At 45.8% G+C, this 60948-nt stretch overlaps 1 long non-coding RNA gene across 1 annotated transcript; it reads left to right on the top strand.

Moving 5' to 3' along the window:
- Window positions 1-2739: 2739 nt before the first annotated feature.
- On the top strand, window positions 2740-26029 carry LOC141059653 (uncharacterized). Its single transcript, XR_012222576.1, has 3 exons — window positions 2740-2986; window positions 21376-21438; window positions 24906-26029. It is a non-coding gene; the product is annotated as an uncharacterized lncRNA (long non-coding RNA).
- Window positions 26030-60948: the final 34919 nt, after the last annotated feature.

Below are 60948 nucleotides of genomic sequence, written 5' to 3'. Positions count from 1 at the left end.
CCGAAATGAATGTGCAGGTATATTCCACATGATGTGGACGTGTCCAAGACTGTCTTCTTTTTGGATAGTAGTCCTGAGTCGGGTGGAGGAAGCCTACAGATGTGTGATTCCAAGGGATCTGGTGGTATGCTTGCTGGGTGTTGTGGAGGAGATAAGAGTGGATAATACTATGAAGACAGTGATAGCCAGACTACTCTATATGGCTCGGAAAGTGATCGCAAGAAGTTGGATAAAAGAGGAACCGCCGTCTAGAGGAGAATATCTCAAATATGTGAAAAATACCATTAAGCTAGAAAAGGGGGTCTACAAAAAAAGAGGAAAATTGGTGTTGTATGAAAAGTTCTTGACGCCATGGCTGGAGTATGGATAGGGTTGCTGATAATGTTGGTTGTAGCCTCAAGGAAGACTGAATAGGTGGGGTGCCACCTGTAATGCTGCAAAAGGAGGAATGATATAATTAACCTATATTTTGTTCTACAGAAGAAAATTATATGGACAATACAAGCGGTCTAAATGGAGTGGGGTTGGGGGTGGGGTGGGGTTGTTATACGAGGCTGTTAATATGAAAACGATTGTATTCTGAAAGTTTGTATCCTAATATGTTTTCTTTAATAAAAATCAACTTGATTAAAAAAAAAGTTCATTTCCTCTCTGCACAGGGGCTCTCAGTGCAGGCGCCGCATGGTGTCAGAACACTATTAACAATTATACTGTGTATTGGAGGAGCAGTGGGGACATCATTCTATGTATAGGGGATCACTGGGGGACAACATAATGTATGTGCGGGGGCTGTGGGATCATCATATGGTGCATAGGGGGCTGTAAGCCCAGCATACTGTATATAGGGGAGTTGTACATGGGGAACTTAGGGACATATTTAAATGTTGATTGGGCACTTAAACATTATTGTTATAGGGGCATTCAGTATTGTGACCATCAAAGTTGCACATGGAGTATTATTACTTTCTAGGGACAAAATGTGGAGGACACATGCACAGGAAATTAATATTTTCTTGGAGGCAATTTTACCATCTAGCGATCCCAAAGGAGGCATTATTACGATGTAAAGGGCACAGTGTTGGCATTACTATATGGGGAAGTAAGAGGAGCTCTGTTTTTGGGAATCATATGGCAGCAGCGGCTCAGTATTGGGGTATCAGCAGGATGAGGAGTTTGTGCAGGTTGGAAATACATTTGCACATGGAAACACAAGAAGCAACGGGATGAAACTGAAAGGGAGAAGATACAGATTAGATATTAGAAAAAACTTTTTGACAGGAAGATCAATGAGTGGAACAGGCTGCCACGAGAGGTGGTGAGTTCTTCTTCAATGGAGGTCTTTAAACAGAGGCTGGACAGACATCTGTCTGAGATGGTTTAGTGAATCCAGCATTGAGCAGGGGATTGGACACAAGGATTATGATTCTACATGTGAATGGTGCTGGAAATGTGAGAAGTCAGATGTGTCATTGTTGTATTCTCTGCAGATGAGTCCTGGCTGGAGAAGTAGACATGTCTGTCTGGGCCACATGGAATAGACGGGAAAAGTGAATGACTCCACCTGAAAGAACGTCAGCTGTAAGTCACCATCTATAACTGTACTGTAATCTCTTATGTGTTCTGTAGGACTGGTATCTACCACTATGTGTCACCATATGGCGGTAATATCAGTGGTGGTCTTGTATAGAGATTTATTTTCAATAACAGTGTGGTCATCTCCTGAGGTTCCCCTATACCGCCACAGCATGATTACCTAGTTAGAGGCCACAAGGAGACACAGACAGAAAGGGCCCCTGTGCAAGAACAATATATGGGCCCTTTGCAGCCCAAGAGCACCTTCTTTGGAGGTAGATATGGGCCCCCATACCTCTTGCACCCATGTGCGGTTGCGCAGGTTGCACCAATGATATGTTCTCCTGTTAGGAGCCCACTCGGATGTTTTGCCCCCCCCTGAGCTGAACCCCTAGCTACGCCTCTGCGGAGATTACATCACTTCTGGCGACCTAGGTGACACGGCGGGACATGCGACAATCCCCTGTGACGTCACTGATTGTCAGGTGTCAATGAAAAGGTGCCATCGGCAATTCTCTGAGGCGCATCACATCTCAGGCGTGCTGACCAGACTCCATCTTAGGTATGGGCAAATTAGTAATGGCTACACGCTGATACGTTTCTAGGCTAAGCACAGACAGAATACATTGGTTAGTGGTATTGTGCATGACCCAATCTAATACCGGCAAAAACTAATGTGTTAATCTTAAAGTGACAAGTAAATATAACTCATGTTGTGTATTCTGCCATATGTACTTGTAAGCTGATTTATATTGGCCTCACATCCCGGGAACTACGTGTAAAACTCACCGCACATGATGTGGATGGTGTGAGCACGTTACAGACGATCCCCAGTCATATAACGGCATGCCACAATTGTGTCCCCAATGAGGTGAGTATCTGGGGTCCTGAGATATGTGTATATAGACGGGTATGCCTTCTTGATGCTACAATTTAATGATACAAAATATTGTTCTATTTTCTTGGTGGATTGTTGACTCCATGTCTTTAGTAGATAATTCCATGTTGGGAGTGTCCATTGTGCTCACTTTTACAATCCCCCTATTTAAGGCATAGGGCTGTTTTTGGCATATTGTGAGTGTAACCTGCTTTCTGTTCTGATGATATGGTTTCAGTGGTTGTTCTGTGTTTTCCCAGCTACCATCTCTGAGCAGATGGACTACAGGACAGTGTGGAGGCCATATACTATAGGAGGCTTATTTAGGTCATAATATGGACAGATATTTTTTATTCAGGAGCATTTTAATAACACTGTTATTCTGAAAGGACTCCGTGTCGGGATGTGCTGCAGGAGGCTGGAGAAGAGGGAAGTCTAAAGAAAGGAGATGTGGATGAGAAAAGTCATCATGGCGTCTGGACAAGATGGAGACTAAGAGAAAGAAAAGACTCAATCAGAGAAGAGGTCACTTATAAGGTACCAGGATGTACATTTTTACTTGTTGATACTGACGGCGTCTCATCAGTACTGTGGTTCCTATATAGTCCGCAGTCTGATAAAGGCTGATAACAACTCCCAGCATCTCCTTACCACTGTTAAGGACATACTGGGAGTTGTAGGTTCATGAGATACAAATGTGCTGTATATGTGCCTGACTTAGCAGGATTCTGCTCGTCAGTTATTAATCACATGATGTCATAGACCTAATGGAAAAGGGAAGAATTAGCCGGGTAGAAAGGCAAAGTGGGCGCCTTCGGCTTCATCTGCCAAGGGCACCAAAATACTTTACTCTGGCCCTGGTAACGAATAAAGCAAAATCCCACATGACCTATCAGTGTTCTACGATTTTTCGTTGAGGACACTTATTGTGTGTGGGCTGGTGAATTTTGTGTACAAGGGCTGCTTTTTAGTCCCAGTTTGGCTCTGAATCCCCTTGTGTATCTGAATGCAAGGAAGAGTGTGAAGTTGTGCTCATTGTGCAGTAACACTTGGTCATCTCTGCTCCGTCCTGTCTTCCAGCGCAGGGTTAAATTGCTCCGACTCCATATCTGGCTTCACGGCTTGATCATAGATGCTGGGTCCTGATCCCCAACAAAATCCCACCAACCCAAGATTGTGAAAGAAACACACAAAACACTTTTATTGGATGTTAAATGGACCAAATTTTATTCCAAATCTCATAATTATTATTTCATTCAGTGTCTGAAATTTAGAATCCGCCAATTACTATGAAAAAGACACTGAAAATGGCACAACCCCCGACTCACGAAGAATCATCCTTCAGCACTCAGGAGAGGAAAAACCCCCTGTGGTGGAAACCTCTAGGGAACCATGGCTGTAGGACTGCCCTTCCCTTGGGCTTAGAAGGTTAATGCCAACATGTAACAGCAAATTGTACCAGAATTTGTACATTGTATCATATTTGTTATGGAGAAGCCTAATGCGACCTCTCCAGGCTGTACACATAAAGGTGAAGGCGGCGAGTTCTGGACGTGAGGGAGATCTGGCTGCAATATCTGTCACCCCATTGATCTGGCTGGCTAGACGGTATGGCTGATCTGGCTGGCTAGGCGGTATGGCTGATCTGGCTGGCTAGGCGGTATGGCTGATCTGGCTGGCTAGGCGGTATGGCTGATCTGGCTGGCTAGGCGGTGTCCCCTTCCTCCCATTGTGGAGTGATGAAGCTCCAGGTCTCCAGACACATCAAGTACGGCTCCTCCTACGGCGGAATGACTTGTGGTTCTGGAAACTTCTCCTGTATCATAGATGCATGTGTTTATGACATCAGCGCAGTTGCCATAGTTACCACAGGTGTTTTATACTGTTGTTTCATTGGCTGGAAAGTCCCTCTTAGTGTTCCAAATAATTAACCTTTGAATGACTGGCATTATGCCTTTCTCCAGAAGCTTGTAAAATAAACTTGTCACTAGACAGGACCATTATCATTATTATATTTTGCTCCAACCAAAGTCTAATAAATGAGCGCATCTTCACAGTTGATGTGTAACAAGCACAGTAATTCCATTTAGCCCTACGAAATGTATAAATGCACAACATGAGAACAGAGCAGTCTCATAGAAAATGAATGATACTGAAGTGAATGCAGTTAGATATAGGAGGCTATATAGGGTCTCATACTGTATATGACAGGCTATATGGGGACTCACACTGTACAGTGGGGAAAAAAAGTATTTAGTCAGTCAGCAATAGTGCAAGTTCCACCACTTAAAAAGATGAGAGGCGTCTGTAATTTACATCATAGGTAGACCTCAACTATGGGAGACAAACTGAGAAAAAAAAATCCAGAAAATCACATTGTCTGTTTTTTTTCATTTTATTTGCATATTATGGTGGAAAATAAGTATTTGGTCAGAAACAAAATTTCATCTCAATACTTTGTGATATATCCTTTGTTGGCAATGACAGAGGTCAAACGTTTTCTGTAAGTCTTCACAAGGTTGCCACACACTGTTGTTGGTATGTTGGTCCATTCCTCCATGCAGATCTCCTCTAGAGCAGTGATGTTTTTGGCTTTTCGCTTGGCAACACGGACTTTCAACTCCCTCCAAAGGTTTTCTATAGGGTTGAGATCTGGAGACTGGCTAGGCCACTCCAGGACCTTGAAATGCTTCTTACGAAGCCACTCCTTCGTTGCCCTGGCGGTGTGCTTTGGATCATTGTCATGTTGAAAGACCCAGCCACGTTTCGTCTTCAATGCCCTTGCTGATGGAAGGAGGTTTGCACTCAAAATCTCACTATACATGGCCCCATTCATTCTTTCATGTACCCGGATCAGTCGTCCTGGCCCCTATGCAGAGAAACAGCCCCAAAGCATGATGTTTCCACCACCATGCTTTACAGTAGGTATGGTGTTTGATGGATGCAACTCAGTATTCTTTTTCCTCCAAACACGACAAGTTGTGTTTCTACCAAACAGTTCCAGTTTGGTTTCATCAGACCATAGGACATTCTCCCAAAACTCCTCTGGATCATCCAAATGCTCTCTAGCAAACTTCAGACGGGCCCGGACATGTACAGGCTTAAGCAGTGGGACACGTCTGGCACTGCAGGATCTGAGTCCATGGTGGCGTAGTGTGTTACTTATGGTAGGCCTTGTTACATTGGTCCCAGCTCTCTGCAGTTCATTCACTAGGTCCCCCGCGTGGTTCTGGGATTTTTGCTCACCGTTCTTGTGATCATTCTGACCCCACGGGGTGGGATTTTGCGTGGAGCACCAGATCGAGGGAGATTATCAGTGGTCTTGTATGTCTTCCATTTTCTAATTAGTGCTCCCACAGTTGATTTCTTCACTCCAAGCTGGTTGGCTATTGCAGATTCAGTCTTCCCAGCCTGGTGCAGGGCTACAATTTTGTTTCTGGTGTCCTTTGACAGCTCTTTGGTCTTCACCATAGTGGAGTTTGGAGTCAGACTGTTTGAGGGTGTGCACAGGTGTCTTTTTATACTGATAACAAGTTTAAACAGGTGCCATTACTACAGGTAATGAGTGGAGGAAAGAGGAGACTCTTAAAGAAGAAGTTACAGGTCTGTGAGAGCCAGAAATCTTGATTGCTTGTTTCTGACCAAATACTTATTTTCCACCATAATATGCAAATAAAATGAAAAAAAAAACAGACAATGTGATTTTCTGGATTTTTTTTTCTCAGTTTGTCTCCCATAGTTGAGGTCTACCTATGATGTAAATTACAGACGCCTCTCATCTTTTTAAGTGGTGGAACTTGCACTATTGCTGACTGACTAAATACTTTTTTCCCCACTGTATATAGGAGGCAATATAGTGGCAAACAGTATTCAGAAGGCTGTATGTGGCCTCATACTGTATATAGGAGGCTATATGTGGCCTCATACTGTATATAGGAGGCTATATGTGGCCTCATACTGTATATAGGAGGCTATATGGGCCTCATACTGTATATAGGAGGCTATATGCGGCCTACTGTATATAGGAAGCTATGTGCAGGCTCATACTGTATATAGGAGGCTATGTGGGTGCACATACTGTATATAGGAGGCTATATGCAGCATCCTACTGTATATAGGAAGCGATGTGCAGGCTCACTGTATATAGGAGGCTATATGGGTGCACATACTGTATATAGGAGGCTATAGTTGGCCTCCTACTGTATATAGGAAGCGATGTGCAGGCTCATACTGTATATAGGAGGCTATGTGGGTGCTCATACTGTATATAGGAGGCTATATGTGGCCTCATACTGTATATAGGAGGCCATGTGGGTGCTCATACTGTATATACTGTAGGAGGCTATGTGGGTGCTCATACTGTATATAGGAAGCTATGTGCAGGCTCATACTGTATATAGGAGGCTATGTGGGTGCTCATACTGTATATAGGAAGCAATGTGGAAAATCATACTATAGGTAGGAGGGAATTCAAAAGAAGGAAATATCCAGCTACAGGTTCAGGGAAAAATTTTTAAAAACAAAAAAATAAAGGAGAGATATAAAGTGGCGCCTGTGTAAAAGGATTTCTAACTGCTGTGAGTCTAGATACCAACCACAAGAAAATCAAAAGGATTATAAATATTTGTGATAGACTCGCGCTGAATAAAGCTGGGAGAAAAGCTAGTCACTTATTAATTATCTGACCACAGCATTTTATTGGGTCCTGCTGTCTCAATTTAGTTTGATTTATTAGCGAGAAGAGAGAGAGCAAGAAAAAAAAAAAAATCTTAGCCTTAACCTCCTATATATTCAGACATAGCTAGGGGGAGCATTTATGCAGGGGGCATTTATGCACACTTTATCGAAGTACAGTTTATCAAAGTACTGGCAGTTATAACATGGCACTTAGACAGGGCAGGAGACAGGTAAGACATTTATATACATCTACTCCCTATACATTTGGATTACAACAAATGCAGTGGGGAAAAAAAGTATTTAGTCAGTCAGCAATAGTGCAAGTTCCACCACTTAAAAAGATGAGTCGTCTGTAATTTACATCATAGGTAGACCTCAACTATGGGAGACAAACTGAGAAAAAAAAATCCAGAAAATCACATTGTCTGTTTTTTTTTTTCATTTTATTTGCATATTATGGTGGAAAATAAGTATTTGGTCAGAAACAAGCAATCAAGATTTCTGGCTCTCACAGACCTGTAACAACTTCTTTAAGAGTCTCCTCTTTCCTCCACTCATTACCTGTAGTAATGGCACCTGTTTAAACTTGTTATCAGTATAAAAAGACACCTGTGCACACCCTCAAACAGTCTGACTCCAAACTCCACTATGGTGAAGACCAAAGAGCTGTCAAAGGACACCAGAAACAAAATTGTAGCCCTGCACCAGGCTGGGAAGACTGAATCTGCAATAGCCAACCAGCTTGGAGTGAAGAAATCAATTTGTGTAATTTATATCCTGGCCGCTGCATTCACACACATCCACCGCCATGACATTAACTCTGTACACTCTATCCATATTGGCCCCTCACTCCTTTCCTCTCCTATGTATAACACTCACGCTCTTTTCACAGTGTTAAATTGCACAGATCCAGTCAGTCCTACCATTCAACATAAGAGACGCTCTCACAAATCACTTAACCATCTGCTCACTCTTTCTATCCTCCTTCTCCTAGTCGCAGGAGACATTGCTCCCAACCCAGGTCCCCCATGTTATAGAAAGTTAAACCCCCCAACTGCTACACTCAGAAACCCCTCAAATCTTATTAATATTCCCTGCATGCCATCTGTCTCTCTTAATTGTGCACTTTGGAATTCTCGCTCAGTGTGTAACAAACTCTCCTTCATTCATGACTTTTTCCTTTCTAATTCTCTTAACCTCCTGGCTCTTACTGAAACCTGGATCCAGCAGTCAGACACTACCGCTGCTGCTGCTCTTTCATATGGGGGATTACACTTCTCTCCTACCCCAAGATCAGACAATAGAGCAGGTGGAGGCATTGGTCTGCTCCTATCACCAAAATGTACCTTTCAGGTTATCCCTCAACTACCCTCACTAGTCTTCCCTTCTTTTGAGGTCCATGCCGTCAGACTCTACACCCCCTTCTCCATGCGAGTGGCGGTGGTGTATGGTCCTCAAGGCCCCTCCCATCAGTTCCTGGATCATTTTGCCACTTGGCTTCCACATTTTCTCTCCTGTGACATCCCTACCATCATCATGGGAGATTTCAACATCCCCATTGCTCTTCCCCTCTCACCATCTGCTACTCACCTTTTATCTCTAACCTCCTCGTTTGGCCTTTTGCAGCTTACTAATTCTCCAACGCATGAAGACGGAAACTCCCTCGACTTGGTCTTCTCTCGGCTTTGTGCAGTGGATGATTTTGCAAACTCCCCTCTCCCGCTCTCTGACCACAGTCTTCTTTCATTCTCTATCAAGAACTGCAAGGCTGCTCAGGTCACCCCCACTTCCATACTTATAGAAACATACAGGCCATTAACACCCAGAAACTTATGAAGAACTTGCAGTCTTCATTGGCCCCTATCTCCTCCCTCCACTGGCGTAACTACCGGGGTAGCAGCCGAAGCGGTTGCTTTGGGGCCCGGCCTATATAGGGGCCTGGGTCCCCGGCTCCGATCGGCGCTACCCGGGTAGTGCAATTAAGTACATACTCACCTCTGCTGCATATCTCTTGCAGCCTCCCCCCCTGCTTATTCCATCTTCTCAGCACTTAGTCCTGCTTTCAGCGGCCGCTCATTACATATGTGCATATGTAATGAGTGGCTAATTACATATGTGCATATGTTATGAGCGGCACCACGTGGACACTGAAAGCAGGAAGAACAGCGCTGAGATGGAATAATTACGGGGGGGGAGGCTGTAAGAGACATGCAGGAGAGGTGAGTATAACGGAGGGAGCTATATTCACCTGTCCCCCGTTCCACCGCTGCGCAACTCTCTGCTGTCTTGCTTCCTCTGGCAGTGACGCTCAGGTCAGAGGGCGCCATGACGTAGTTAGCAGGCGCCCTCTGCCTGAATAGTCACTGTGCAGGACCGGCAACGCTGAGGAGCAGCAGCTGCAGCAGCAGAGACGAGGCGAGGTGAGTATATAGGTTTTTTTTTCTTTAATTGAGACAGCGGCAACAGCATTGTAAGGGGCCACTAATGACTGTGCAGCATTACAAGGGGTCAGTAATCAATGTGCAGCATTACAAGGGGCCAGTAATCACTGTGCAGCATTACAAGGGGCCACTAATCACTGTGCAGCATTACAAGGGGCCACTAATCACTGTGCAGCATTACAAGGGGCCACTAATCACTGTGCAGCATTACAAGGGGCCACTAATCACTGTGCAGCATTACAAGGGGCCACTAATCACTGTGCAGCATTACAAGGGGCCACTAATCACTTTGCAGCATTACAAGGGGCCCCTAATCACTTTGCAGCATTACAAGGGGCCACTAATCACTGCAGCATTACAAGGGGCCACCAATCACTGTGCAGCATTACAAGGGGCCACTAATCACTGTGCACAATTACAAGGGGCCAATAATCACTGTGCAGCATTACAAGGGGCCAATAATCACTGTGCAGCATTACAAGGGGCCACTAATCACTGCAGCATTACAAGGGGCCAGTAATCACTGCAGCATTACAAGGGGCCACCAATCACTGTGCAGCATTACAAGGGGTCACTAATCACTGCAGCATTACAAGGGGCCAATAATCACTGTGCAGCATTACAAGGGGCCATTAATCACTGCAGCATTACAAGGGGCCACTAATCACTGCAGCATTACAAGGGGCCAGTAATCACTGTGCAGCATTACAAGGGGCCACCAATCACTGTGCACAATTACAAGGGGCCAATAATCACTGTGCAGCATTACAAGGAGCCATTAATCACTGTGCAGCATTACAAGGAGCCATTAATCACTGTGCAGCATTACAAGGGGCCACCAATCACTGCAGCATTACAAGGGGCCACTAATCACTGTGCAGCATTACAAGGGGCCATTAATCACTGTGCAGCATTACAAGGGGCCACCAATCACTGTGCAGCATTATAAGGGGCCACCAATCACTGCAGCATTAAATGGGGCTTATGTTATTATGGAGCATGATATAGGGCCACCATTATTCACTGTGCAGCATTATTAGGCATATTTTTGTATGGAGCATCTTATGAAACCCATCATGAACTTTATGGAGCATCTTATGGGGCCCATTTTATTTTTGAAATTTACCAGTAGCTTCGGCATTTTCCACCCTAGGCTTATACGCGAGTCAGTAAGTTTTCCCAGTTTTTTGTGACAAAATTAGGGGGGTCGGCTTATACACGTGTCGGCTTATACACGAGTGTATACGGTACATTACTGCGGCCCTCCGGCAGGTGCTGTGGCCAACGCTGTCTTGGGGGCCCGCCGGCCCGGTGTGTGTAGTGTAGGGGATCCGGGGCCCCGGTGGAAAAAAAATGTACACTATGATTTCGCAGCCTACGCTGCATTTCTGTGCCTGCTGTGCGGAGCGAAGCACATATTGGGCCCGCCTCCCTGCCTGCAGCCAGTGTATTGCTTCAGACTAGTTCAGTCCCGCCCCTTACCTGAGCCCTCGCTGTCTATTAGCTCTTTGCAGAGCTGCCTGCCGCACGGACCTCTGGGAAATGTAGTTCCTGGAGGTTGATTTGCGCGGAGGAAGGCAGGCAGCCCTCACTGTCTCAGCTTAATTAATGCCAGGCCAGCCACTCAGCCAACTCTAGTAAGCATTATCGGTAAGGGGGTGCGTCTTGAAGGGGGTGCGTCTTGAAGGGGGTGCGTCTTGAAGGGGGTGCATCTTGAAGGGGGTGCGTCTTGAGGGGGGTGTCTTTGAGGGGGCCCCGTTTAAAAGTTTGCTATGGGGCCCAATCAGTTCTAGTTACGCCCCTGCCTCCCTCTCATGTCCTGATTCTGCATTGAAGCATTATAATGAAACACTTCAAAGTGCCCTGGATGAATTTGCACCCCCTATAAATAGAACACCACAACACAGACGGCGACAACCCTGGCACACCCTCCAAACACGTTTCCTGCAGCGGTGCTCCAGGTGCGCCGAATGTCTGTGGAGAAAATCCAATCTACACGAAGATTTCATCCATTTTAAGCTTATGCTTAGAACATACAACACTGCCCTTCACCTCTCCAATCAAGCCTATTTCAACACCCTCATCACCTCATTGTCCAATAACCCGAAATGTCTCTTTGTCACTTTTCATTCTCTACTTAACCCAATAGTACAGGCCCCAACCACGGAGCTCCGAGCTGATGATCTGGCCAATTACTTCAAAGAAAAAATTGACCAGATTCGACAGGAAATTATCTCCCAAGCACCTCATACCATGCACTGTCCTCCCTCCCTCACTGCATCTAGCTCACTCTCTGATTTTGAACCAGTCACAGAAGAAGAAGTAAGCAGGCTCCTTGCATCTTCTCACCCAACCACTTGCACCAGTGACCCATTTCCGTCACATCTCCTCCAGTCCCTTTCCCCTGCTGTCACCCCTCACCTAACTAAAATATTTAACCTCTCCCTCTCTTCTGGTATCTTTCCCTCCTCCTTTAAGCATGCCATCATACATCCACTACTTAAAAACCATCCCTCGACCAAAACAGTGCCACTAACTATAGACCTGTCTCTTTTTTTTTTTTTTGATCAAATAGATTTTTATTAATCAGAATTCAAAATACAGAATATACAGTAAATCTTCCACAAACAGTAGATTTACAAATTGAACAACCCTATCCCCCCCCTCTCATCCTCCCCATGTAGATAGCATATATAACTCTTTTCTCCATAAGATTCCTCTTACACCGTAATTTACCATTAGTCATCCTCTTTACCCATATTGTCAATCAAACCATACAAAACAGAAATGTTCCTATGTTCGGGTATTAATGGTTTATCTACAACACCAGCATTGTAAAATATAGCACATTCCCATCAGTTAACTGTACCGTATTGTAACCAGGGATTCCACAACCTCTCATAGGTTTTAGAATTGCCTCTTTTAGCATATATCCTTTCCTCCAGCTGGATGATACAAGACACCTGTTTCACAAAATCTCTCCCAGAAGGTGGTTCTTTCCTGATCCAGTTCCTCGCAATCAGCTTCCTTGCTACATATAGTAGTCTGCCTATAACAAGCTTTGCACTATTAACTATTTCAATTTCCTCCACATATCCCAGTATGCAGACCAGTGGGTTTTTGGGTATAACACTTCCGTAAGCCCCTTCTATTCTGTTAGGGACATTAAATCAGAACACAGCCTGGGACAAGTCCACATCATATGAAGGATTCCGGCATCAGACCCCCCACATCTTGGACAGCCAGAGTTGTCCCTCAGCCCCATTTTAAACATCAGAAGGGGGGTACGGTACACACGATGGATCACATAAAGATGGGACAACCTAGCTGGTTCACTCATAGTGAGTTTGGGGACATATTCTAGGACGCTGTCCCATACCTCGTCAGTCATCACCCCAATCTCTCCCTCCCATTTGGATCTTGCTTTAAGTGGGAACCCCATTAAATGTGTATGCAATATATCTTTGTAGGTGTTAGAAATTACCCCTTTCGTAAGTCCAGCACCACCACATGTATAGTCCAACACTATGTCAGATTGTATCTGCAGGTTTCTGGAAAGTTTTTGAGCCGTAATGGCATGCCGTACCTGACAGTAGTGGTACCATTCAGAATCCGGCAACTGAAACTCACTCTGTAATTGCACAAACGGTCTCAGCTCCCCGTTATCCATAATTTGAGACATTAATGTCAGCCCCCTACGTTTCCAGCATTCCAGTCTCCCAAGTTTCCGAATCTCTGGGAGGTTATTATCCCATATAACTGTGAATCTAGTCAACCCAGTCACCCCTCTCACCCTCTTTAGTCTGTTCCACAGACTTGCAAGAGTCGCAGAGTGGGACACCCGTCTCCCATTACACCCATCTTCCCATCCTCTAGGCCAAGGATCAACGGGCTTCTATTTAGTATGTAATCCAGCACTCCTCTGATGACGCCTGCCTTCTCTTGATTAGACCACCCTCTGAGATGTTGACTTTGGGCAGCTAAAAAATACAGTTCTGGATTTGGTAGTGTCAGTCCCCCCTCATCCTTTGGTCTTTGCAAGGTTTCAAGCCTTATTCTAGGTTATTTCTTACCCCATACCAAGGCCCTAAACAGTGAATTCACCACTCTGAACCTTTTCTGCGGTATCCAGATTGGGGAGTTGTGTAATATATATAAAAGCTTGGGCATTAAAACCATTTTAAGTAGATTAATCCATCCCACCACCGACAAGTGTAATTTGTTCCAAGTATCCACCTTAGTTCTTAGAATTGCCAGTAGGGGTACTAGATTAGTATTAAGGTACTCAGTCACCGGTAGGGAAACCTGTATCCCCAAATATTTAAACATTTCCACACATTGTAGTTTATTGGCCCCTATGTCTTCCTGAGTCCTTACCACCTCCTTGTCCACTTTAAATAGGCTTGATTTAGACCAATTTATGGTCAGTCCTGAGATCTCACCGAACCCCTCAATGGTCTGCACAGCATGATTCAATGAAGCCGAGGGGTCCCCTAGGAATAACAAAAGGTCATCCGCATACAGAGCCACCTTTTCCTCCAAATCGCCATATTGAAACCCCTTTATTGCCTTGTTGCGTCTAATAGCAGCCGTCAATGGCTCTATCGCAATAGCGAACAGGAGCGGTGACAGTGGACAGCCTTGCCTCGTTCTTCTATGCAGCTGTATTCCCGCGGACATTACTCCATTAATCTTAACTCTAGCTGTGGGTTGAGTATACAATAGCTGAATCCACGCTGTAAATTGAGGACCAAAGCCCATACTATGCAGCACTCTCCACAGGTATGACCATTCTACAGAGTCAAAGGCTTTATGGGCATCAAGTGAGGTTATCACCCTCCCACCTGGGTTATCGACTGGCAACTGCAGATTGAGATATAGTCTCCGTACATTGGCTGCTGTTGATCTGTTGGGCATAAACCCCGACTGATCCATATGGATCAATGTATCAGCAACACCAGTTAGTCGGTTCGCCAGCACTTTAGCCAGTATTTTCACATCAGCTGTCAGCAAGGATATTGGCCTGTATGAATCTGGAATTCCTGGATTCTTACCGTCCTTAGGAATCACCACTATCACCGCCTCCCGCATAGACGCAGGCAAAATCCCTTCTTTCATAGCCTCCTCAAACACTATTAATAGCTTGGGTAGCAGAATTTCTTCTAGGTGTTTGTATATTTCCGCAGGAAGACCGTCTGCTCCCGGGGCCCTCTCATTAGTCATGCCATGCAGAGCCATCTCCAACTCCTCTACTGTGATAGGAGACTCCAACTTATCCCTATCTTCCATAGATAGTGTCGGAAGCAGTCCCGCTCTTAGAAATGCCTCCGCCCCCCCTTCCCCTCCCATTCTACTCGATGAATAGAGGTTCTGGTAAAAACCTGCGAAGACCTCCAGAATGTCGGGCGTCTCAGTAACTCTTGCCCCCTTTGCAGTATCCATACTATGTATAAATGAGCTGCCTCTCTGGGCTGCAGCTATAATCGACAATAGATGACCAACTTTTTCCCTTCTTCGTAGAATCTAATCTTCTGAAAAGCCTGCTTCTTAGTTGCTTTATCCAGTAGTAACCTATTGACCCTTTCATGTGCCTGCCTAAGTGTCAGTTGAGTGTCGGGTGTTATTTCCGCCCTAGTTAGGGCTTCCAGACTATCCACCTCATCTCGCTTAGTTTGTGTCTTTCTCCTACATATATCCCTGTATAGAATTCCCCGGAGATATGCCTTCAAGGCGTCCCATACCACCAGAGGGTGAGCACTATCATCATTATGGACAAAGAATTCCCCAATCTCCCGCATGATGCCCTGCATATTTATATATTGTATCCAGGCCGGATGTAACTTCCACTCTCCCCTTATCCCCCCTCTCAAACGCTCCCGTTTAATGGACACAAGGATGGGACTGTGGTTCGAGATCACTCTCGGTAAGTATTGCACATCCCCCACCACTGCATTCATCAACTCATTAGCTAATGCCATGTCGCTGCGATATAGGGTATTATAAGAAGCTGAATAGCAGGAGAATCACTGTTTCCCGTCATTTCTTACCCTCCAAATGTCCATCAAACCCATTTCCCAAACTAAATTGCCAAATGGGGTTATAGTGTCACTCAATACTCCCAACGGCCTCCTATTCCTGTCCCAATAAGAGTCTATTACATTATTATAGTCACCCACTATCAAAAGAGGCAATACTCCCCCTCTTCCTGAGAATTCCTAAGTCTCCCTCAGCTTAGTACTCGAGTAGGGGGGTGGAATATAAATAGCGGCAATGCACATAAGGTGGCCAAATAATTTACATTTGATGACTACACACTGCCCATTCGGGTCAATATGCACCTCTATTTCCTCATATTGTATTGAAGTATGAATTAGCACAGATACCCCCCCTTGCGTAGCTAGAAAAAGTAGAGTGATATGCCCTCTGTATCCATCACCTATTCAAGAGTCTCGTTGTGTCCGGTAAAAGATGAGTCTCCAGGAGGCATATCACCGATGGGCCCTGGTCTTGTATATGGGTCGCCCTCGCACACGCAGGGCAGCGGGGTACTCGGTACCGACCGGTGTCAAGGCGGGAATGTGTCACAGCAGCGGTGACCTGGTCCGTGGCCCTGGGCGCCCAATATCAATGGCGGTGATGTTAATGGTGTTCAAGTTTATATGAATAGTTTGTGACGCCACCCGTGGTGTTTGGCAAGTAAGATGGTAAGCCAACGATGCATACAGATCCGCTGGGACTGATGGTGTGGTGCAGCAGAGATGGTATAGCTCCCCACAGGTGGAGCTGTAGTCCCAGGGCAGTGTAGGTGCAATGGATGAGGAGAGGCGCAGAATGGTATGGAGGCTGGTACCCAGGTGTAGTGGTGCTGGAATAACTGGAGGACACCAGAGTATGCGGTTCCAAAGCTTTACTCACTGTTTGCAGTTCACACAACTGCCTGCCTCCGTACTGTGTTCTCCAGGTCAGGGCTCCAGCCAACCTCCAGGCAGGATAGGATTCTCCCTTCCACACTCCGCCAACATGTACCTTACTGAACGACTCCTCCAATGCGCCTTTAGGTGCGACGCATTCCAGTACTTAGTTACCCTGGAATGCCTCTCTCTAGGTGTTCCTAGTCTTTACTTGTATGACAGACAGCTGTAGCCAGCTTCGGGGACTCCTCACTGCGTCCTGGCTCTCTATTCAGTTGCTGTTGTGTCCCAAGTCTATGATGGGAGCAAGGCGTTAGCGGCTCACTACTCCTCCGGTGTCTGTTGCCGGACATAAAGATCCAATCAACCTCGGGGACCGGGCCCCGGCCTTTGCGCTCTCTGGACTGGAAGGGTTCTCTCTTTCTCAACCTGCTTCCCACCGTCCTTCTGTTCTCCTTCGGTCCGATCTGTTCTATCTCTCTTATGGAAGGTTAGGTTATTAATCTTATCAGTCTCTTTCTCTGGTCTTTCTCGTGCCAGCAGCCCAGATCACTGGGACCTGCTGCAGCACGTCCCTCAGACACCCATCTTCTCTCTTGTCTCTCCTCCAACCAACTAACCACTAACTTTCACTCTTCCCACTCTTTTGTATCATCTCTCTCCACCCACCTCCCAGCACATCTCGTGTTACCAAGCAGGGTTCCACGAGGGGTGCTCTGCTAACCCTCAGCATGAAGCTGTTAGGTGGCCCCACTGAACTATCCTGTGTGTGGAATACAGGTGTGGAGCGTGGTCAGGAGTTCCCATCTTACCTGGATGGTGGGGCACTACACCTTAGGAGAAGGTGCAGTACCTCTGTGGCGACTGAAGCCTCAGGGGCGCCACATATATATTTGAATATAGCTGACCTCTTTGTTTTGTCAGATAAACCCCTAACATTCCAACTTAGTACCTTAATTTCCCCCCCCTCCATAGTGTTGATAACTGGAATTATTAATCAGTGTAGTTTTCCCCCTTGCTGTCTGAACCTATCCTTCCTCCCTCACCCTCCCCTTCACCCATCCCCCCCTCCTGTCCCCTCCTCTTCTCCCCCTTCCTAGTGCATATACTCTCAAAGAGAGCTGGGTAATCTGGTCCCTGGCCCCCCTCCCCTCCCGCCTCCCCCACCACTATGCTTCTACATTCATCTAATTGCATACGTAGAGCAACTATCTTCCCAGCCCCCCCCCCCCAGTCCTGTTGTGCAGGATAGAAGATCCCATTGTATAACATCATCAATAATATAATAACACATATAAACAATTCAAGTTCTTCGACAGGAAAAAAATCGGTTAAGAATTCCTTGCAAGACACTGAAAGATGTAATATGTCCTCAGCCGACAATCTCAGGCATAGTCCTCTTGACTAATCAATTCCAGCTCATGTCTTCCCCCGGAATTTATGTGCATTAATGTCAATCCATTGGTTAGCTTCTATTGGATCGATGAAAAATTGCACTTTATCAAGCGCCACCACCCTTAGTTTAGTCAGGAAAATCATGGAGTACTGCACTCCCAGTTCTCTAAGATGCTTCTTCACTCCTCCAAATTGCATACGCTGTTTTTGGACTGCAATAGAAAAGTCTGGGTAGATAGCTAGTTTTTCATCATTCATGGCAAGATCCCCCATCTCTCTCGCCCTCCTTAGAATTGTCACGATCACGTGTGTCTGGACGCAGCGAGAACCGCAAGGCGAACCCATGTGACGCACGTGACCCTGGATACACCGCCTCCAGTGGGGCGAATTTAAGTAATAAACACGTGCAGCTGGATGCACCGCCTCTAACTGATGAATTTAGACATTACACGTATATACAAGTCTGGAAACCCCGCCTCCAGTAAGGCGAATTTAAATAATAAAGGGGGAACCTGGGTAACATTAACAATGGTGGGCCCTGCAATAGGGAATAGGGAAGTGGAGACCTCCTGAACTCCCCTGAGCCAGTGTCCCTGCACTCCTAACGTTCCCTATGCCGGTTCCGCACCGGGCGACGCACAGGAACCTAAAAACCCTAGCTCGCCCTGAACCTAAACCCTCACTAGGGAATTGGTCGGTGCGGAAACTAATCCCACCACTGCACTAAAACACACATGAGGAAAGATGACAAAACAGGGGAAACACCACTTAGCTTTGCTCTGTCGCGTACGCTCCTAGCAACAGAGCCCACCATCTGTGTGCATCTTCTCCTCCACCCGGATCCATCACCATATCTGGATCCTTCACCATAGTGCAGCCTTGGAGCAGAGTCCACCACCAATTGCAGAAGTTCAGTAACAGAGTCCCAAAGATGAGTTTAGCTCTTGCCCAAAAAGTCAAGCATGCTTGAGTCCAGCTCTCAGCAACCAAGTCCCGCATGCCGAGTGCAACTCTCTCCATAGTCGTCACTCCACCAAGCCATGCAAGCACTTGCTGCCACACCATAAACTGTGACTCCACCACGCCATGCCAGCCCTTCTTGCAGACCACCTAGCTTCCACTCGTCCCCTCTGGCTGGGCTGCGCAGGACTCAGGTTCAGCTCCTTCATTCACACAGGCTTCCTTGTGAATGACTAACACACAATCAATATCACCAACAGTGATTGAACCCACCTGGTTCCCTTTTATAGAGCCTAACACCTGATTTGTAATTGCGTGCACATTAACCCTAAAACTAAGGTGCGATACCACTCACCACCACCGGGCAACTTAGAATGAAACACCACGTGTAATAATTCTAATGGCCACCGGGGGCAATCAACCCACCTTAGCACCTAGCCAAAAGAAAAAAAGTTCACTTATCCATGTAAACTGTCAGATCCACGCTGGATCATGACAAGAATTATGTCTCTATCCCTATAATGGAGAAGCTTAGCAAGCATAGTGCGTGGTCCCCTACCCGGTGGTTGTGGCTGCATGGGAACTCTGTGTGCACGCTCCACAGCAAAAAAACTTGGTCAGAGTATCTGTGCCAAATTTCTCCCTGAGCCACTCTTCCATAAATTCTGTGGAGTTTCTCCCTTCGGATTTTTCCAGGAGGCCAATGGGTCCCAAGGCTGTGGGGTACTCGGTAGGGGGCCGGTGTCAGGGGGATGTGTCACAGCAGCAGTGACCCGGTCCATGGCCCTGGGCGCCCAAGCAATGGGGAGATGTAGTTAATGGTAGGATAGTTCGTGACGCCACCCGTGGTGTTTGGCAAATATGGTGTTAGGCCAAACGCTGCACACAGATCCGCTGGGACTGATGGTATGTGCAGCTTAGATGGTAAAGCTCCCCACAGGTGGAGCTGTAGTCCCAGGGCAGTGTAGATGTAGCTGGCATGGGGATGTAGCAGTGCTGAAAGCGTAGGGAACAGACAAGACACAGCGGTTGTAGTTTCTGTACCTTTACTGAGTATATGCAGTCCAGAGACCTGATTACAGATGGTATTGGAGCAGGTTAGCCTGGAAGCAGATCAGGATTCTCTCTCAGCAGAAGGGCTGTGCAGTCTCCTTCCTAGCGCTTTGTAGTGTGAAGCACTCCAGTACTTAGTTACTCTGAAATGCTTCTCTTCAGATGTTCCTAGAACTTTACTTGTATGACAGACAGCTGTAGCCTCTCTTGGGGACTCCTCTCCTGAGTCCTGGCTCACTAGTCAATTGCTGTTGTGTCCCAAGTCTTTGCTGGGAGCAGGGCATTTACAGCCTCCTATTCCTCTGGTATCTGTGGTAGGACCGTCAGTATCCGTACCACCGTGGAGACCAGGCTCCAGTTCTGTGCGCTCTCAAGCTGAAGGAGCTTGCCTTCTGCAGCTCAACCTCTCAGCTTCGCACCTCCCGTCTGCACACTTCACCCTCCGCAGACTATCTGATCCTTCTTCTTCCTGGCCCTCAGAGAACACTCCTCTCCATAATCCTGGTTCAGAGTTCCCCCTGCTGGCCCGGAGTGGAACTGTGTTGCACGCATTAGGTTAACTGCTGGAGAGACCCATCACTGCTTCCAAGCCTGGCATTACCCTCCCCTGGAGGAAGGCAAAGCCAGTGTGGCGACCATACTCCTGGGGGCACCACATTCCCCTTTAGTGCAAGTCAGCACTCCTGGGCTGAATAAAAGAAAACATGAATAACATATAAACAATTGAACAACAATAATTGTACAAGATTTGAAAAAGGGAAAAATGTACAAAAACCAAGAGCTCAAAAATGGTCCTATGATAAGTCCAGCATCAATGTCCATGGTCCATTCCTGGGAAAATAGTAAAAGTTTTTGACCACACACAAGTCCTGTGGTTCAGTGTCCATAAAACAAACTCCAAAGGAAACTCTTACAGGTTACCTGTAGGCACAAAAGCTTGAAAAACAGTTACATATTTACACAATTTCAACAATTACATTATTTCATATACGATATCTAACTGACAAATCCATGGATGTTATGGTGAAGAAAATCCAGGATGCCCAAATCCTGAAATTTAATCGAGACTCCAAAGATTATCAATCAAAGAAAGTATACATGTGGAAACATAATTTCAACAACCATTCCTCCATACGTAAGGCTTCATCTGCCTTATCCATCTCCTCCTTGAGTGGACGTTCTGATCTGTCCTCTGCTTCCACTGCATCCACCACAAATAATGAGGTGGCAAGACTCCGAGACCATACATTTCATCCCTACAAAAGGAAGTTGGGGCCTTCTACATCTAAATATGATAATAAGGTGATTAACCTTAGTGATTTTTGCCTTTCTGATGTTGATCTGCGACTCCTCAGCAGAGGTCTCTCCTTTTCTCCTACTTCTAGATTTGACTTATTTGATACCGTTAAGGATCTCCACCTTTTCGCGCAGTCATTGTTGTTCAGGCGTTATTTTCACTCTAATGACACTCGATCCTTATTTCCCACAGAAGAGGAGCAAGCGGCATTAGACATACTGGAGGAATTGGCGTCTGGAAACGAGAATGATGGAGGTAAGATTCCTCCCTCTATCCGTCCGAGATCCAAGAAATTTCCCCCGTTGACTTCTTGTGCAAACATTGACATGTTTGTACGACTAGTTACGGATGAATTACACTGGTCAACAGCATTTTTGGTGCCAAAGATATTTCATCGAATTTAGGGTATTTTTGGGGTGCTGATTCTGAATATGTCATCAGTTTTGCCAGATTGGCTCAAGTTTTTGAGATTTTTGGTATCTTATTTATAGCACTTGTTGGTAAATGCGACGCATCATCTCATTAATTTCTTTGGATTAGTACTTGAACTGAGCAGTTCTCAATATAGTTTTGTGTTAATTAGTGTTCTAAAAGTTTGTTCATAGCTTGATTTTTGCACTAACTTTATGTTGTTGTCTGTTTTCCAGTGAAAAGCATGAACTCATCAAGAAGAAGTTGTCTTAACGATCCAGACTCATTCTGTTACATTTGTGGTGAATACACACTGCCAAAACATAGAAGAAACATAACAGACTTCGTAAAAAAAGTGTATTTTGCCTATTTTGGGGTTATGCTTGGGGACCAAGACAAGTTTTGGGCACCACACATAGTGTGCAAAGCATGTATCGAATTATTACGAAAATGGAGCAAAGGACAAAGAAAAAGCTTCAAATTTGGTGTTCCAATGGTGTGGAGAGAGCCAAAAAATCATCATGATGACTGTTATTTATGGTAAACACAGGTACAGGCACATCTTCACAATGAGGGACAGGCCTTCTTGCAGATTCCATGTTACTCCCATTTTCGTTTCTTATGCTTATTGAATCCTTGCACTTGCACTGCACAGAAATAACAGTCATCATGATGATTTTTTGGCTCTCTCCACACCATTGGAACACCAAATTTGAAGCTTTTTCTTTGTCCTTTGCTCCATTTTCGTAATAATTCGATACATGCTTTGCACACTATGTGTGGTGCCCAAAACTTGTCTTGGTCCCCAAGCATAACCCCAAAATAGGCAAAATACACTTTTTTTACGAAGTGTGTTATGTTTCTTCTATGTTTTGGCAGTGTGTATTCACCACAAATGTAACAGAATGAGTCTGGATCGTTAAGACAACTTCTTCATGATGAGTTCATGCTTTTCACTGGAAAACAGACAACAACATAAAGTTAGTGCAAAAATCAAGCTATGAACAAACTTTTAGAACACTAATTAACACAAAACTATATTGAGAACTGCTCAGTTCAAGTACTAATCCAAAGAAATTAATGAGATGATGCGTCGCATTTACCAACAAGTGCTATAAATAAGATACCAAAAATCTCAAAAACTTGAGCCAATCTGGCAAAACTGATGACATATTCAGAATCAGCACCCCAAAAATACCCCAAATTCATTAAAATATTTTGGACACCAGAAAAAAAAATTTTTTTCGTTGACCTGTGTTATATAAGATTCCTAGATTTATAGTGAATGACAATTTGACCAATGAAGAGAGGTGCAGGCTGAGATCACTCCAGGAATTACCGGGGATCCTCATTAAACCAGCAGATAAAGGTGGTAATGTTGTCCTGTGGCCTGTGGATATGTATGAGAGAGAGGCTTTCCGACAACTCAACAATAATATTTGTTATAAAAAAACTCTCATATAACCCTCTCTCTGCATATTCCACCCATTTGGAAACCATCTTGAAAAGATCGGTACAGGACGGCATTATCACCAAGGATCTTTCTAGTGCATTACTAGTACCCGAGCCTCGGATTTCTACCCTGTACCTCCTTCCAAAAATTCATAAGGATTCCTTTATGCCACCTGGGAGTCCCATTGTCTCAGGACGGGGGAATTTTCTCGAGAATGTAAATAGATGGATTGATTTCCATCTCCAACCTCTAGTAATGAATCTCCCCTCGTTCCTTCGGGACACTGGTGATCTGCTGCGCAGGGTCGATGGGCTTTGCCTTGAGGGTGAATCTCTTTTAGTTTCAGCAGATGTAGAGTCCCTCTACACTAATATCAAACATACAGATGGCCTTAAGGCTGTCAAATTCTTTCTTGGTACATCTAACCTCACATTGGGGTTGAGGGACCTCCTGCTGGAACTACTTGAATTCACCCTCACACACAATTTCTTTGTGTTCAAGGGGTCCTTCTACCTGCAGCTCCAGGGGACCGCGATGGGAGCGGCCTATGCGCCCTCCTATGCTGGTCTTTTCCTGGGGCTGTGGGAGAGGGATCTCTTTATGTCAGACGAGGGTAGCTCAATGTGCCGTGTCCCCTTTTGGACGCGGTACATTGATGATATATTCTTCGTCTGGCAGGGCACGCCCGTCGACCTTGATCAGCTAATGATCTTCCTGAACACCAATGACCGCAATATTCACCTTACTTTTACACATAACACTAAATCTTTGGATTTCCTTGACGTTACCATTAGGAGGGATCATGCTGGGGTGTTGCAGACCGACATCTATAGGAAGACAACTTCCACCAATTTAGTTCTACATTCATCTTCTAGCCACCCTAAACATATTATTCGAGCTGTCCCAGTGGGTCAATTTTTAAGGCTCCGTAGGATCTGCTCCACAGATATTGATTTTTCTCGGCAAGCAGAAATCCTACGTCAACGCTTTCTAGAACGTGGCTACAGCCGCAGGTCTATCAAGAAGGCCTATAATAGGGCGAAATTTACCTCTCGTCAGGAATTATTATATCGCTCTCACTTAACTAGACCTGTAAATACAAGCCAGACTGTCAGATTTGTGACAACATTCAGTTCCAGATCTGATGCTGTATGTCAGGCACTAAAGAAAGCGTGGCCTATTCTACTGATAGATCCTATTAGGAAGAATTTTTTGACAGACAAACCATCTATGTCGTTTCGACGTGCCAAAAATCTTAGAGATCATCTGGTTAACAGCCACTATTCTGCAGAAAAGCCGACTACATTTTTGAACGCTTTTACCCCTAGAGTTGGTTGTGTCCCATGTGGTGGCTGCGTGGCATGCCCCAACATACTACGTAGCAGTTCTTTTTCTGATTCCAGTGGTTCTAAGACTTATTCCATTCGCCAACGCATTACTTGTACCACAAGGTATGTCATCTATTATTTACTTGCCCCTGTGATTTGATTTACGTCGGTCTTACTACGCGTCAGTTTAAAGTGAGGGTTAGGGAGCATGTGCTGGGGATCCTGGCAGCACGCACACATGAGGACTCCACCACCTTAAAGACCATTCCACGCCACTTCAAGGACCATCACGCCTGTGATGCTACCCAGTTGAAAGTTAGGGGCATTGATGCCCTAAGTATTGATATCAGGGGTGGTAGTTTATCCAAGCGACTTGGTCAGCTTGAATCAAAATGGATATGGCAGCTTAAGACAGTCCATCCACATGGACTTAATGAATGCCTTTCCTTTGCTCCTTTTCTATAATCCTATGTCCGCCTATGTGACACTTTTTAGTGTGTGTTTTAATTATTTTTTGTTTTTAATTTTAGTGACCATTGTTTCCATTCTGGCCGGCGTCTGTTCAATTCTGGGATGGATCTGTTATATACCAGCCCTCGGTTGTTCCCCAAGTCCACTCACCAACCTTTGAAGCCCTGATCCGTGGTTCTTTGTTCTGCAGTGAATTCAAACATGCCTATGGATATAATTCCTAAGATTTTTTCATTATCTTTAACCAATAAACATAATTAGATATTGATGATATGTATATTTTGTTCTCGATATATGCCACACTATACCCTGTTGTCTTTGACAATTCTAGTGGATATAATGTGCTTTTACTGCTATTGCTACTCATATACTCATATAATATCCATTGGTCTTAATGGGTTATCAACTAAATATGCCCTTATTCTTGTTCCACTAATGTGACTCTATATGATATCTGTCATTTTTCACTATCATTTATATATTCTTCAGGGCTTTAATATCTGTTTATGACGTTTTATGGAGTATGGCGATATATGCCTGTTATCTATTATGCTGTCTTGTTTTCCCGGTTTGCCCCTTGTTAAGATGACTGCGGCTGTAATATTGCGGTCTGCGCATGCGCGGTTTGACGTGTAGGATGAGGTCATATTTTCATTACCTTTCTTGTCACCACTATATATGTAATCTCATTTGCTTCCCAGATATCCGCTTTTTGATCACACTACTTTCCACGGCGATATATGGTTTGTATTTATCGTTGGTTTCTGTATTGATATGCCCCTTTCCAAGATGGCCGCGGCTGCATTATTGCAGTCTGCGCATGCGCGGGTTGAAACGCCGGATGTTGTCACCGGTCTCCTCCTCCCTTCCGCCCACTGTCTGGCGTCTGACACCACGGTGCCCCGTTGTGTGTCAGCGTCAGCGGCGGTTGCCATGTTGGGATGGGGGGGATGGTCTTATACACACCGGGCACTATTAATGGTCCCTATGAATACCCTATAAATTGAACTAAAAACGGCCTTTACACACACCCCCTGAGGAAGGAACGTCTCCGAAACGCGCGTTGGGGCACGGCTGTGTATACTGTGCTGCATCCCTCATTAGGTATGTGATTCTACCACTTATGTCTAGGCAGTATTTTCACTTCTGATGGTATAGCCAGGGATTTTTCCCTTCATTCTGATGGCACTTTCATGTATTATCTTTGCCTATGCAACACTGGTGTTCACATTACCAATGTGTTACTTTATCTATATATACATTATTGATATATTTGTGGCTCACTATACATTGCCATTTCTGTAGTGTCACTTTTTAGCTGTATTGTGCCTCATCTGTTTATAATAAAGATTGTGATTTTATTTTTACATTGGACTTGCTACACTGGTTCTCATTGGTGTTGGTATAGATATCTAACTGGTAGTATGCCTTGTGTGGTGCGAGTGGAACTGCGTAACCCTAGTGTAGGCAAGCTAGGTAGCATTCTCCTATGGACTCTTAGACTCACCATGGGCGCAACAGGTTCACCACTGTCAGGGTGATGGTTCTCTGGCTCCACTGCTGGTGTGGCCTGTTGCCTGATTTTCTCGATCTTCAAGGTCTTCTTGAGTCCTATTCTCCTGTGCTTCTACTTGGGGAAATAACACCGGCACCACGATTGCATCATTAACTCTAGTCCAATTCGCAGGGAACTCTCCCAGCACGGTACTGACTGTCTTTTCTTCCTCTGTAGGTGGGATATTATCTGCTCCTCCCGCTTTTTCTTTCAACTGGTCAGGGCATAACTTCAATTGATCCCTGGATACCGCTGCTGAGGTCTCTCCTCCATCTTTGCTAACAAGGCATACTTTGGTATTATCAAAGTTGGAGGGCAGAATGGTGTAAGGTTCCTATTCCCATTGATCATCCAGCTTATGCAGTCTTCTTTTTCTCTTGAGAACTTGTTCTCCCGGCGAAAAAGGAACAGCAGGTGCATTTTGGTTATAAAGTCTCTCCTGCTTCTGCCTTGCCTGAGCCAGACTCTTCTCCACACACTCCTGTACCCTTCTGTACTGCTGCTGCCTCTCCTTGTCCCAGTCAGCATCTGGTGATGTTACTTCAGGCGTCAGGACTCCCATGTCCAAGTCAATAGGCAGCTTACCAGGCCTTGCTCTCATCAGGTACGCTGGAGTACAGTTGGTAGAGTTCACTGGGATATGGTTGTAGAAGTCCACCAGATCGGGCAACTTTTCTGGCCACAGATTTCTCTCCACCAAGGGCAATGTCTTCAGTAAATCAGTTACTACCTGGTTCATCTTCTCGCACATGCTGTTGGTCTGTGGGTGATAAGGTGTTGTCCGGATCTTCTTACAACCATACAAGTTGCAGAACTCATGGAACACTTCTGCCTCGAAAGCTGGACCTTGATCTGTGAGTACTCTTTCAGGATACCCATGTGGCCTACAGAAGTGCTGTTGGAAGGCTCTGGCCGCTGTCCTGGCCATTAGATCTTTGACGGGCACAACCACCAGGAATCTTGAATAGTGGTCCACAATGGTAAGGGCATAGAGGTAGCCTGACCGGCTTGGAACCAGCTTCACATGGTCCAGGGCTACCAACGCCAGGGGCTGTTTGGTGATGATTGGCTGTAAGGGAGCTCTCTGGCTGTCTCGATCCTTTCTGCACAGGTTACACTATCCACACTCCCAGCACCACCTCTCAATGGCCTTCCACATGCCAGTCCAGTAGAACCTCTCTCGGAGCAATGTTTCCAACTTCTTCCAACCAGTGTCCAGCTCCATTGTGGTATGCTCCTAGGACCATTGATGCATCTCTCTTTGGGACCACCACCTGCCAGACCAGCTCATGTGTGCGGGCATTGACACTCCACCGACACAGCTTCCCTTCATAAATGAACAGCCGACCTCTTTCCTTCCACAACTGATGAGTTTCTTCAGGAGCATTCAACTCTGGGCGTGAGTCACCTTGTGTCAGCAGCTCTTTCACCAGGCGGACTGCAGGGTCACTATCTTGCGCTTCTGCCCAATCATGATGGGGCAACGGATTCAGAGTGACTTCCTTCAAGCCAGGCCGCCTGTTTCTCACTCCTTGAGCACGTTGGGCTGCCGGTGGAAGGGAGGCAATTCTACCTCTTCCAGAGCCTCAGGGTCTTCTCCTGCATCTGGCAGATTAGGCATCCTGGATAGCGCATCAGCATTGGCATTCTTGTGCCCTGCCCGGTACTTGATGGTAAACTCATAATTGGATAACCGAGCCATCCATCGCTGCTCCAGTGCTCCTAGCTTGGCAGTGTCCAAGTTGGTCAACGGGTTGTTGTCCGTGAAGATTGTAAATTTGGTCGAAGCTAGGTAATGCCTGAACCTTTCGGTGACAGCCCAGACTATGGCAAGGAACTCCAGCTTAAAAGAACTGTAATAATTATCAGGATTCCTCTCAGTGGGACGAAGCTTCCTGCTGGCATAGGAGATCACTCTCTCTTTTCCATTCTGTACCTGCGACAGTACTGCTCCTAATCCCACGTTGCTGGCATCCGTGTACAGCACAAAGGGTTTGTCATAATCTGGGTAGGCCAGAACTTTGTCACCGGTGAGAGCCATCTTCAATCTGGTGAAAGACCTCTCCAACTCTTCAGTCCATTCAAATGTGGAATTCTTCTGCTTGCCTTTCTTGAACTGCCCCACCAGAAGGTTTTGCATCGGGGTGGCTATTTCAGTAAAGCCTTTGATGAATCTCCGGTAGTAGCCTACCAGTCCAAGGAATTGGCGTACCTCATGGAGGTTGCTGGGCTTCGTCCAGTCCCGGATGACCGTGACCTTGTCAGGATCTGGTGCCACACCTTCTGCACTGACCACATGACCGAGGTACTGTACCTTAGGCTTCAGGAGGTGGCATTTTGAAGGCTTCACTTTCAGGCCAAAATTGGACAACGCTTCAAACACTTCGTCGAGGTGTTCCAAATGCTCTTCATAGGTCTTGGAGAAAACAATGACATCATCCAAGTACCACAGGACTGTTTCAAAGTTCATGTGTCCCAGGCAACACTCCATCAGCCGTTGAAATGTTCCTGGAGCAGTGCAGAGTCCAAATGGCATATAATTGAACTCACAGAGACCCATTGGAGTGGTAAATGCGGTTTTCTCCTTGTCTGCCTCTGCCACGGGAACCTGCCAATACCCACTGGTGAGATCCAAGGTGGAAAAGTAGTTAGCAGTTTTAAGTGCAGCTAATGGCTCTTCAATTCTAGGCAATGGGTAGGCATCTTTATGTGTGATACTGTTAATTTTCCTGTTATCAACACACATTCTCATAGTACCATCCTTTCTCTTTACAAACACTATTGGAGCTGCCCATGGGCTACAACTGTCCCTAATGACCCCAGCTTCCTTCATCTCTTTCAACATACTCTTAGCACATTTGTACTGTGTTGGGGGTATAGGTCTGTACCTCTCCTTTATGGGTGGATGGTCTCCAGTGGGGATATGATGTTGCACCCCTTTTGCCTGACCAAACTCTAATGGGTGTTGGCTGAATACCCTCTCATACTCGTGTCACTCTGTAAACCCCATTTCTCTGGTATGAAGGTGTAGAGTCTGTTCCCACCTGCAGTTGCTGGCACCACTCTTCTAGCTGCTTCACAGGGCCATTGTCCTCCACCGGTTCGGATGAGACCAAAGGCTCTGCTGCCTGCAATGAGTTGTTATTAACAGTGAGCAGTTTAGCAACTGTGGCGTACTGAGGTATTGTGGCTTCCTCCTCCCCACAATTCAGAAGGCGTACAGGTACTCTCCCCTTTCGTACATCAACCACCCCTCTGGCTGTCAGGACAATGGGCCTGCTATCTGAATATACTGGCTCTACCAATGCTGGTAATCCTGCCCTCTGTGCCCTATGGCTGCCCGACACCAAACCAACATTTCACATCTGGGGGGTATTACAATGGGAAAAGCATCACTCACTCTGACGCTGCCAATCTCTCCGCTAGAGAGTTCTACCTGTTGTCTTTGCATCAGGGCTCGGATCTCCTTCTGCAGGACTCGTTGTTCTCCGTAACCAGCAGTCTCAGCCACCTGTTGCAACAAGACAATAACCTCGGACAGACAGTTTTCAATTACATTTGTACCAAGAGTCACCATGGGATTACATTCACGTCGATCAATATCAACAATTATCAGACCTTGTGATTTTAGCTCCACCCGGCCCACTTTAACAGTAATTTCCTTGCATCCAATCTGTGGAAAGGTATGCCCATTACTAGCAACTACTGTTAGTTCATCAGTTGGGCCACGGGTGAGTTCAGAATCAGCCCAGTACCTCTTGTACAAAATATACGGCATAGTGGTCACCTGGGAGCCAGTGTCCAGCAAAGCGTTCATGGGGATGCCGTCAATCACCACAGGAAGGATCGGTCTCCCTCCCACATACTTGGCTCTCCAGTTCTTTGGGCCTGCTGAACCTACTCCTGGGGGTTGGCCCTTTGCCCCAGGGGTTGCTCGTTTAAAGGACAGTACCTGGCCAGATGACCTGCCTTGTAGCAGCGCCGACAGATGGGACGTCCGTCCTGGTCATAGCGATCGTTGTTCCTTCCTCGAAGTAGCGGGGTTCCCCTCCTCCGGAGCCACGGGGCATCCTCTGGATTGGAAGCAAGCTGGACCTTTTCTTTGGAGGAATCCTGCAGGGACTGCACGGTTCTGGTGAGTGCAGCCATCCCTTTGGTCAGCTCCTGGACTTGAAGACGCAGCTCCTCAGTTGGATTTTTATCCAGGGTCTGGGCATCAGACTCCACAGGGATGGAAGGAAAGGATGTAGCTTCCTGATGGTAGGTGATCACTGGGCGCCTAGGGGGCGCTGGACGGCTGTCAGAGGGTTCCTGCAATACCCGGATAGCCCTGTCCTTAAACTCAGCAAAGTTCAAATCAGGGTTTTGCAGGGTAATGATGCGTAACTGTCCTCTGTGGGTACTGGACAGGAGTCCTTCGATGAACTGCTCCTTCAACAATTTGTCTTCTTCTTTCACACTATCAGAGTCAACTTGCTTAACTGCTTGCAGCGCCTCCTGCAGGTTGAGGGCATAGTCCCTGATACTGTCCTGCGCCCTCTGTTTACAGCCAAAGAACCGCATCTTAATTTCAGCTGCAGTGTGGGTGTCAAAAGTGCTTCTCAGCTTGGCCAGGATCTTTGCAACAGTGTCTTTTTCAGTGTCCTGCCAGGCTTTCACTTCTCTCTGCGCTGCACCCGTTAGCTGTCCAATCAGGATATTCACTTTCTTGTCTTCAGACAGCGTGTAAACTTTAAACAAGCTGCACAGTCTCTCTTTAAATTCACTCAGGGTATGTGACTCACCCGAGTACTGCGGTAGCCAGGCCGCTCCCGGTTATGTAGGGCATGGATAGCGGCATTATGGGGACCGCTGCGGCGGGTGCTCCTCCTGGCGGTACCGCGAGGTTGGCAGCGGCGGACGCTGCTGCATTGGCTTGTGGCGCAGACATTGTCCCCCCCCCTAGTTAACGTTAGCCAGGGCCGGGGGTTGCGGGAGCTCACCGGCGGCCGCTTCGCAGGCCCGACGCTCCGGGTTCTAGGCCTCAGCTCCTCCTCCTCTCGCGCGCTGTCCTCTCTTCCCGCGCGACACTTCTCCGCCCACGAAGGCCGCCCCTCTTTCTTCCAGCGCGCGGCAATGGCGGCAAATGGCGCCAAATTCACACAGTTCACAAACACAGTCTATGGCACACATGACCCGGGGTTACCGGGCTCCGTAATCCTGTTCGTGACGCCAAATTGGGTTGCCCTCCCAGGGCTGTGGGGTACTCGGTACCGGGCCGGTGTCAGGGGGATGTGTCACAGCAGCGGTGACCCGGTCCGTGGCCCTGGGCGCCCAAGCAATGGGGAGATGTAATTAATGGTAGGATAGTTCATGACGCCACCCGTGGTGTTTGGCAAATATGGTGTTAGTCCAACTCTGCATACAGATCCGCTGGGACTGATGGTATGTGCAGCTTTGATGGTAAAGCTCCCCACAGGTGGAGTTGTAGTCCCAGGGCAGTGTAGATGTAGCTGGCACGGGGATGTAGCAGTGCCGAAAGCGTAGGGAACAGACAAGACACAGCTGTTGTAGTTTCTGTACCTTTTACTGAGTATATGCAGTCCAGAGTCCTGATTACAGATGGTATTGGAGCAGGTTAGCCTGGAAGCAGATCAGGATTCTCTCTCTGCAGAAGGGCTGTGCAGTCTCCTTCCTAGCGCTTTGTAGTGTGAAGCACTCCAATACTTAGTTACTCTGAAATGCCTCTCTTCAGATGTTCCTAGAACTTTACTTGTATTACAGACAGCTGTAGCCTCTCTCGGGGACTCCTCTCCTGAGTCCTGGCTCACTAGTCAATTGCTGTTGTGTCCCAAGTCTATGCTGGGAGCAGGGCATTTACAGCCTCCTACTCCTCTGGTATCTATGGTAGGACCGTCAGTATCCGTACCACCGTGGAGACCAGGCTGCAGTTCTGTGCGCTCTCAAGCTGAAGGAGCTCGCCTTCTGCAGCTCAACCTCTCAGCTTCGCACCTCCCGTCTGCACACTTCACCCTCCGCAGACTATCTGATCCTTCTTCTCCCTGGCCCCCAGAGAACACTCCTCTCCATAATCCTGGTTCAGAGTTCCCCCTGCTGGCCCGGAGTGGAACTGTGTTGCATGCATTAGGTTAACTGCTGGAGAGACCCATCACTGCTTCCAAGCCTGGCATTACCCTCCCCTGGAGGAAGGCAAAGCCAGTGTGGTGACCATACTCCTGGGGGCGCCACACCAACAATCCTTATATTATTACGTTTAGAGCGATTCTCTAGATCATCATTTTTGCCCACTATTTCAGAGATTTGCTGAGCGAATCTTTTTTCTACTTTCTGGAGTTTAGTGATGTGGTCCTCTGCTTGCCCCACTCTCTTTTTTACCTCTTCTGTTCTGGTATCAGCTTTTTTCATATCTTTTTTTAAACCAGCCATTTCAGATTCAATTCCCAGAACCTGCTGTGTCAGCGTGGTTAAGGCATTCTTACAGAAGGAGACCGCGGCAAATATGTCCTTCAGTGTGGGATTCTCATGATCCTCCCCTGCCTCCTGGGTCTCACCTGCCCCACCACTGCTCCTCCATTTTGCGGCTGCTCCTCTTCCTCCCCCATCTCTCCCGGGGAATCCTCTGAATCATTCTCCTCCTCCTCCCCTCGTTTACCTCCAGATCGCAGCGAATTCTCCTCAGTTCTAGCAAACTTCTTCAGCTTAGCTGCAGCCTCCATACATCTCTGACATTCAGTGTTGGCTCTCTCCGCCTCCTTCCCTGCCTCAGCTCCATCTTGTGAGCAGAGTCCATCTCCCCCTTCTGCATCTTTCTGTCTCCGGCGGGTCATGGCTCCTCACCAGGGCTTCAGAATGCAGCTGCAGGTAGTCTCCCCCTTATCTATCTGATCGTCCGGCCGAGGATGTCAGTGGTGTCAGCGGGGCTGATTACTCCAGGCACCAGAGGGAGTAACAGACCCTGCGTCCTTTCACATTGCCTGCCAGGCCACGCCCCTCATAGACCTGTCTCTAATCTTCCCTTCATCTCTAAACTTCTGGAACGCCTGGTCCACTCCCGTCTTATCCGCTATCTCTTTGATAACTCTCTTCTCGACCCTCTCCAATCCGGTTTCCGCTCTCTACACTCTACTGAAACTGCCCTCACTAAAGTCTCTAATGATCTACTAACAGCTAAATCAAATGGTCATTACTAGAGTTGAGCGAAACGGGTCGAAAAATTTCAAAAGTCGACGACTTTTGGCAAAGTCGGGTTTCATGAAACGAAACCCGACCCTAGGATGAGGTCGGCCACGAGGTCGGCGACTTACGCGCCAAAGTCGCGTTTCAAAAGTTTGTTTTGCGCTCTTTTTCAGCCAATCAGGATCCACGGACACTGTGGGCAACGTGATGACATAGGCAGGGGTCACCACCATCTTTCAGAAGGGCATGCAAGTGATTGGCTTGCTTTGGTGGGCGTCACAGGGGGTATAAAAGGGCGTGCACGCCGACCGCCATCTTACTTCTGCCGATCTCAGTATAGGGAGAGGTTGCTGCTGATTCTGTAGGGAGAGCGTTAGGCAGGGAAGAAGACAAAAAAACTGCTTCTGCTGCTAGCGATTTGGCCTGCACAACACACAAGTCACTGTGTGTGCAGTGCAAGGGGAGGCTATATAGTGGTGTATCAGTGGTGTTGGTTGTTGGGCTGCCTTCTAAGGCTTCCTGACATTCCTGCATTGCTGTTTACCCACTGCTCCGCAAACTGCTTTTTTAAAAGCAATCCCAATTTTTTTTTTTTGTCCTGCTGAGAAGAAAAAAAAACTGCTTCTGCTGCTGGCGATTTGGCCTGCACAACACACCAGTCACTGTGTGTGCAGTGCAAGGGGAGGCTATATAGTGGTGTATCAGTGGTGTTGGTTGTTGGGCTGCCTTCTAAGGCTTCCTGACATTCCTGCATTGCTGTTTACCAAGGAAAAAGAAAAAAGGTCCAGCTTTGCAAATTCAAGTCCAATTTATTGTTAAAAACAAGTCCAAAACAGAGCAAAAAATGGTGTGTTCACATGAGTAACAAGTAGTAGATTACGCGTTTCGAACAATAGCTTGTTCTTTCTCAAAACTACTTCCCTTGGGTGTTACTGCAATATATACTCTTTACACCCAGTAAATTACAAACACATGGTGTGAAGGGAGAAAAAAAAAAAAAGGGGAGAGGGAAACATGTGTGAAATATAAAAAATAACATTACAAAGAAAAACACATTTTTTGTGAAAAGAGGGGGGAGCCAAAAAAGAAAACATGTTTACAGTTTTTTGGCCGTGCACACCAATAGCTATATTTTTAAGGAATGCTCTATAATAATTAATAGCTACAAGGCATTGTGTATGTGTTAAAGTCCTATTTTTTGAATAAATCATAATGAATACAAGTCCAGAAAGAGTGCGCAAAGCGGCTCAATTATTTATTTCAGATGGATCCACATTTGCAGGTTGCTTGGAAATCTGATCCATTTGTGACAGATATTAGCAAGTTAGAGAAAACAATGATTAATGAAACCAAAGTATGGTGGGACTATACAACCCTTGAGAACTATGTCCATAAAAATATGATTCCAAGGGGTTTACGCATAAAAAAGGTTCCAACTACTGTGTACTCCCAAGACTTTGTCAAAGAATGGAATCTGATTCTCAGCAATTGCTCTATACAGCTCATGCAATTAATCATGAAATATGAGTCCACCAAGCTAAAGGATTTTCAAACTGAAATTGACCAAATTAAGTCAAAGTTGGAGTTGAATAATAATGCTAAGTTTGAGGAAGAACTTGCCAACATAAAAAAATCTATCTCCAAGTTGGAAGAAATTATTATAAAACGTAAGCGGAATAAGTTCCAGCGTGACTTGGATGATTATCAGATGAATCAAGTTTATGAATGGGGAAGATGGCAGAAACCTCAAAAAACTCCCAGGTTAATTTTAAAACGCAGCTATGTTTTTTCTAACACACCTGAACGACGGGTTTCCTTTAGCTCCTCAGATGTGGAATCCACTGATATTAGCTCAAATGATATTCAGAGTGACACCAGCATGAATGGCATGAGTAACAACAATTCTTACTATAGAAAACCTAAAAGGTATTTTTCAAAAAACGCAAAAGGCGGGGGGGCCGGAAGCACCGCAATAAATACACGGATGACAACCCGCAACAACAAAAAATAGCTTCAACCTCTCAAAATGATCTTTCTAATATTTTAAACATCTCTGGCTACAATCTTACAACGGAACAACTTCAGGTATTGACATTGGGATTAAGTTTTGCACCAGATCAACATTTCAACCTTTTTAATACACTTTTGGACATAAATAAATTTGTACGAAATCTAACCGTTAAAAAGCATTTTTTTGCACACGAATCTGACTCTATTGCTATGAAAATCCCTGCACAAAATGAATACAATGGTCTTAATTTTTCTGAGCAAATGGCATTGAAAAATTTGAATGAACTAGACTCTACTAACATTGTGTCTAAGGATGTTTTTCAAGCAGAAAATTTATGCATAAAAAATCCGAGTTTTTATCCCATCCAATCCAGAGCAGAATGCATGGATAAGTTTCAGAGCGTTATGGAGCGTGAACTTAGAAAATTGGATGCTTCAATTAAAATTCAACAACAAAATAACAACTTGAGCTACAAACAACGAAAAGCTATTGATGAAATTAAGAAAACTACTGAAATAACAGTCAAAAGTGCAGACAAGGGCGGCTTGATTGTGATCATGGACACTGCGCAATATAGAGACCAAATGAATGTTCTACTGAGTGACAGTTCTACATATAGAAAATTGCCTCATGATCCTACAAAGGATTTTCAAAGAAACATTTTCAAACTAATTGAAGAGGGGGCAGCATTGGGTGTTCTGACAAAGGCTCAGGTAGATTTTTTAAAAATTGATTCTCCAACTATTCCTACAATCTATGGGCTTCCTAAGGTTCATAAAAATATATCACCACCCCCTATGCGCCCAATTGTTTCAGGCATTGGGTCTCTCACGGAACACCTCAGCCAGTGGGTAGATTCTTTGCTACAGCCTCTGGTTACACGAGTGCCGGGGTTCCTGAGGGACTCAAAAGCCATATTGCATCAATTTTCTAATGTAGTTTGGAATAGTGATTTTCAGTGGATTAGCTGTGACGTTACTGCTCTTTACACCTCTATTCCTCAAGATGTTGCAATCAGAGCATTGGAATTTCACCTGCATAAATATAGTAACTATACTAATGAATTGTGTGATTATATCATGCAGGTTATTTATTTCCTAATGCTTCACAATTATTTCTTTTTTGATGGAGATTTTTTTCTACAATGCAGAGGAGTATCAATGGGCGGCAAACATTCGCCATCGGTGGCTAATCTTGTTATGTCGCATTGGGAGGAGGTAATTTTGTATTCTGACAATAATCCATTTTTGTCTAGTATTTTTTGGTATGGCAGATTCATTGATGATACACTCCTTATTTGGAGTGGTGATGTATCTGCCATACCAGAACTAATAGAATATTTCAACTTTAATGATTTCAATCTCAAATTTACATTTATGACGGATCCACATGTAATTTCGTTTCTGGATCTTAAACTAAAAGGTATTGCAGGTGCTGTCATCAGCACTGCTACATTCTGCAAGCCACTTTCTGGTAACACCATTTTACATGCATCTAGTAGCCATCCCAGGCACACTATTAAATCTATACCAGTGGGGGAGCTCACTAGAATCACTAGAAATTGCAGTGATGACAATGCCCTGAAAGGAGAAATTGAGTAATGCTGCAACAAGCTGAGCAAGAGGGGTTACTCTAATTGGTGTCTTGATAGAGCAAACAAAATTGTACAAAAGAAAAAAAGACATGATTTGTTATTGCCAAAGGTATATAATAATGATAAAAATCCAGATAAGATGGTTTGCTCTATCCAATATAGTTCTCAGTTTAACACCATTAAAGCACTCTTCTTGAAACATCTACCTATTCTGTTTGAAGATGAGGTTTTGTCTAGCATTTTATCTAACGGCTGCAGAGTGGTTGCTAAAAAAGCCAACACCTTATCAGACATAGTGTCTCCTAGCTTTTTTAGCTCTAAAACTGGATCTCGGACATGGCTACACTGCTGCGGTTTTTACCGCTGCGGTACATCCAGATGCAGAACATGTGCACATTCTAATAATGTTCATTCCTTTTTTGATGGTACTAAGTGTAATGAACATAAAATAAAACAATATATTAATTGCAATAGTAAAAATGTAGTATATGTGATTGTTTGCTCCAAATGCAACTTGAGATATGTGGGCTGCACATCTCGCATGCTCAAGACTCGCATATCTGAACATATAACTGACATCTTATCTCCTTCCAGTATTAATCGCTCCATCTCATCTGCATCCAGACACTTCATTAATGAACACCAAAGAAGTACTGAATTTTTTCGTGTCATGGGCATTGAGAGAATAACACCACATATAAGAGGTGGAGATCTGAAAAAACGTCTTCTAACACGCGAAGCATATTGGATTTTCTATCTAAATACATGCTTTCCAAATGGATTGAATGCCAGAAGATAAATTATGTTTCATTATTGATGTTATTATAATTGTATTTATATACACTCACTGGCCACTTTATTAGGTACACCTGTCCAACTGTGTGTTAAGACTTAATTTCTAATCAGCCAATCACATGGCGGCAACTCAGTGCATTTAGGCATGTAGACATGGTCAAGACAATCTCCTGCAGTTCAAACCGAGCATCAGTATGGGGAAGAAAGGTGATTTGAGTGCCTTTGAACGTGGCATGATTGTTGGTGCCAGAAGGGCTGGTCTGAGAATTTCAGAAACTGCTGATCTACTGGGATTTTCACACACAACCATTTCTAGGGTTTACAGAGAATGGTCCGAAAAAGAAAAAAAATCCAGTGAGCGGCAGTTCTGTGGCCGGAAATGCCTTGTTGATGCCAGAGGTCAGAGGAGAATGGGCAGACTGGTTCGAGCTGATAGAAAGGCAACAGTGACTCAAATTGCCACCCGTTACAACCAAGGTAGGCAGAAGAGCATCTCTGAACGCACAGTGCGTCGAACTTTGAGGCAGATGGGCTACAGCAGCAGAAGACCACACTGGGTACCACTCCTCTCAGCTAAGAACAGGAAACTGAGGCTACAATTTGCACAAGCTCATCGAAATTGGACAGTAGAAGATTGGAAAAACGTTGCCTGGTCTGATGAGTCTCGATTTCTGCTGCGACATTCGGATGGTAGGGTCAGAATTTGGCGTAAACAACATGAAAGCATGGATCCATCCTGCCTTGTATCAACGGTTCAGGCTGGTGGTGGTGGTGTCATGGTGTGGGGAATTTTTTTCTGGGCACTCTTTGGGCCCCTTGGTACAAATTGAGCATCGTTGCAACGCCACAGCCTACCTGAGTATTGTTGCTGACCATGTCCATCCCTTTATGACCACAATGTACCCAACATCTGATGGCTACTTTCAGCAGGATAATGCGCCATGTCATAAAGCTCGAATCATCTCAGATTGGTTTCTTGAACATGACAATGAGTTTACTGTACTCAAATGGCCTCCTCAGTCACCAGATCTCAATCCAATAGAGCATCTTTGGGATGTGGTGGAACGGGAGATTCGCATCAGGGATGTGCAGCCGACAAATCTGCGCCAACTGTGTGATGCCATCATGTCAATATGGTCCAAAATCTCTGAGGAATGCTTCCAGCACCTTGTTGAATCTCTGCCACGAAGAATTGAGGCAGTTCTGAAGGCAAAAGGGGGTCCAACATGGTGTACCTAATAAAGTGGCCAGTGAGTGTATATATATATATGCACAAAAAAACTTTTAAAAAAATTGTTTGTTTTTTTTATTCTTTTTTGTTTTCTTTTTTGGCTCCCCCCTCTTTTCACAAAAAATGTGTTTTTCTTTGTAATGTTATTTTTTATACTTCACACATGTTTCCCTCTCCCCTTTTTTTTTTTTTTTTTTCTCCCTTCACACCATGTGTTTGTAATTTACTGGGTGTAAAGAGTATATATTGCAGTAACACCCAAGGGAAGTAGTTTTGAGAAAGAACAAGCTATTGTTCGAAACGCGTAATCTACTACTTATTACTCATGTGAACACACCATTTTTTGCTCTGTTTTGGACTTGTTTTTAACAATAAATTGGACTTGAATTTGCAAAGCTGGACCTTTTTTCTTTTTCCTTGGTTACTGCGTGAAGACTGCACGTGGTTCGGGCTATCCACTACACATGCCTTCAGGTGAGCTGGCTTTTTTTTCTCTTTTTGATTGCTGTTTACCCACTGCTCCGCAAACTGCTTTTTTAAAAGCAATCCCAATTTTTTTTTTTTGTCCTGCTGAGAAGAAAAAAAAACTGCTTCTGCTGCTAGCGATTTGGCCTGCACAACACACCTGTCACTGTGTGTGCAGTGCAAGGGGAGGCTATATTGTGGTGTATCAGTGGTGTTGGTTGTTGAGCTGCCTTTTAAGGCTTCCTGACAGGCTGGCATTGCTGTTTACCCACTGCTCTGCAAACTGCTTTTTTAAAAGCAATCCAATCTCCCTTATCCTCTAGTCACTTTTGTCACAGCTGTGCCATCGAGCCTGTGACATAGCGCTCAGATATCAGTGGGCCTCACACAATCCAAAAGTGTCCAGTGTCCACAAGTGTCTGCAGAAATTCAAAATCTCCCTTATCCTCTCGTCACTTTTGTCACAGCTGTGCCATCGAGCCTGTGACATAGCGCTCAGATATCAGTGGCCCTCACACAATCCAAAAGTGTCCAGTGTCCACAAGTGTCTGCAGAAATTCAAAATCTCCCCTGTCCTATAGACACCTTGTACCTTGTTTTAGATTACTATATAGTTTGTTGGATTTTGTCTACATTTCTACCAAAAATGAGGAAGGCTGGTGGAAGAGGCCGTGGAATTGGGCGGGGGTTGGCAGCTGGTAATGATGGTGTTGGTGGTGGATCTGATGGTAGTGGCAAGAGAAAAATAGAACCGAATGCAGGAGGTGTTGAGCCTGCGTCATCGTCTGGCTACATAAGGCCTCGAACGCTTAGTTTTCTAGGAGTTGGCAAACCGCTTTTAAAGCCAGAGCATCAGGAAAAAGTTTTGTCTTACATTGCTGACTCAGCCTCCAGCTCTATCGCCTCCTCTTCTTCAGTTGTAAAAAGTAAAAGCACTGAGTCGTCATTGGAGGCTCATGTTCATGAACCACACCTTTCCTTGTGTCCTTCACCCCAACCAAGATTGAAGGATGACGCAGGCCATACTACTGATTACTCCATGGAGCTGTTTTCACATACCATGCCTGGATTATCAAGTCAAATGGTGAATTACCCAGGCCAAGATGAATCTGACATGGAGTGCACTGATGCACAGCCGCTGATGGATGATTCTGCTGGTACATTCACTCAGAGCACTACATTGTCCTCGCAGTGTACAGAGCCAGATTCTGACCCTGATGAGACTCAGGTGCCCCTTCCCGCACACTATACCACCATACACGGTGACACAGAGGAAGGTGCACATGACATAGAAGAGAAGGTGATGGATGACCCAGTTGTTGACCCAGATTGGCATCCATTGGGGGAAGAGGGTGCTGCTTCCAATAGCTTAGATGAGGAGCATCCACAGCAGACATCGACATCGCAACAGCTGTTATCTGGCAGGCCCGGAGCACTCCAAAGACAGGTTCCAAACATCAAAAGTGTTGCTGGACAGCTTGTCCAGAGGGTCAAAAGATCACAGCGTGCTAGGCCGCAAAATGTCTGCCAAAGTAGGAAGAGTGCAGTGTGGCACTTTTTTGACCAAAATCCTCATGATCAGGCCAAGGTTATCTGTAAGAAGTGTAAGACCTTTAGCCGAGGGAAAAATCTGAAAAATTTGAATACCAGTTGCATGCTTAGACATTTAACCAGCATGCACTTGCAAGCGTGGACACAACACCAAACCTCAAGTGCCACATGTGCAACTGATCACAACGAAGGTAGTCAGCAACGCTACATTGTTTCCCCCACTGTAAGCCCACCGGTTAGCACAGCAGCAAATGTTGAGGTGTCGTTGCAAGGCCACAGCAGTCAGGGAATCCCACTGTTATATCAATGAAAGACTGATTCTAGGCCATCAGAAAGAACACCAACTCCATCACCATCATCAACCCTCTCTCAGTCCGCCCTGTCCACCGCTACTTCCACCATATGCAGCTCTCAAGTCCAGCTCACCCTCCCAGACACTATGAGTAGGTCAAGAAAGTACTCAGTCTCTCATCCGCGTACACTGGGTTTGAACGCCCACATTGCCAAACTAATCTCGTTTGAGATGATGCCCTTTCGGTTGGTGGAAAGCACAGCTTTCCGCGAACTCATGGCCTATGCAGTACCACGCTATGACCTACCCAGTCGCCACTTCTTCTCTCGCAAAGCCATCCCAGCCCTCCACCATCATGTGAAAGACCGCATTGTCCATGCACTCAAGCAGTCAGTGAGTGGAAAGGTGCACCTCACAACTGATGCATGGTCCAGTCGGCATGGCCAGGGCCGTTACGTGTCCATCACTGCGCACTGGGTTAATGTGGTGGATGCAGGGTCCACAGGGGACAGCGGTGGTGGGACAGTGCTGCCTAGCCCACGGTATAGGAAACAGTTGGCTGTAGGCGTTCGACCCTCCTCCTCCTCCAGAAGCGAAAGCTCGTCCACAGAGCGCAGTCGTACGAGCACTCCATCTGCAGCTGCCACTGTTGCACACGATGTGTCCCCCTATCGAGCAGCTAGTGGAAAGCGTCAGCAGGCTGTGTTGCAGATGATGTGTTTGGGCAACAGACACACCGCCGAGGTGCTGGCCGAGTACTTGAAGCGACAAACTGAGTCATGGCTGGGCAGTGTACATCTTGAGGCAGGCAAGGTAGTTAGTGATAACGGCCGTAATTTTGTGGCAGCCATAGCCCTTTCAAAACTCAGCCATATACCTTGCTTGGCTCACACCTTGAACCTGGTGGTGCAGTGCTTCCTCAAAAATTATCCGGAGTTAACAGCCCTGCTCCAGAAGGTGCGAAGATTGTGCGCGCACATCCGCCGGTCGCCTGTACACTCCGTTCGTATGCAGAAGCTGCAGCGATTGCTCCACCTTCCCAACCACCGCCTCATTATCGACATTGCAACAAGGTGGAACTCCACCCTGCACATGGTGGAGCCGCTGTGCGAGCAGAGGCAGGCCATAATGCATTTGTGGGTGGATACACGGCCAGGCACTTTGAGAGCAGACATGGAGTTGACAGGTGTGCAGTGGTCGAAGCTGAAAGACCTCTGTAAAGTCCTTCAGTGTTTTGAGGAATGCACACGGCTGGTAAGCGCAGACGACGCCATCCTAAGCATGAGCATCCCACTTATGCGTCTGCTCATGCAAACTTTGACGCACCTTAAGGAGCAGGCGTCTGCAGCCAATGTTGATGAGGAGGAAGAGGAGGAGGGAATCCTTGATGACATTCAGCCATTGTCTGCTCAGGGACCTCTCCTGGACGAGGTGGAGGAAGAAGAGGAGGAGGAGGAGGATGATGGGGATGATTACTTAGGGGAGGAGGATGCATCTCGTGGGGCAAGTGAAAATGTTGGCGTGGCAAGGTCTGGTACAGGGTTTGTGCGTGACTGGAGGGATGTGGATTTGCCAGAAAGTGCTCCTCCAACCAGCACTCGCAGTGCATCATTGACACCGGGAACATTGGCCCACATGTCAGATTATGCCTTGCAGATCCTAAAAAGGGACCCACGCATTGCCAAAATGATGAACGATGACGACTACTGGTTGGCCAGCATCCTGGATCCACGCTATAAAGGCAAATTACAAAACATCATGCCACAGGAGAACCTTGACCTAATATTGGCTAATAAACAAGCAACTCTGGTAAATCGGTTGCTTGAGGCATTCCCAGCACACAGCAGCGGTGATGGTTCTCACACGAGCCGTACGGGCCGGGGGCAGCTTGGCAGAGGTGTTCGTGGTGCACACAGCAGAAGTGGCGTTGGAGACAGGGGTTTCATGACAATGTTGTGGACTGATTTTTCAAGTACCGCTCACACAACTGGTAATACTGCATCGATGGAAAGTGACAGGAGACAGCAGTTGTCAACTATGGTTACAAACTACTTTTCCTCCCATATCGATGTTCTCCCACACAGGTCATTCCCCTTTGACTATTGGGCCGCTAAACTGGACACCTGGCCTGAATTGGCACAATATGCCTTACTGGAGCTCGCTTGCCCAGCTGCAAGTGTGCTATCGGAAAGAGTCTTCAGTGCAGCTGGATCAATCCTGACAGAAAAAAGGACCCGTCTGTCAACCCAAAATGTGGATGATCTAACCTTCATTAAAATGAACCACGCATGGGTTTCCAAGGATTTTGTCCCACCTTCCCCTGATGACACATAGGGTGACAGAAAAATGGCTTGCTTTGGTCCACCTCTTCCTGGGACTTGACCTATTTCACCTTTTGCATCAGCTGAATGTCCAACATCAACATATGCCACTTTCTAAAACTCCCTAACTGTGCTGCCTCCCCCCCCCATGGCCGGGGTCACCACCTAGCGCACGACACCGTGCGAGTGCCGTTGCCCTGGACAGGTGGGTAGGCTGACTCTTGGGCGCGGGCACTGGTACAGGTTCCTTCATAGTGCAATCAAGTGTCTCTGATGGTGGTGGTGCACACCCGCCGTCAGACACACCGCCATACTATGAGGGGCCCAGTGCCAGTACCGACGCCCACGAGTGGGCCCCCCTTGCTTGGGCAGGGCCCCAGCATTTGCAATCTTTACCTCTCCCTGCTCCTCCGCTGTGTAGTCTGGGCCGTCAAATCCATACTGTGCCTGACACCGTCTGAGCCTGCCTCCTGATGTATAGACATATATTTTGAATGTGTACGCTATCCATACATGTTATCTGGGGATACGGTACCCTTTCTAACCTTTGTGCAATCACGTGCAATCCATACTGGGCCTAACACCGTCTGAGCCTGCCTCCTGATGTATAGACATATATTTTGAATGTGTACGCTATCCATACATGTTATCTGGGGATACGGTACCCTTTCTAACCTTTGTGCAATCACGTGCAATCCATACTGGGCCTAACACCGTCTGAGCCTGCCTCCTGATGTATAGACATATATTTTGAATGTGTACGCTATCCATACATGTTATCTGGGGATACGGTACCCTTTCTAACCTTTGTGCAATCACGTGCAATCCATACTGGGCCTAACACCGTCTGAGCCTGCCTCCTGATGTATAGACATATATTTTGAATGTGTACGCTATCCATACATGTTATCTGGGGATACGGTACCCTTTCTAACCTTTGTGCAATCACGTGCAATCCATACTGGGCCTAACACCATCTGAGCCTGCCTCCTGATGTATAGACATATATTTTGAATGTGTACGCTATCCATACATGTTATCTGGGGATACGGTACCCATTCTAACCTTTGTGCAATCACGTGCAATCCATTCTGGGCCTAACACCGTCTGAGCCTGCCTCCTGATGTATAGACATATATTTTGAATGTGTACGCTATCCATACATGTTATCTGGGGATACGGTACCCTTTCTAACCTTTGTGCAATCACGTGCAATCCATACTGGGCCTAACACCGTCTGAGCCTGCCTCCTGATGTATAGACATATATTTTGAATGTGTACGCTATCCATACATGTTATTCGGGGAAACGGTACCCTTTCTAACCTTTGTGCAATCACATGCAATCCATACTGGGCCTAACACCGTCTGAGCCTGCCTCCTGATGTATAGACATATATTTTGAATGTGTACGCTATCCATACATGTTATCTGGGGATACGGTACCCTTTCTAACCTTTGTGCAATCACGTGCAATCCATACTGGGCCTAACACCGTCTGAGCCTGCCTCCTGATGTATAGACATATATTTTGAATGTGTACGCTATCCATACATGTTATCTGGGGATACAGTACCCTTTCTCACCTTTGTGCAATCACGTGTAATCCATACTGGGCGTGAGAACGGCTGGCGAGCTGTTAAGCAAGCTACAGCACCTGTGGTTTGCACACGTAAGTTTTTCATTTTTTCAGGAATGACGGTTAGGCCTAATTCCGGAACTGCGGTTGACCTGCACTTACTGGGAAATCATTGTTCGCGGGTAATAATTGTAATCAGTGATCCCCATCACTAACGTTGTTCAGCGGGTTATCTGCACCTGTAAGCGACAAACGCTGGCCTTTTCAGTGTAGCGCACATGCAGCCACGGACATGTAAGGGCATGACACACCAGTTATTGGCCAATCTCATGTGCCAGAGCCTCACGTGTCCCTCTAGTAAGCCGGACTCGGACCGCGGGGTATGACGGAGTCTCGTTCGTTAACGGAATTAAGCTTGCAATGTGTGCATCTGTTCTGTAGCTGGCATGGTTGAGGTTTCCCAGGTGGAGTCGAATTTAGGCCTGTTTCACACTTCCGTTTTTGTGTCCGCCAAACGGATCCGTTTCCGTTTTTTTGACGGAAACTGATGCAAACGGATCCGTTTTTTTAAAACGGATCCGTTTTTTTGACGGATCCGCGGTAACTGTAATGGAAGTCTATGGGACAAAAAAAACGGATCCTGCAAAAAATGGCGGATCCGTTTTTTTACGGAAAACAACGGATTTTGACGGATTTGAAAAAACGGAAGTGTGAAACAGGCCTTAACCGTAGGCTCCAGTCCTGGTGGTGCCCTTCTGGACATTCCTTTAAGGTTCAGCTTTGCAACCATACTGCCCACATAAAACAAACACTTTGCCTTCATGAACGCTGTTTGGAGGGTCATGACTCGTGGGAATAATGCCGCCCAATCAGTTAACCTGCTAGAGAGATCCTTCGTTGCTCCCAAGCATGACATCACACTCCCTAGGAAGAAGGTAATGCCACTGTGGTGACCGTACTCCTGGGGGCGACACAAGTGCACTGATGCCCAGCCACTGCTCGATGAATCTGCTGGTACATTGACCCAGACCACTACATTCCCCTCGCATGCTACACGACCTGAATCTGACCCTGATGAAACTCAGGTTACCCTTCCCATATACAGTTCCATCTTACACGGTGACAAAGAGGAAGCTGCAGATGAAAGTGCAGGTTCAGCCCACCCGCCATCAGACACACCACCGTACTATCAGGGGCCCTGTGCCAGTGCCGTCGCCAACGAGTGGGCCCCCCTGCTTGCTCAGGATCACAGCACTTGCAAAGTTGAAATACTGTGCAGTGAGATGGAAGATGGGGACGACGAGGAATCCAGACAAGTACAGGGATTCCCTAGCGAGGAGACTTATTTGATTGTTTTCAATGTTGGGACAGCAATTTTTGGGGAGCACTATACTCTGGAGAATGATAGATGGGGCCCACCATACACTGGAACATTCCAAAGGTGGATATCAGACTCTGGAGCAGCATTTACAGGGCCCATTATACACTAGAGCATTAGAAATGGGGCCCATTATGTTTGGAGCATTATTTGGGCCCATAAGACAGTGGAGCTTCATCCATGGGGACCAACATATACTGTAGCATTATGTGGAGCTCATCATATACTGTTTCAAACATTATATGGGACCAATGATTCTGTATGGAGAAATAGATGGGCCTCGTCATGAGATGTAAAAAGTGAGGTATTTTTCATTGTACTATACCGCTATTTCTCTGCCGTATCGGAGCATGATGAGTTGTGGTATGTGTTAAAGGGGCGCTCTTTCGCCCAGGGCACATGAAAACCTGCAGCCAGCCCTCCCCCCCCCACAACTTTAGCCAAATAACCCCCATTTTTCAGTGCGTAACTTGTATTATGAAGTCAATTAAGGTTGACAAGCTTAAGTAAGAAGAATTGATGCTTTTGGCATTCAAATGGGCACTGTAGGTGTGTTTCCTGTCCTCCTCTCACTGCCGACTTTTATTCCCCATTGACTTACATTGGGTTTTGTGTTTCGGGACGACCCCGACTATTCCCTATAATCGGACGATCTTGCTCGACCCGACTTTTGGAAAAGTCGGGTTTCACGAAACGAAACGCGACCCTAAAAAACCAAAAGTCGCTCAACTCTAGTCATTACTCCATACTAATTCTCTTGGATCTCTCTGCAGCATTCGACAGTGTGGATCATCAGCTCCTCCTCACTACGCTCCGTTCCATTGGCCTCAAGGACACCGTTCTCTCATGGTTCTCCTCCTATCTCTCCGACCGCTCGTTTACTTTATCTTTTGCCGGTTCCTCCTCCTCTCACCTTCCCCTTACTGTTGGGGTTCCTCAAGGATCGGCTCTAGGCCCCCTCCTCTTCTCCTTGTACACTGCCCCTATTGGTCAAACAATCAGATTTGGTTTCCAGTACCATCTCTATGCTGATGACACCCAATTATACGCTTCTTCTCCTGACATCACGCCAGCCTTTCTAGAAAACACCGGCGATTATCTAAACGCTGTGTCTAACATCATGTCCTCACTATATCTGAAACTGAACCTGTCAAAGACTGAACTCCTGGTGTTTCCTCCTTCTACTATTGTACCTATACCCAACATTGCCATTTCTGTGTGTGGTTCCACTATTACTCCCCAGCAACAGGCCCGCTGTCTTGGGGTCATACTTGATTCCGAGCTTTCCTTTGCCCCCCACATTCGATCACTGGCTCGCTCTTGTCATCTGCACCTCAAAAATATTTCTAGAATTCGACCTTTTCTTACTTTTGACTCTGCAAAAACTCTTACTGTTTCTCTTATTCATTCTCGTCTCGACTATTGTAACTCTCTTCTAATTGGTCTCCCTCTTACCAAACTCTCCCCTCTCCAATCTGTCTTGAATGCTGCAGCCAGGATCATATTCCTCGCCAATCGTTACACCGATGCCTCTACCTTGTGCCAGTCATTACACTGGCTACCCATCCACTCCAGAATTCAGTATAAACTTATTACCCTCACCCACAAAGCCCTCCATGGCTCAGCACTACCCTACATCTCCTCCCTTGTTTCAGTATACCTCCCTACTCGCACCCTCCGTTCTGCTGGTGATCTGAGGTTAGCATCCTCAATAGTCAGAACCTCCCACTCCCGTCTCCAAGACTTTACATGTGCTGCGCCAATTCTTTGGAATGCACTTCCCAGGTCAATACGATTAGTCCCCAATCCCCACAATTTTAAGCGTGCCCTGAAAACGCATTTATTCAGACTGGCCAATCGCCTCAACACATTAACCTAATCTATCCCTGTGTGGCACAGCCAAAAGTTTTACCATAACCAGATTCCCTGCATCATGTTCCCACATGCTTTATGCATCCATTAGCCCTCTGTGTTTGTACTGTTACACACTTAACATTATGGCTGGTCCATACAATCGGGGCAACTGTTATCACCCACCTTTCTTATCTTTCTCTTTCCTCATAGACTGTAAGCTTGCGAGCAGGGCTCTCTTTCCTCTTGGTATTTGTTATAATCTATGTGATTATTGTTATGCTGTAATGTCTATTGTCTGTACAAATCCCCTCTGAAATGTAAAGTGCTGCGGAATATGTCGGCGCTATAGAAATAAAATTTATTACTATTATTATTTTATTATTATTATTTAAGCAAAGGTCATAAAAGGGGGAAGTGGTTATACAGACCACTTAGATGTGTGGCAGAGATAACAAGAATGGAGTACAATTATGGATACAAGAAGATGGGTAAGCAATGCATACCATATAAAAATGCAATGCAGTTCACATGGGGCATTCAGGAGCATGGGAGAGAGGGGTGGAATTCAACAATGCATACCATATAAAAATACAATGCAGTTCACATATATATATATATATGAGCCCCACCGGGGATAGTGATGAAAATGTGTGCAAACTGTAAAGAGCTGCGGAATATGTTAGCGCTATATAAAAATAAAGATTTATTTATTTATACAATGGGAAGGGGCCAGGATGGATATATATACGGGGGGAAGGGGCCAGGATGGATATATAGATATATATGGGGGAAGGGGCCAGGATGGATATATATACAAGGGGAAGGGGCCCAGGATGGATATATATACATGGGTAAAAGGGTCCAAAATGGATATATATACAGGAGGAAGGGGGCAGAATGGGTATATGGGGAGCCAGGATGCATATACAGTGGGGAAAAAAAGTATTTAGTCAGTCAGCAATAGTGCAAGTTCCACCACTTAAAAAGATGAGAGGCGTCTGTAATTTACATCATAGGTAGACCTCAACTATGGGAGACAAACTGAGAAAAAAAAATCCAGAAAATCACATTGTCTGTTTTTTTTTCATTTTATTTGCATATTATGGTGGAAAATAAGTATTTGGTCAGAAACAAAATTTCATCTCAATACTTTGTGATATATCCTTTGTTGGCAATGACAGAGGTCAAACGTTTTCTGTAAGTCTTCACAAGGTTGCCACACACTGTTGTTGGTATGTTGGCCCATTCCTCCATGCAGATCTCCTCTAGAGCAGTGATGTTTTTGGCTTTTCGCCTGGCAACACGGACTTTCAACTCCCTCCAAAGGTTTTCTATAGGGTTGAGATCTGGAGACTGGCTAGGCCACTCCCGGACCTTGAAATGCTTCTTACGAAGCCACTCCTTCGTTGCCCTGGCGGTGTGCTTTGGATCATTGTCATGTTGAAAGACCCAGCCACATTTCATCTTCAATGCCCTTGCTGATGGAAGGAGGTTTGCACTCAAAATCTCACGATACATGGCCCCATTCATTCTTTCATGTACCCGGATCAGTCGTCCTGGCCCCTTTGCAGAGAAACAGCCCCAAAGCATGATGTTTCCACCACCATGCTTTACAGTAGGTATGGTGTTTGATGGATGCAACTCAGTATTCTTTTTCCTCCAAACACGACAAGTTGTGTTTCTACCAAACAGTTCCAGTTTGGTTTCATCAGACCATAGGACATTCTCCCAAAACTCCTCTGGATCATCCAAATGCTCTCTAGCAAGCTTCAGACGGGCCCGGACATGTACAGGCTTAAGCAGTGGGACACGTCTGGCACTGCAGGATCTGAGTCCATGGTGGCGTAGTGTGTTACTTATGGTAGGCCTTGTTACATTGGTCACAGCTCTCTGCAGTTCATTCACTAGGTCCCCCCGCGTGGTTCTGGGATTTTTGCTCACCGTTCTTGTGATCATTCTGACCCCACGGGGTGGGATTTTGCGTGGAGCACCAGATCGAGGGAGATTATCAGTGGTCTTGTATGTCTTCCATTTTCTAATTATTGCTCCCACAGTTGATTTCTTCACTCCAAGCTGGTTGGCTATTGCAGATTCAGTCTTCCCAGCCTGGTGCAGGGCTACAATTTTGTTTCTGGTGTCCTTTGACAGCTGTTTGGTCTTCACCATAGTGGAGTTTGGAGTCAGACTGTTTGAGGGTGTGCACAGGTGTCTTTTTATACTGATAACAAGTTTAAACAGGTGCCATTACTACAGGTAATGAGTGGAGGAAAGAGGAGACTCTTAAAGAAGAAGTTACAGGTCTGTGAGAGCCAGAAATCTTGATTGCTTGTTTCTGACCAAATACTTATTTTCCACCATAATATGCAAATAAAATGAAAAAAAAACAGACAATGTGATTTTCTGGATTTTTTTTTCTCAGTTTGTCTCCCATAGTTGAGGTCTACCTATGATGTAAATTACAGACGCCTCTCATCTTTTTAAGTGGTGGAACTTGCACTATTGCTGACTGACTAAATACTTTTTTTCCCCACTGTATATGGGGGGCAAGATGGATATATGGGGGAAGGGGGCAGTTAAAGGGACCAGGACATGGGACATATGTGGGCCAGTATGTATAGCTGAGGAAGCGGGATGGATATCTGGGGCCAGGCAGGACAAGGGACATAGGGGGACAGGCTGGGGCATATTACAAAATAAAGGGGGCCAGGCTGGGGCATATTATAAAATAAAGGGGGCCAGGCTGGGGCATATTATAAAATAAAGGGGGCCAGGCTGGGGCATATTATAAAATAAAGGGGGCCAGGCTGGGCGAGATTATTAATTCAAGGGGGCCAGGATGAGGGACTTAATTACTGTTCGAGGGCCAGAATGAGGAACATGATATATTAGTTTATGGTGACTAGTGGGGAACATAATTTCTTTAGGGTCCAATTAGGGACATTATTACTACTGTAATATAATTTACTTTTTAGTAAACTGTTTTCCATGTAGGGAGCAAAAGGGAGTTCCTGTTACTTTGCAGGGCGGTACTATATCGCTTTTCTTCTTCATCTGACGTAGTGTAGAAGTCAGGGGAAAAGTGGGGAACGTGCTCTGGAAGCGATCAGCTATTGATGACTGTGCAATTTTTGCAGAAACGAGTCCTGGCTGGAAGAAGTGGCGGTCTGTGCTGGTTGAAAAAGAAAAGCGAGGATGAAGGACTTTAAATTGTTTTTATTGGATGTTTACAATAAAGCTTCATCATTTTTATTCCTTGAGCTGGACTTTTACTTTTTCTTGGATATTTCTGACTTTGGTGGAGACTGGTCGTGCTCAGATTGAATACATCTCATGGAAAACAGATGGGGATGAGCTGAAACAATTTTCTTTGCAGATATATTGCATGTACACGCACACTGTACACTGTGTACAGAGCTCCTGTGTATAATGTCACTGGTGATCACTGTATTACCTGTACACTGACACTATATACAGAGCTCCTGTGTATAATGTCACTAGTGATCACTGTATTAGCTATAAACTGACACTATTTACAGAGATCCTGTGTATAATGTCACTGGTGATCACTGTATTATCTTTACACTATATACAGAGCTCCTGTGTATAATGTCACTGGTGACCACTATTATCTGTACACTGACTCTATATACCAAGCTCCTGTGTATAATGTCACTAGTGATCACTGTATTAGCTGTACACTGACACTATATACAGAGCTCCTGTGTATAATGTCACTGGTGATCACTGTATTACCTGTGCATTTACACTATATACAGAGCTCGTGTGTATAATGTGACTGGTGGTAATAATAGTGTTGTTAGTATTGTGGTTGGTATTCATAATCTGTATTATGTATTCGGTCAGTATGTGGTGGTAACTTGTGGTCAGGTCACGGTGTTGCAGTATTTCTCCTTGTATGAGGTATTATTTGGTCCCTATATGCTCCTAATATGTCATATTATTCGATCACTATATGGTGGTAATATGTGGTCTGGTGATGGTGTGGCAGTATTTTTTCTTGTAAGTAGTATTGTTAGGTCAATATGTGGTCTGGTCAAGGTGTGATTTCTCCCCTATATGTGGTAGTATTGGTCTTGGTATAGGGGATTATGTTGTATATGGCGGTCATTTGTTCTATTAATTAGGAGAAGATTCTTTATTTCTATTAGAGATTAAATACTTTGTACACAGCTGCAGAGATGCACTTACAGGGGTTTCCTGTGGAAAAAAGTAATCACCTCTCCACAGGATAAGTGATAACGTATTGATTGGTGGGGGTCTGACTGCTGGGACCTATTCAGCAAAATGTGAAACTTTTTATCCCCATTAGACTGGAGTGGCATGAATGTCTTGACCACTGATCCATTCTTTCATTCAGTGGCTACACTTGTTTTATTTATAGAAGCCCCAAAGAGAATGAATGGAGCTGCGGTCAGATATCCCACCAGCCACTCCATTTTAAAATGGGGATAAGTGTTCTATCAACGATAAAACTTCCTCATTCTTCCAATCAGTGCAGTTTCTAATGGCCGGGCCTAAGCGATCACATATCCTGTGGAGCCCATGGATTGGTGATAACTTGTTTTAACCAAAGAACCCCATTAATGTAAACTACCATAATTATACATCCCAGTTGTGGGGGCGCACAGTAGATGTGCAGGAGCCGCCTGTGTTTTACAGCTGAAGCTCCACTATAAGGCCTCTTTCACACATCAGGTTTTCGCCGTCAGGCGCGATCCGGCGCTTTTGACAAAAACCGGATCCGGCGAAATGCAATGCCGGATCCGGTTTCCCCCCCATTGACTTGCATTAGAGCCGGATCGAGCCGGATGGCCATGCGTTTCATCCGATTTTCGCCGGATCCGGCAATGTGACGCTATCCGGCGTCTGGAAAAAACGGCTACTGTAACGTTTTTTGTCTCCGGCGAAAAAGCCGGACACGCCGGATTCGGCGTGTCCGGCTTTTTCATACAATGAAAGCGTTTGAGCGCCGCAATGCGCCTGATCCGGCGATAGCCGGATCCGGTGGCCGGATTCGTTTTTTTTGGTCTGAGCATGCTCAGTAGCTCTGCCCACAAGACATATATAAAAGCAAGACAGTGGGACCCTCAGCCACACCCAACATGCCACCCAAGCCAAGAACCAGGAGCAGGAGAAGGCAGCAGACATCTGCAGCAGCATCATCAGCACCACCCCAAATGGAGCAGCATGTTGAACAACGGGAGGGGAGTCCAGCAGCAGATGAGAGACGGTAATTATCAAATCCCTCATTCCTCCAAACTAGGGCTATGGAATATCAAGATATTCATTGGCCCTTTGTTTCTCTTTATTCAACAGCCGCCCAATAGATGCAGCAGCAGCAGCAGCAATGGCAGCAGCTGGAACACCACCCACAGGCATGGAGTGTGGCCATCAGGAAGACAGCACATCTTCTTCTGGGAGCCCTCCCTCGCATCGTCAGCGTTTGACGGTAAGTTTTTATTTCCAAAATCCATCATCTCTGTAATATATGTCTATTCATTGCCTTTTATTTCAAAACAGGAATCACAAGATGAAGAGGAGCTCCCAGAAGAAGAAGGAAGGGGTGGACAGACACTTGGAGTGGGCTCACAATTGGTAAGTTTTTTGCATCAAACGCAGAAACACAACATCACACTACACAGAACACATAGAAAACAATGTTCCGCAGACCACACACAGCAAACAAATGCCTACATCCAAAGACATAACATTTTTTGTTTTCTTCTCTAGTCTTCCCAATCTGGTGCTCGGCCAAGAGGTCCTCGCAGTGCCTCCCAGGGTCGTCGGCAACAGCAACGCGGCGGTCACCAGCGTGTAAGTATAAATATTTTTGCTTTGTTTTTTTGCACTTTTTATTTCATTTCTTTTGTGGAGGCTAATTATGTTATTTTTGTCTTTTTCTTTAACAGCCTTCACAGCGTGCTCCCGACTCTGACGGTGAGGATGGAGGAATCGATGTGGACCACCTCATCGATCTCGTCAGAGAAAGGGAGCCGCTCTGGAATATGGCTGACCGCCGCCACGCTGACCTTATCGTTACCCGACGACTCTGGGAGGAAATCTGTTCGCTCCTTGTGGACCGCTGGGAGGACCTCGAAGCTCGGGCCCAGATTAAAGAGCGTAAGTATATACAGTACCGGTTGCTTGATTTAAACCAGTGTTTCCCGAACTCCAGTCCTCGTGGTCTCCACGGATCATGTGTTCAGGATTTCTATTTACTTTGGAAATCCTGAAAACATGACCCCTGGGGACCATGAGGACTGGAGTTTGGGAAACACTGATGTTGTATACTAACCACTTTGTCCTTTCTCGTTTCAGGGGAGAGAATTGTGAAGTGGTGGCGGTCTGTGAGGGATCGTTTCAAGAAGGAGTTCAATAAAGAGATGCGGGCCCCGAGTGGATCTGGAGGACGCAGGAGCAAGTACAAGTACGCACGAGCCCTGTCGTTCCTCCGGGATACAATGCTCACCAGAAGGTAAATATTACACACCACATGTGACAAAAAAATGTTTAGATGTAACTTTTTTTTTTCAGCCAGGGCCATACCATGTCACTATTTTAATTGTTTTTTTTTCTCTTTATTCCACAGCACGGTGAGCAGCACTCGGGAGCCTGCACGATTGGACCCTTCTGAGGCGATCCCTGAGGAGACCGGCACCGAGGGACACTTCGACCGCCCCGGTACATCTGCACCTTCCCAGCCTTCCCACACATTCGACCCATCTGTCCCATCCACCAGCACAGGAGCATCGTGGCCGCCTACATTACATGAAGCTACTGGTGAGGAGATCGCTTTCACTTTACCCCACCCTTCTGCCCCTGCCACCTCTAGTACACCTGCGGGTACTGGGCGGCAGTGGCAGCGGGGTCAGGAAAAGAGTTATGCGCCAGAGTTCTTGCATCTGAATGCATCTTTCCAGAACTGTCTAAAAGTCTTGTCAGAGCAAATCTCCGCAGGCTTTCAGCAGATCAACTCCAGCATTCTGGAGGTGAAGACACTTCTGCAAACCATGCATTCAGAAGCAAGATCTTCGCCAAACCACACCTTTTTCAGGTCTGTTGTGGAGCGCATGGCAACACTATCTCCTACCCAGCAGATGCATGTAATGCATTCGTGCCACGGTGCTCTACAGCAGGTTACCTCCCAACCTCCACCTCCCACCACTGTAGTTCCTCCACCTGCACCCCCTCCAGCCACTTTCCAACCTCCCCAGTACCAGCAACCTCCCCAGTACCAGCAACCTCCCCACTTCCAGCAACCTGCCCCGTACCAAACTCCTTCCCCGTACCAAACTCCTTCCCCGTACCAAACTCCTTCCCCATACAACTTTCCATCAACATCATCTGCTCCTACAGTCCCTGCCCAACCCTCCACTCCACCGCCCACCACCTCTTCTGCCTCCCACATGTCCACCCATTCTGTAGCTTTTTCCACACCAACACCTCTAACTGTTCCTTCCCCACCACGATCCCAGTCCTCTCTCCACACTCCCATTGTCGAAGTGTCCCGCAGCCCCTCCAGCAGTATTTCCACCCCACACTACACAGATTTATGATGTGTTTTGTAATAAAAATGCCCAGTTGGTTTCAAACCTTTATTAAAAAAGTTTTTTTAACTTTAAAAACAGTTTACAAAAAAAAAATATTTTAAATAAAAGTTAAATTATTGTTTACACTGGTTGTCTGTCATTTCTTTCTGCGGCGAAATATGTTTAAAAAAAAGGTTAAATACAGGGTATTTAAAAGGTAAAAAGGTATTCAAAACCAGGTATATAACTGTGGGTAAATTTTAGCTTTTTGCCACAGTTGTGTTCCTGGTTGTGTTTGAAGCAAAGTATTTCACCTAAAAAGTTGTGTTTATTGTTGGTGATTTCCTAACAATGTACACAACTTTTGTTAAAAGGTGAAATACTTTGCATAAAACACAACCAGGTACACACCTGTGGCCTAAAGCTAAAAATAGAGACCATGACAAGATAGCCAACTTTGGTTGGCAAAGGTATATACTGTTGGTACAGAAGGTACACAAGTTTGGTTAAGGGCACAAATCTTTCACACTCTGTCATCCTGCCAGTGTACTCTGCCTTGAGGTGACATAAAGTATAGTGCAAAATTGTCCCTCATTACTGAAACCGTCACAGAACTTCTAGTGGTAATGTCCTGGTAATCTTGCAAGGTGGTTTCTTCAGAGGTGTCCTCAATGGAAATGGGTTCCTTGCAGATAACAAAATTGTGGAGTACCACGCAAGCTTTGATCACCTCGTCAACAGTTTCTGTCTTGAGGTTGATCGCAGTCAATAGGACCCGCCATTTGGCTGTCAGAATACCAAAGGTACATTCAACCATTCTTCTTGCTCTTGTGAGGCGGTAATTAAAAATGCGTTTTGGTCTTGTCAATCCTCTGCTAGAGTACGGTTTCAAAAGGTGTTCTGACAGCTGGAAGGCTTCATCCCCTGCACAGACAAATGGCATAGGTGGACCAGATGTTTGCGGCAGCGGTCTAGGTGGTGGGAACTGGAAGGTGTTTCCATACAGTTTACGCCCCATGGCAGACAGTTTGAAAACTTGAGAGTCATTGGAGCGGCCATAGGCCCCAATATCAACAGCAATAAATTTGTATTCCGCGTCAGCGATGGCCATGAGGACAATTGAAAAATATTTCTTGTAATTGAAATATTCCGATCCGGCTGGCTTTACAATGCGGATATGTTTCCTGTCCACAGCGCCCAAGCAGTTGGGAAACTAACATATCTGTTGAAACTTTTCAGAAATTTCAATCCACCTCTCTGTTGTGGGCTCTGGTAAAAACTCTTCAGCTAAGGAGTCCCACAGTGCACGGCATGTGTACTTCACTATTCCAGATATGGTGGAAATCCCGAGTCTGTACTGGAAATGCAGTGACGAAAGGGATTCTCCAGTTGCAAGAAATCTGTGGGGAATTAAAAAACAATAAATTAGTTTTAAATCACAGCATTACATACCAAAACTCAGCTATAACACTTGGAGATACAAACTACCACCAACAAGATTGCAGTGAAAGTGTGCTCTGATGCGAGCACATCCAATAAATGTGGCTTACCTTAAAGTCACCATCAGACGCTCTGCGGGTGAAACAGAGAAGCGGCAATAGGTGTCCGCTTTTCTTATGAGGTGTGCAATGCGCTCCACCAAGTAATCAAAATTCTCCATTTTCATCCTAACATATCCAAAAAATTTATCCGGGTTTCGTCGAAGGTCCATGCATAGTGTAGAATAGACCCCACGCGTCATTCTCTTGGCTGTGATGGGGTGGATCCACAAACGTCGTCTACGATGCCTGATGTGCTGCTGTCTCGCTCTCTCCTTCTCCAGAACAATCACCCTCAAACGATTCGCCTCCGCTGTAAAATCCGCCAAATTCTTCAAAATATTTCCAATGACAACATCCATCTTCGCCAGTAACTTGCTCTTCTCTCCAACCTGCACTTTCTCCTCTACAACCTGTCAAAGAAGGGCTGTAGGAACACGCTATATATAGTTTTCCAGTAGCCAATCCCGTTCGGAAGGCCACAAGGGTCAATTTTAAAAACCGGATCCGGCGTAATCCGTCGAAAAACGGATAGAAAAACGGATGAACCGGATGAGACGGATCCGGTTTTGTCTGTCAAGAACAAGACGGATCCGGCAGAAAAGCGGATCCGGCACATCAGGTTTTACAAAACATTTGCCGGATCCGGCGTTCCGGCACGACGCCGGATCGCGCCTGATGCCGAAAACCTGATGTGTGAAAGTAGCCTAAGGCTATATGCACACGTATGCAGAAAATTTCTGCATAAAAACAGGACTCCTTCCCAGAAAACGAGCGTTTTTGCTGCGTCCCCAGACACCTAGAAAATAGCCAGAAATGTGGAATTTACCGCAAAATTAATGAGCATGCTACGTTTTTTTTTTATCGCAAAGCGTTTTTTTCGCGGTAAAAAAAGCATCAATATGCACAAAAGTGCAAAATGCATTAAAATGAATGGGAAGCTTCTTTTAAGCATTTTTTGAGCGGATATTTTGGTAAATCCACGGGAAAAACGCGAAAAAAAAAAACGCTGTGTGTGAACACAGTCTAATGGGGATAATGACTGACAGATATTTGCATATAGCAGTAGGGTGGGCCCCTAGAGTCCATTCCCCTGGTGGGCCCCAGACATCTCAGTCCGACCCTGATTAATACCCCATGTATTTTTATCTTTTTGCACTTTTTAACATTTTTGCAGGATGCAGCTGGGCCTCTTTTTGTTGGCTTGTTTTTTCTGTGTGATGCATGTATATAGTGCTGAACAGCCCGCCTGCTAATACTATGGGCGTGATCAATAGGCTGTTCAGACACTTTGCACCGCACTGTGTGACTGATGTCCTATGCAAGCCTTATCTGTGGGCATTTTTCCCACTAGGCAGCCAGCTCCTCTTTTTTCTTTGGATACTGGCTGTCTTCATCAGTGGGTTGCACCTGTGCTGCCCGAAGCCTTTTTCAATGGAGGTCTGCTGCATCCTGCTAGTGCATCAGTCAGGGATTGATGAGTCTACCTTTCATGTTAGCCATTACTATATGGGGCAGTAAGAGGAGCTCTGTTTTTGGGAATCATATGGCAGCAGCGGCTCAGTATTGGGGTATCAGCAGGATGAGGAGTTTGTGCAGGTTGGAAATACATTTGCACATGGAAACACAAGAAGCAATGGGATGAAACTGAAAGGGAGAATATATAGATTAGATGTTAGAAAAAACTTTTTGACAGTTAGGAAGATCAATGAGTGGAACAGGCTGCCACGAGAGGTGGTGAGTTCTCCTTCAATGGAGGTCTTTAAACAGAGGCTGGACAGACATCTGTCTGAGATGGTTTAGTGAATCCAGCATTGAGCAGGGGATTGGACACAAGGATTATGATTCTACATGTGAATGGTGCTGGAAATGTGAGAAGTCAGATGTGTCATTGTTGTATTCTCTGCAGATGAATCCTGGCTGGAGAAGTAGACATGTCTGTCTGGGCCACATGGAATAGACGGGAAAAGTGAATGACTCCACCTGAAAGAACGTCAGCTGTAAGTCACCATCTATAAGGCTGAGTTCACACGTGGCGTTTTTTTCGTGTTTTGCGGTGGTTTTAACCGCGCAATTTTGCCGCGAAAAATAAGCATCCCATGCACTCCTATGGGATTCCGCAATGCTGTGCTAATGCTGCGGTTTTTACCGCAGCGGAATCGCTTCGTGGTAAAAACCGCAGCATGCTCATTAATTTTGCGGAATCGCGGCGAACCCGCATCCATAGGAATGCATTGTTCCGCTTACTTCCCGCATGTGGCTGTGCACAGCATGCGAAAAGTAAGCAGAACATTTGCGGATCGTACCCACGGTCCGGAGGAGAGGAGACTGTCCTCCGGGATTTGGGTACCATATCCCTGTAAAAAATAGAATTTAAAATAAAAAAATATTGTTATTCTTACCTTCCGGCGTCCCGTGCAGCCTTCCCGCCTCTCTCTACGCTCTCGTTCCCAGTAATCCTTTGCGAAAATGCCCACGATGACGTCCGTTCTCGCGGGATCGCAAAGTCTCGCGGTCATTCGCGCGACGTCATCGCGAATGACCGCGAGACATCGCGATCCCGCGAGAACGGACGTCATCGCGGGCATTTTCGCAAAGGATTACTGGGAACGGCTGCGCGGGACGTCGGAAGGTAAGAACACCATTTTTTATTATTTTTTACATTTTATCTTTTACTACTGATGCTGCATAGGCAGCCTCAGTAGTAAAAAGTTGGTCACACTTGTAAAACACTATGTTTGACGAGTGTGACCAACCTGTCAATCAGTTCTCCAAGCGATGCTACAGATCGCTTGGAAAATGCTAGCAATTCTGCAAGCTAATTACGCTTGCAAAATGCTAGTTTTTCCGCAGGAAAATCGCGGGAATTTAAAATGCGATTTTCCCGCGGAATGGAATTCCGGAATTCTCGCGGTAATTTCCGCGAGAGTTCCGGTACGTGTGAACTTAGCCTAACTGTACTGTAATCTCTTATGTGTTCTGTAGGACCGGTATCTACCACTATGTGTCACCATATGGCGGTAATATCAGTGCTGGTCTTTGTATAGAGATTTATTTTCAATAACAGTGTGGTCATCTCCTGAGGTTCCCCTATACCGCCATAGCATGATTACCTAGTTAGAGGCCACAAGGAGACACAGACAGAAAGGGCCCCTGTGCAAGAACAATATATGGGCCCTTTGCAGCCCAAGAGCACCTTCTTTAGAGGTAGAT

This window comes from Dendrobates tinctorius, unplaced genomic scaffold (assembly GCF_039654945.1).
Source record: "Dendrobates tinctorius isolate UK_male_01 unplaced genomic scaffold, ASM3965494v1 ptg000230l, whole genome shotgun sequence".
NCBI classification, from domain to species: domain Eukaryota; kingdom Metazoa; phylum Chordata; class Amphibia; order Anura; family Dendrobatidae; genus Dendrobates; species Dendrobates tinctorius.
This window is presented reverse-complemented; position numbering and strand designations above follow the sequence as displayed.